Here is a 72,089-nt window from a genome sequence, read left to right as displayed (position 1 = left end):
TCTAGTCCCTCCAGAAGTTCCCTGATTAGGTCCTCATTAACCCACCCACAGGGCCCTCGGGGGTGCCAGTGGAGGAGATATCTGGGTCCCTCCTCAGAAATACAGAGGCAAAGAAATTGTTGAATATGTCAGCTTTACCGTCAGGTGAGATGACCAGATCTCCTAGCGTGTCCTGCAGAGGCCCCACGTTACCTGGCACCTTCTTTTGCCCCCCTATGTATTTGAAAAAGGACTTCTTGTTGTCTTTGATCTGGATTGCTAGTCCCAGCTCCGCTTCTGCCTTGGCCTTCCTGACCGCCCCCCTACATTCCCAAACTACTGAGGTATAGCCCTCTCTTGTGATGGCCCCTCCCTTCCAAGGGGTGGAAGCCTCCTTTTTTGTTTGGAGATGTTCCCGGATGCTTTTGGTGAGCCATGGGGGCCTTTGTGCCCTCTTGCCCCCTTTGACTCATGTAGGGATTACTTCCCTTTGAGCTTGGAGGATTGTCTCCTTAAGGAACAACCACTCCTCCTGGACACTCAACTCCCTGCTGCTCTGGGACCTCAGTGCTTCCCCCACTAGTTTTCTCACCTCGTTAAAGTCTGCCCTCCTGAAGACGAGGGCTGCTGCCTTGCTGGAGGATTTCACCACCTTGCATGAGTATGGGAGTAGAATTCAGAAAGACCTTGATAGCTTGGAGAGCTGGAACAGAGACAATAGGATGAAGTTCAGTGTAGAATGACAGTCATATAATCATAGAAAAATAGGCCACCTCCATGGTTAGGAAGCATCCAAGTGAGGGTTTTCATGGAATCATAGTACCACAGGGATCTCTAGGGTCCAGCCCATTTCATGAATACAGGGGTCACATCCACATGAGCATGGACGTTTGGTTCCCCAGAGACAACTAGCAGATGGACATCTTGTGCCACTGCTAGTTGTCTCTGGGGAACACTTGTGCCACATGCCCTCTGGTGCACAGCAGGTTACTCCAGGTGGGGTAGTAAAGGCTGAGGCCAGAACTGGGTTGACCCCAGCAGCCTTATTTGGGGTCCTGGGGGCCTCCTAGGGCTGCAGCAGTGGTAATGCTGCCTCTTGGAGCCTGGCTGGCAGCCGGTGTGAGCTCTGGCTGGCCAGGCTCCAGTTTTGAGCAGTGTGTGTCGCTCTCCTTTTCTTTTTGTTTTTTACTCTTGGATATCCAGGAGTCAAAATACCCCCTGGGCTGTTCCCTTGGAGTGCAGAGAACAGCTGAATGTGTGGTTCGTGCCACATACTGCATGGCTGCACTTGTCTAGATGCAGCCAGGAATGCTATTCCTAAATCATCCATATCACCTGGGTAGGCTATTCCACTGTCTTACTGTTTTAATGGTGAGGAAGATCTTCCTGATATCTAATCTAAGTATATGCTGTTGCAATTTAAAGCCATTGGTTTGCATCCTGCCTTTTGCACTGAGGAAAAGCTGCTGTTCTATCTCTTCTTTATGACAGCCTTTCAGATACTTGAACATCTCCTTCATCATCTTTTCTCCAAGTTGAACATGCCTAATTCTCTCAACCTTCCCTGGGTGGCTTGCCTTCCAAGCCTTTTATCATTTTTGTTGCCTGCCTTTGACCCTTTCTAAATTCTCCACAGTGTTCTTAAAACTTAGGACTGCACACAGTATTTTAATAAGGTCTAATTAGCACCAAGTAGAGTGGTTCTATCAGCTGCCATGTTTTACACCTCATACTCCCATTGATGTAGCCCAAAATTGCTTCTGCTTTTTGCTGTGACTAGGGACTTACCTAAATCATAGTTTCTCAGATTTCACAGAAACCATGAAAAACAACATCTGCAATTGGCACAATAGCCAGAAAATCCAGCATTTTCCATGATTTCCTGCAAAATCAGCCAAAAAAAAAAAAAAAAAGAGGTAGTGATGTAGACTAGGTGAAGGCACCCTCTGCCAACCAGTGGCAAGGGGTGTGGCTACCAGGGCCTCTCTGTTAATCAGCAGTGGGGGGGGGGGGGTGAGGCCGCTGTGAAGTGTTTATGAAATTAGCGCTGCATGCCATGAACAGGCAGCAAAAAACCTTTTGTCTCACCATGACTTAAGTAGGTTCCTAGTTATGACTGTTTCACACTGGTGACCCAGGTTAAATACGTGATTCACCAAAGGCCGCAGATCCTCCTCAGCAGTGCTACTGCCCAGCCAGTTCTTTCCCATTCTGCATTTTGCTTTGATTATTCTTCTTTAGATATAACATGTATTCTATGTTTGTCTTTATAATTCTCCTTCAAATACCTGAAAGATGGTTATAAAGAGGATGGAGATGTAACCCGGGCGGTACTCCAAAAGGTACCCCCTCTCCAATTGAAGGGATCAAAGCAGGTGCACAAGCGCTGTGGGAGGTGTAGGGACTCTCCTCCCCCTATAGAGCAGAGCCAGACCGCCACTGGGGACTTAACCATATACCTTTTAATGAGAGAACAGTACTGGGAACATAACAGGCATAATCAGGGGGTATAGTGGACACTACAATGCCCCAAGGAGTAGGATTCAACAAGGGTTAGACACTTGCAATCAGTGACAAAAGACAGGGTCAACAAAATATAAAACACAAACAGCAGAGCAAACAATACTGGTTGGGGAAATATAAAAAGGCACAAAATACAAAATGTCAAAGGACAAAGAAATATAGGGCCTAGGTACCTGGAAAGGGAAAACACACAATGGCCTCTTTCCACTGCAAGAAGAATTTCTTCTTGTTAGTTCACTCACCCCAAGTCACCAAAGCTGGGACTTGAACTTGTATCTCCCATGTGGTAGGCATAAATGCTGCCACACAGCTAGCAGTGCTGGTCCTGTTCCAAGCTGCTAGGGATCTTGACCTTCCTGGAGCCCCAGCCTCACATCAAGCTGCCTGGTCTCTGATTGGAGGAGCTGGAAGCCAAGCTGGGAACCTCTCAGGTCACTGCTCAGATCCTTGCTGAAGCGGGAAGTCTCTCCTGCTGGCCACAGCCTCTTGTAGGGGATCCTGGAGCCCAGTGGAAGCCTCTCCTGCCAGCCACACGCCATGCTGCTGAGGATCCAACTGCTGCCTACAGGTCCTGCTCCTTCAGGCTCTTCTGGGGCAACTGCTTCCACCCCACTAGATCAGCTCTTGCCAGCTCTTTGAAGCTTCTTCCTCCTGGTCCCTTACTGATCTTTCCCTGAGTCAGCCCTGCTGCCCCTTTTATCCCCCTCCAGGTGACCCAAGGAGCCAATCAGGGGACATGAGGGGTGAGTCTCTGGGGCCTGATTGGTGAGGAAAGGGAATCCCAAGTTCTCTAATCATCTTTTGCCCTTTCAAAACCCCTGGGCTAGGTCACTGCCAGCTGGCTGGTCACAGAGATATACTATTTTCTGTGGCTGCAGGGGACATAACTAGGAGCAATGATCTCAAATGGAGCAAGGGAAATTTAGGTTGGACATTAGGAAAAACTTTCTCATTGTTAAAGGTGTTCAAGCGTTGGAACAAGCTACGCAGAGAGGTTGTGGAATCTCCTTCCTTGGAAATTTTTAAGAGCAGATTCGACATTTGATTAGGGTGGTTTAGATAAAGATGATCCTACCTTGAGCAAGAGGTTGGACCAGATTAACCTCCTAAGGTCCCTTTCAGGCCTACCATTCTGCCATTACATGATTCTATGCTGAACTTTATCCTCTTGCTCGACCCAGCTCTCCAATCTACCAAAATCTTTCTGAAGTCTATTTCTACACTGAACAGTATTTATTGTGCTTCCCAGTTTCATGTAACCTGTAAACCAGATTAGAAATCTCTCTTTTGGCATTGAAAAAATAAATGAATGTGTTACACAGCACTGGATCCAGGACAGACCACTGTGGAACCCCCACTCAAAATCTTTGCTTTGTTTGTCATTACACTTTGCTTGCAGTTACCTATCATATAATAATTTTATCTAGCCCACATTTCTTCAGCTTGTTTACGAGAACATCATGTGGTACTTTATTAAAAGACTTATTTAAGTACAAGTACATTATGTCCACTTCATTTCCTTTATCCACCCAACTAGTTACTACATGAAAGAAGGAGTTCAAATCAGTTTGGCATGATTTATTCTTAACAAGTCCCTACTGACTGCTAGTGATCAGCCTTTCCAGATGTTTAACAATTGAATTCTTTATACTTTGCTCCAACAACTTTTCAAATATTGAAGTTAGGCAAGCAATCTGTGCTTCCTCGGGTCCTCTTTTTTACCTTTTTTAGAGATGGGCGGTATATAGACACTTTTCCCTCATTTGGAATGTCATACATTTTCCACAACTTTGTAAATATTTTTACCAAGGACTCTGAGGTCCCTCTTGCCAATTCCTTCAGCATACGGGGATGGATTTCATTAGAACCTGCTGACTTTTTGACTTAATTCATTCCAGCTGCTCAAAAGCTCTCTGATTGATACTCTTTTCAGTTATCATGATGCTTAGCCTTTCCCCTTCTTTGGCTATTTAATTTTTTTCTGAATTGTTGCAAATTTTATTTTATGATTTTTTTTTTTGTGAAGACAAAGGCAGACTTGTTGAGCAGCTCTGCTTTCTTTGCATCCTCTGTTAATAGCTTACCCTGGCTAGTTAGCAGTGGAACCACAGACTCTTTTGTCATTTTTTCCTGTTTGGTGTATTTATAGAACCCTTTCTTATTGTCTATAACATCAGAAGTTTGGTTTGGTTGTTTTTTGTTTGGCTGGTTTTTATTTGTGGATCTAAATTTTGGACTATGTGCCTGAAGTGGCAGCTAGGCACCCTGAATCCTTTTGTGAATCTTACCCCAGGGCTTCTCATTCTCGACTGAGGATTCCACTAGGCATCAGGGGATCCAAGGTACTACTATGCTAAGTCCATGCTCCCTTTGTGGGTGTAGCCCCCAGGCTTTTGGGTACTCAGGGTATAAATTAGTAATAGTCTTATCTAAAAATGCCAGACAGAGTAGTATAATACTGATTGCTATTTGGGTTTGTGCAGTTCCCAGCCTTAATCTGTTTTTCTTTTTTAACATCAGTGGAAAATAGAAGGTCTTTAGAGGAGGTGGCACTATTGATTTACCACATATAGTTGATGCTATCCCAAGCTTTGGTATGATAGCAGAGACTTCTCAGGAATGAGTAACTGCTCCATTTGTCTCTTTGAGACAGCATACTCCTAGCATGTTACATGGAGAGCCAAAATAGGTGCTTCTCTATTGGAATGACATGGCTAAGAAACAAAACTTAAGTCACTCAAATGGAAAGAAACAGCACAAATGGATGTTTTCTCAGCCAGCAAGCTCAGGAAGCAACAGAAGGCACACTTTTATGGAGATTCAAAAACAGAACAGGAATATCAGAATTAATTTGCTTCAGGGTTTGTCCAGTTATGAAAGCAGGACTTTTAACACAGAATGAATCCACTAGACGCCACCAGTAAATGGTCAAAATTAGACTTTTGTTGTCTGTTCTTTCTTTTTTAAAACTGTATTTTTTGCCTTTAAAAATCTGTGCAAATAACAGGAAGGCGAAGATTTGCCTCTGTTAGAGGGCCAGAAACTTGTGGGAACTTCTTCACCCACACCTGCAGGGGCACAATGTAGAATCTTTCACAATGAGTTATTTTCTAAAATGTTTTCTAATGTGTTAGCAAAGATGCTTGAAGCATCTGATTATAAAACTTTTCCCTGTCAATCATAATTCATTTTTTTGGATACTTCCTTTTATTTCTTTATAAATTTGTAACCATAATAGTTTTTTATTTTCCATATAATGTCCCTGCTGCTGGGATGTGATAACATCCATATTTTCAATCTGCTACCTCTTATAAAGATCACCAGCAAAAGACTCAATCCTATTTTGATTTTACTTTCCCTTTAAGAAAAGCAGTTTTTGAGAAATTGGACTGGAACACAGGAGATAAACTGCTCATCTTTGGACAAAGCAGTACTAACTCCTGGCTACTTCCAAAGTTGTCAAGCAGAGCAGAGATGACCCAGTGGCTCTCTGACATTCCTCAATGAAGGAATTGAAGGGTATGCTTTGAAAAAAATGCCTGATAAGTAGCCAAAGAGTGGTTCTGCTCTCCAAGGGGTTGTCTGTCCTGACCCCCACCACCCATTGCTGGGTCTGTGCAGTGTGCACTTAAACAGATGGCTCAGGAAATATTGGAGCTCTCCAGTATTCTCTGCACCAAGTGGCACATGCTCACCAGTCTGTTTGGTTTTTTTAGGTCCATAGGCCTCCAGGAGATGTGATCCTAGCTATGATCCCAGCTTATTTGGGCATGTTCTTTTGATGCCACAGAATAATACAGCCTACACTAGTACTGTACATTTTCTGTAGGGAGATCCCCGCAGTCCTCTTATTCATGGATACAAAAGTTATAGTCAAGCATTGCTGTTCAAATGCAGAGTCAAGTTCTGAAATGAGAGGAAAGACCAAATGCAGGTGTCAGCACTATGATACTGTCTCTAATTACATGTTATTTTCCCCACACCCCTCACCTCCTTCCCCATTTATTGCATGGGCTGAACAGCCTGGGGGGGGGGGGGGCGCGGGGGGCAGTTATGCCATCTTCTTGGTCAGAGTTAACCCTTGGACAGCAAAGGTTAGTTTTAGAGACATATTGAAACATTATTGCCCCATTTTATTGGTGGTTTGATGAGACATAGCAAAGTTAAGGTGACATACCTCTCTGCTGATTTCAAGTGCCTCTGGAATCAAGGCCCAATTGAAAACAAGCAAAGTGGGTAGGAGAGAGAAAAACAAAGCAGCTAATTCAGGGATTGGGATAAGAATTCATATCTTGGTTTAGACCATACTTAACACAATCCAATCTGTAGATGATTTCAAGAAAATAAGGAAACCATCCAGGCGCTGGGTACCAACTAGCAGCATTGAATTAAAGCAGCCTTCACAGTCTGTATGCTGTGCAGTGACTTAGATTAATAGAAAATTAGGGCTGGAAGGGACCTCAGCAGGCCATCTAGTCCAACCCCATGTTCAAAGCAGAACCATCTCCAATTAGATCATCCTAGCCAAGGTTTTGTCTAGCTAGGTCTTAAAAACCTCCAAGGATGGAGCTTCCACCACCTCTCTGGGTAACCTGTTCCAATGTTTAACTACCATCCTAGAGAGAAAGTTTTTCCTAGTACAGTATAACTTCATAAATCCATTTTTTAAAATTCTGGAATTTTAAAAAATCCAGCATTTTTAAAAAATATACTACATCAGGGAGTAGCGGTGAGCAGTCCCAGAGCAGTGGTCGTACGTGGAGCTTGACATGGGGTGGTGGATGGCAGTGGCAGCTGCTGCATGCAAGCTTCCCCCTCTGCGTCCAGGGGAGGGGGGAAGCAGTGGGTGGTCACGGGGGTGGGGGGAGGAAGCAAGTAGATCCTGGAGCAGTGGCTGCATGCTGTTTCAAAAATCCAGAATGTTCACATTTCCGGCAGGTGCTAGGTCCCAAGGATTTATGAGGTTATACTGTATCTAACCTTAACTTCTTTTGCTACAATTTGAGACCATTGCTCCTTGTTCTGTCATCTGCCACCACTGAGAACAGTCTACCTATCTCCATCCTCTTTGCAGCCATCCTTCAGGTAGTTGAAGGCTGCTATCAAATGCCTTAGTCTTCTCCAGACTAAATAAGCCCAGTTCCCTCATCCCCTCCTCAGAAATCATGTGCCCCAAGCCCCTAAACCATTTTTACTGCCCTTTGCTGGACTCTCTCCAATTTGTCCACATCCTTTCTTTAGTGGGGGGACCAAAACTGGACACAGTACTCCAGCTTTGGCCTCACCTGTGCTGAATAGAGGGGAATAATCACTTCCTTCAATCTGCTGGCAATGCTTCTACTAATGCAATCCAGTATGTCATTAGCCTTCTTCCCAGCAAGGGCACACTGTTGGCTCATATTCAGCTTATCGTCCACTGTAGCCCCTAGGTCCTTTTTTACAGAGTTGCTGCTTAGCCAGTTCCTCCCCACTCTGTACCGGTACATGGGATTGTTCTGTTCTAAGTGCAGGACTTCGCTCTTGTCCTTACTGAATCTCATGGCCACATCCAGATGAGCATGGGTGCTTAGTTCCCCAGAGACAAGTGGTGGCAGCATACCTTGTGCCACTACTACTTGTCCTTGGGGAATGCCTGTGCCATGCATGCTTTGGCGCACAGCAAGTTATCCCAGGTCGGGTAGGGGAGCACAGTGCTGGTCCCAACAGCCTTACCTGGGGTCCTGTGAGCCTCAGGAGGCTGCAGCAGTGGCAATTCTGCTGCACAGAGCATGGCTTTGGGTGGCCTAGCTCTGCTTTTGAGTGGTGCGTGTTGCCTGTGTGCGGGCTGGTCCACCTTTTTTTTCTTGCAGGTTTTTTTTGACCCCTGGATATCCACGGGTCAAAAAAAAAACTACAGGGAAAAAAGAAAGCAAAGCAGTGTTTGCATGAGCAGTATGCTCTTGTAGTGTGGAAAACATCTAAATGTGTGGTATGTGGCACCACAGACGTGTTTGTGGTGCAACATACTGCAAGGCCATGCTTGTCTGGATGTGGGCCATGACTTTTCTTTTGGTCCAATCCTCCAATTTGTTGAGGTCTCTCTGAATCCTAGCCTTACCCTCCAGCCTGTCTACTCCTCCCCCTAGCTTGATGTAATCAGCAAACTTGTGAGGGTGCACTCCATCCCATCTTCCAGGTCATTGATGAAGATATTGAACAAAACCGGTCCCAGGACTAACCCCTGGGGCACTCCTCTTGATACTGGATGACAACTAGACATTGAGCCATAGACTACTACCCTCTGAGCCTGATGATACTACTTATAGTTTCATAGTAGTTAGGGTCAGGAGGGACCTGAACAGATCATCTAGCCTGACCCCCTGCCACAGGCAGGAATGAATGCTGGGTTCTCAAGACCCCAGACAGGTGATTGTCCAACCTCCTCTTGAATTTGCCCAAGGTAGGGGCGAGGACCACTTCCCTGGGAAGTTGGTTCCAGATTTTGGCCACCCTGTAAAATATTGCCTCCTGATTTCTAACCTAAACCTATTCTCCATCAGCTTATTACCATTGTTCCTTGTTACCCCAGGTGGTGCTGGGGAGAAAAGGGCTTTACCTATTTGCTGTTGATATCCCCTGATGAGTTTGTAGGCAGCCACCAGGTCCCCCCTCAGCCTCCTCTTGCTGAGGCTGAACAGGTTCAGGTCCCTCAGCCTCTCCTCATAGGGCCTGCCCTGCTGACCCCGATCAGGCGGGTGGACCTCCTTTGGACCCTCTCCATATTGGCCACATCCCTCCTGAAGTGCGGCACCCAGAACTGGATGCAGTACTCCAGCTGCGGCCTGACCAGTGTCGCATAGAGAGGGAGGATGACTCCAAGATCTCTTTCCACCTCTGTGCTTTCAAGAAGGGAACTCCCCAGCCTGTATGTATGCTGTGGATTCCTTCTCCCAAGGTGCAGCACCCTGCATTTGTCTACGTTGAACCCCATCCTATTCTCATCTGCCCACTTTTGTAGTCTGTCTAAATCTAGTTGCAGCTTCACTCTCCCTTCAAGTGTGTCCACCTCGCCCCACATCTTAGTGTCATCAGCAGACTTGGCCAGCGTGCTTTCCACCCCCTTGTCCAAGTCGTTGATAAAGAATTTAAACAGTGCGGGCCTGAGGACTGAGCCCTGGGGTACCCCACTGCTCACATCTCACCAGGTTGAGTACAACCCATCCATCACTACTCTCTGGGTGCTCCCCATCAGCCAATTTTTTACCCATCCAACTGTGTAGGCATCAATGCCACAGTCACTTAATTTATTGATGAGGATGGGGTGAGAGACAGTGTCAAAGGCCTTCTTAAAGTCTAGAAAGACTACGTCCACAGTGACACCATCATCCAAGGATTTAGTTACTTGGTCATAAAAGGCAATCAGGTTGATCAGGCAGGACCTGCCTTTGATGAACCCATGCTGGTTGCCCCTGAGCATGATCTCCCCTGCAGGCCCCCCACAGATGTGCTCCTTCATAATTCTCTCCAAGATCTTCCCAAGCACCGAGGTAAGGCTTACAGGCCTATCATTACTTCGGTCCTGCTTCCTCCCTTTCTTGTAAATTGGGACCACTTTAGCCAGTTTCCAATCCCCCGGCACCTGGCCAGATGACTACGAATGCTCATACAGCCGGGCCAAGGGCTCCACGATGACCCATGCCAGCTCCCTCAACGCCCTTGGGTGGAGGGCATCTGGACCTGCAGATTTAAAAATGTCTAGCCCTTCCAGAAGATCCCTAACTACATCTGCGCTGACTGAAGGCCTGACAGAGCTATCCCCAAGATTGTCCCTACCTCTGGTAGGTGGGATATCCCGGTCCCTGTTCAAGAAAACAGAGGCAAAGAAACTGTTAAAAATATCAGCTTTCTCATTTGGCGTAGCCACAAGGTTACCATTTGCATCTTGCAGGGGCCCTACATTGCCTGGTGCCCTCTTCTTGTTCCCAATGTACTTGAAAAAAAAAAATTTGTTTTTCTTAATCCTGGACACTAGCCTGAGTTCCGTCTCTGCCTTGGCCTTCCTAATAGCCCTCCTACACTCACGGGCCGAGAAGGAGTACCCTCTTTGGTGATAGCCCCTCCCTTCCACTGGTTGTACGCCACCCTTTTAGTCCTCAGGCATTCCTTTATGCCCTTGCTGGGCCAAAGGGGTTTCTGAGCACTCTTACCCCCCTTGCTTCTCTCAGGGACTGTTATCCTTTGGGCCTGGAGGATCGCCCCCTTAAGGTACAACCATCCCTTGTGGACTCCCATCTCCTCTACCTTCTGGGCCCTCAGTGCCTCCCCCACTAATCTCCTAAACTCATTGAAGTTGGCCCTTCTGAAGTCGAGGGCTTTAACCTTGGTGTAAGCCCTAGACGCCCTGCATTGGGTAGTGAAATCCAGCAGGTGATGATCACTCTTGCCCAGGTGGTCAAGGACTTGCAGTCCCCTCACCAGGTCATCCCCCGTGGCCAGGACCAGTTCCAGGAAGGCGTTACCCCTAGTGGGGCTGTGCAGTTCCTGGATAAAGTGAAGATCCTGTAATACAGCCAGGAACCTACTCAAGCAGTCAGACCTGGATGTCTGCTCCTCCCAGAAAATGTCTGGGTAGTTTAGGTCACCTAGTTTTCTATCTACCTTACAGTCCATTCATCCATCCCATACTTCCTTAGCTTGCCTGCGAGAATGTTGTATGAAACTGTATCAAAAGCCTAGCCTAAGTCAAGGTATATCATGTCCACTTATGTCCCCACAACCACAGGGCCAGTCATCTCATCACAGAAGGCAATCAGGTTGGTCAGGCATGACTTGCCCTTGGTGAATCCATGCTGACTGCTCCTAATCACTGTCAAGTCAGTACTGTCTAGGGCCATGTGGCTCAGTGGCCTTGTGCCCATCTGGACTGAACTGTGGGTCAAGCATACACTTGCCTTAGACTCGCTACGGAATGACCCCCTTCTTACCTGCCATGTCTTGATGTTTAGATGATATTTTGAATCGGGAGGTATTGGCTTTACTGCAGCAACCCAAGGGAGTGTCCGGATAAGGACTTCTTCTGGGGATCCAACTTTCCCTACACCCCATCTAAGCACCACCCAGATGTTACAGCACCAGTTATGCCCTGAGATCTTGATGGGTGTCTCCTTTCTTTTTGATTTATTTTATAGGCTAGAGATCATCTCAGGCCTGTTTCTCTTTGGTTTCTACTGACCTCTAGGACCTAATAGTTTCCCTGACAGAAGGTTAACAAGAATTAAAATGAAGAAGAATCCCAGAGTTTTATTTCAGTCACAGGTAAGTCTCTTCAGGCTTTTCAGGATGCACTAACTTCTATCGTAATTCATCCACCATGGCGCTCTTTTGCCAATGGATGGAGGAGCCTCTCCCTTTTGTGTAAGTCATGTCCTTATTAAATGAAAAGAAGGCCAACAAAAGAAGAACGACCCTGCCTGGGTTTTTTTTATTCTCTTCAAGCTGTCCTACTGAAGGACTTCAGGGCTTAACTAGCTACTTCCCCAGCTGTGTTATAACTGCCCAGGTACTCAGATCATGATGTTGTCACCTGTGTCTTCAAAGTTGATGTTCTGAACCTTCTTGGTGCTCGGTCTCTCGGGGTCTTTGGCCACAGGCTAACGGTGATGCTTCTGTGCTGAGTGTCTCCTACTTTTCCCTGTCTACATGGCATCCGGCCTCGGCAGCGTTCCGTCCCCCACTGTGTAGACTCTTCCCCTGGTTTGGTACCCGCCATCCATCAGCTGTGTCCGGATCCTGGCCCTGCTGGGTCCAGCTGTACTCCAGTCATCGCTGCCACTTTCCTCAGTTCATGCTGACCCTGTAAGTAGATCCTTGGGTCCTCTCTGGCCCTGCGTCCTTGCCATGACCCCTTTCTGGGGTACCCACCAGGTCCCCTCACTGGGACCACTCAAGTGCTTTGGCCCCTCCGGGCTGGTTGAGGACTCCACTTCTGCTCCCCTGGGCTTCTCTTCTGCTGGGTCTTTTATCCCAGCATCTGGCATCCAACCGACCAATTGACCCCGGCATGCTCTTATAAAGTGTGCCCAGGTAGACGCAGGAGCCGCTCCCGGCCTCTCCTGATTCCGCCACTTTTTTTCCTTTTGACCTTTTCCCACGGTGGCTCTGGCCATCGCAGTTTCACTTTTGCCGCGATCAGCTCCTGGCACGGCGTCCCGCCACCTCCTCATCTCTTCAGGTAAGTCTTTTCCACAACTATGCTTTATATTATGCTACTACCATCAGGCACAGCAGGCAGAAGAGAAGAACACAAGCCTGGGAAAATCGCCTCACTTCCATCTCCAGAAAAAATGATGACAAAATGTCACTGCCAGGTGCCTATTCGATACTCTTAATATCCTTTTAGACTCCAAAAAAAAGCCTATGGGAATTAACCATTAGCCTCTCTCTGCCTCGCTGTAGACAAGTCCTCATATTATGTGAATACATGAGCAACTAAGCTTGCATTTAAAAAAATCCCTTCATAATTTAAAATTAGTATTTCTGTTTCATATATGAATATGCTAGTATTTATCAATGAATATCTTTTTCGTCCCTTTTTTTGCCCTGCTTCCAGCCTTCCCACCTTCCTACTGCTCCTTCTGCTGATGCTACATACCCCAGTCTGCAGTGCACTGTGCAAGATTTAAAAATTCTAAAAGCTTACAAATTGTCAAGCTATTCCAAGCAGCTACTTACTGAAATATGACACCAAAAGTCCCTCCTCTTGCCTCAGAAGTACTCCTTTTTGCAGGGGGGGAGGGGGTTGCCATCTTGAAACTGGGGGGAAAAAAAAGTCATATAGTAAAAAAATCAAATTTCTACTATAACTTATTTCAATTTTATTTAAAAAATATTTTTGTCCTGATTTATGTGCACTAGCATAGTGTTTCTAGAGGCAATTGCATAATAGCTCCAAATACACTCTCACTCTTGTATCCTGGGTGTTAAGGGGTAAGGAGGTGTATGTGGGGGTTGTGTGATTGGGGAGTGGGTGTGAGGGTGTGGGGGTGTGTATGTGGGATGTGGGTATGGTGAGTCAGGAGTGTGGGGAGGGGGAGGGGGTAGGTATGGAGGGGTGTGGTTGTGGGGTATGTGGTTGGGGTGTAAGTGTGTGGGAAGATGTGGGTGTGGGTATGGTAGGGATGTAAGGGTGGGAGTATGTGTGGGGGCTATGGGAGGGTGTGGGTGTGTGTTGGGGGTATGGTGGGAGATGGAGGCCAGCCCTGCCTGTTGCATCCCGGCTGCAAGGCCGGGACCCATATAGCACATCACAGGGCCGGCCCAGCCCGGCACAACACAGTTCCAGCTGCAAGGCCTGGGACCACACAGTGCAGCACAGAGCCAACCCAGCCTGGTCCAGCCCTTCTGTTCCCCTGGCATTGCTGTTGGGAACTACACACCACAGCTGGGATAAGCTGGGCCAGTATGGCTCCTACACCATTATGCAGTCCTGGCCATACAGCTGGAACTATGTGCTGCTGGAGCCAGTCTAGCCCAGCCCAACCTGGTCCCCGCAGTTCCTGGCTGGCTCCTGCTGCATCCTGTGGTCCCAGCCACGCAGCTGGGAACCACGTACTGTTGGGCTGAGCTGGGACAGACGAGGCTAGCTCTGGCCGCACGTGGTTCCTGGCTGCATGGCTGGGACCTGCAGGGCATGGTGTGGTGCTAGCCTGGCTGGCCCAGTAGCACGTTAGAGTACCAGGAGCCGCAGGAAGTCCTGTGCCATCAGGCTGGGCTGGCTCTGTGCCTCCACCTGGTGCTCCTGATGCTTTAGCCAGGTCCAGCACATGGAGGCATGGAGCCAGAACAGACTGGGGAAATTACTGGTGGTCTCCCTTCCCCCCTGCTCCCCTGTTCTTGCCTGAGTGTCCACTGTCGGACAGAAGGACGGCTGAGGAACCCACAGGGGCCCAGGCCAGAAGCCTCTGCTAGGCAGCAGCTTCCAGTTGGGGGGCTGGGAGTGGGGCAGGGCCCGGCCAGGTGGGCCTTGCTGCTGCCACCACTGGGTGTTGCCACTACTGGGTCCTGCTGCTGGCTTCTCCTGCCACTGGCACCTCATAAGCCTTTAAACAGGCAGCCACTGGCAGGTAGTAATTTTCTAAATTTTACAGGGGCCCCGCAGATCGGATAGAATGTCCTGGTGGGCCAGATCTGGCCTAGAGACTGTATTTTGTCCACCCCTGGTCTGGAGAGAATGGCAGAGATGTGGAATATGCAAAACCATGATGCAGGGGGAGCAAAACGAAACTCCCTGCTGTCTGAACTGCAGAGGCTCACAAACTTGCTGCTGATCCTAGCACTTGCTTTCTCTCATTTCACAGGGTGCCACACATTCATTGGCATGGGGTTCATGGACTAAATAGCATGAACAAAGGTGCTACTGTCTGCATTCAGTGTCACTAAAAATGCAAAATAAAAGAGAATTAATATTTTATTAAAACATTCAGCAATAATCCATGGCCCATGCTATTTTCCTGGTCTTTTTGTGATGACCTCACTCCTCATTGCTGACTGGCCAAGGAGGCGGTGGCCATGCCTCTCATTGCTGATTGGTCAAGAGGGACAGTAGTCCCACCCCTCATCAAAGGGATGTCATGTATTCTGGGATGTGTTAGTGGCCATCCTAACCATGTTGCTATGTGAAACTGATGAGACAACTCATTGTATTTAATACCATGTAATGGTGAAGAGACATGTATGTCAAGCACATCAGAGGCTATCACCAGTATGGAGATACCTGACCAAGGCCACCTGCTAGAAGTGAGAGCCAGGGGATGGGCTGAACCCCCCTCCACATGCATACATACCATAGACCTAAAAAGACTGTTAATACTTTTGACTATTCCCCACCCCAGCAATTGTATACCCCATGTATTGTCTAACAATTGTGATGGGCTAGCTGGCAGTGACTTAGCCCAGGGATTTTGAAGGGGTAAAAGATGATTGGAGGACTTGGGATTCCCTTTCCTCACCAATCAAGCCTCAGAGACTCACCCTCCATGTCTCCTGTTTGGTCCCTTGGCTCACCTGGATGGGGATAAAAGGGGCAGCGTGGCTGACTCAAGAGAGACCAGTGAGGGACCACAAGGAAGGAGATTCAAAGAGCTGGCAAGAGCTGGGCCAGCAGGGCAGGAACAGTTGCCCCAGAAGAGCCTGAAGGAGTGGGACCTGCAGGCAACAGTTGGACTCTCAGCAGTGCGGTATGCGGCCGGCAGGAGAGGCTCCCCACTGAGCTCCAGGATTGCCTACGAAAGGCTGTGGCCAGCAAGAGAGGCTCCTCAGATCCAGCAAGGATCTGAGCAGCAACATGAGAGGTTCCCAGCTCTGCTTTCAGCTCTTCCAGTAAGAGGCCAGGCAGCTCGACATGAGGCCAGGGCTCCAGGAAGGTCAAGACTCCTAGCAGTTTGGAGCAGTGCTGGTGCTGGTGGCTGTATCATAGAGTTTTAGAGTTTCTGCCTACTCTGTGGGAGATCTGAGTTCAAGTCCCAGGTGAGGTGAGTGAGCTAATAGGGAGAAATTTTTCTTGCAGTGGAAAGGGGCCATTGTGTTTTCTCCCCTTCTCCCCCTCCAGGTACTTAGGCCCTATATTATTTGTCATTTGACATTTTGTATTTTGTGCCTTTTATATTTCACCAACCAGTATTGTTTGTTCTGCTGTTTGTGTTTTACACTTTGGTTAGCCCTCTCTTTTGTCAACTGGATGAATATGTCTATGATTGTAAGTGTCTAACCTTTGTTGAATCCTGCCTCCTTGGGGCATTGTAGTGTCCCCTATACCCCCTTGTTTATACTGCTTATGATCCCAGTATAATTCTCTCATTAAAAGGTATGTGGTTAAGTCCCTATTGGTGGTCTGGCTCTGCTCTACAGGGGGAGGAGAGTCCCTACACCTTGCACAGCGCTTGTGCACCTGCTTTGATCCCTTCAGTTGGAGAGGGGGTACCTCTTGGAGTACCGCCCGGGTTACACAATGTTTTACCACCTTGCAAATCTAATGAAGTTACCATAAGCAGGGTCTTTCTTACTCTTTTCCTATCATAGCGTGACATTGGGCCTTCTTAGCTCTTTTACCCCAGGCTAATGTAGGCTTCATGACTCACTGCATGTTCTAGATTGCATCAACCAACTACATACCCATGTAGCTGCCATACATAGAGTCCTTTATTCTCTTCCAACTCTGCAAAGTCATGTAAATAACTATAATTTTAAAATAAAGTTTTTAGTGTTAAACTGCACATGTGACATTACCCCTGCTCTCATATGAGGGTCTTCTACAATATAAACTATTAAAATCAAGCTACATATATCACTTTCCATAGGCCTACATGTACTGGCCAGCTTTTCAAAAAAGCTCAGCATGAGGTACAAATCTGGACACCTTATTTAGATGTTTATGTGGATGCAGAGCCAAGAAGATGGGTTATCTTCTGGATACTGAATGCAATGTCAGACACAGTGGGCACATCTACACATTCAATTAATATGACTGAATTTTCTCCGGTGCAATTTGCGTTGGAGTAAATTAATCCAGGTGCAGCATCTGAACATGTGCCTGGTGACAGGTGAAAACTGAGCCTGGATGGAGCAGTGTAGGCCATGGATACTCCTGCTCTGCTCTGGACCCTGCTGGTTTGGGTGACCGGGCACAGGTTGTGCCCATGCCACCATCTACACATTTATTTAAACTCAGTTATTTACTCTGGTGTAGGATAGTACTTGTGTCTGATAGGACTATCCTCTGCCAAAGAAAATTAATCTACTGTGCCCTAATTGCAGCGCATGTGTAGATGGTGACATTACTGTGGAGTGAATTAGTTTACTCCACAGTAAAGCATACATGTAAACGCACCCAGATAAAATGAACAACAGCCCAAATGGCCTGTCTCAAGGTAAAACTAGCTCACTGTTCCAATTGTGATTATTAATGACTTGCAGTAGGTCAGGAATGATCTGTCTTTCACAGATTCTCAGGTAAGCACATCTGCCTTTAATAACAGAGAATAAGGGAGTTGACAGTCATTATTATCCAGGCATCATCTACTTTCACTGCAGAAAATATACCTTTCAAAAGAGAATTGAGTCTTCAGTGTCTCTTTTTAATAGATCTCTTTGGGCTTAATCCTAAACTACCATCTAGCTGTAATATAATGCCTGTTGAATGTTGTATCAAACCATTTCTAAAGTGGAGGTAGGTGGGTACACAAAGCCCTTACCATGAGAGAGAATGCTGGGCACACAGAGCCCATGACATGGAGGGAATGGTAGACATGCAGTCTTTGGCATGGCAGGGAGAGGAAGAAAGAAGGCACGCAGTGCTCCTGTCATGAGGGAGACCGGAAATCATTTTAAGGGGGCTCTGAAATAGAACATGGATCAGGGTTGTAAGGTGCACAGAGTCCCAGGTGCATGCAGTGAGCTTGCTCAAAATAAGATACAAAGTTTGTGGCCATGTCTACACATGCAAATAATCCAGGAGCAGTTTACACTAGAGTAAAGTACTCTAGAGTAAACTCTCTTGGGCATGCATCTATACATGTAGGGACGTGGGAGAAGATTTGTTGCTCCTAGCAGCAGAATGCTCCTTCTTCCCATGGTCCTGCACCAGGCCCCTGCAGCAGCCAGGGGGAGCTCTAGGCTGCTAGAGGCTGGTAGGGAGCAGCATGGGTCCAGGAGACAGCTATCTCCTGGTGGGGGCTGGGACATTATTCCCTGCCTCCATAAGCTGCCTGCTGCCAGGGCAGGCTTCACCATCAGAGCCTGGGTGAGGACAATGTCCTCCTGCCCTGGCAGCAGGGAGTTCTCAGTCCCTGCTCTGCAGTTGTGGGAGCCAAGCTGGTAGATCCTTATCTCCCAGCTGAAGCCCCATAGTCACGAGGCCCGGGCTGGAAGATTCTTCTCTTTCAGTGCTGGGTTCATAGTCACAAGGTGCTGGGGCAGGGGGACTGTGGCGGAGCACCTTTGGGGTGCTTGGCACATGGCAGGGGCTGCAGTAGCCTTGGGCAGAGCTCAGCAGAGAAGGCAGCCAAGTGAAGACCCCCCAGATCTCATTCTAAGGGGGGAGGTGTGTGGCAGAGCACCTTTGGGGGTGCTCACCACTTGAGGGCTCTCACAGGCTCCAACGGGAGCCTGCTTTGGAGGCAGGGCAGGCAGTAACATTGCCTGGCTGCAAGGCTGCTAGTATTATCCTGGAGGTAAGAGAGGAACTGTAGGGGATGATCTGGATGCTCCTGGTCCTGGGCATGACCTGCCAGAAGTGGGTGGCCTGGTGCAGCTCCCAGTGGTGCGGGAGCCCCCAGGAAATGTCAGGCCAGTTACCCCAGTGAAAGGCGGGTAGGGGTGCCTTAACCCTAGCCCTCACCTTTGGGTGGGTCACGTAACACCAGAAGTAGTTGGGGCCAGACACGGCTACAACAACCTGAGCCCTGTGGGGTGCAAGACCCCGAGGAGGGAGAATTAGGGCCAGGCATGGCTGCGGCACCTGAGCCCACCGGGGAGGGAAGCCCTGTGGCCCCAAGTGAGGGGATGGTGTGGAGCCCCAAGTGAGGGGGCCAGAATATAGAAAGCACAATGACATGCTGCTCCAGGGGGTTAGTGAGAGTACCCATTAGATCCTGGAACACCAGTCGTGGTGTGAGCTATCCCAGCTCCCACAACTGGGTGGGTCACCCACTAGTAGGGTCCAGAAGGCAGACCCCAGAGAAAGAGTGGATGGCTAGGATGGCAGAGGCCTGATATAGAGTATCCTCAACTGGTCAATGCTGGGGCCAGGACCAGAATGGTCAAAAGGGCCAGGGGCCCACCACAAGGAACGCCTAGAGCTGAGGGCCTGGGGTTCCAACTAGCCTTGGATGTGAGGCCAGGGCCTATATGGCTAAAGGTGCTGGGGGGACTATGCCCGACAGGGGAAATGGTTTCAGGGAGCTAGACAGCCCGAATGAAGGCAGGATCGGCCACCAGAATAGAGGGATCTTAGAGGGGTCCTGATTGGAAGATTCTGGGGTCCAGTGTGGAGCTGGTGAGATCAACAGCTGGATGCCATCTGCGAGGCATGGGCTGCAGTGTAGGGGAGATATGGAGCTACAGATAGTGCCCCCTGGCATTGGGGCAAGAATGGGCAGCCTCCTGCCTTAATTAACATCATAATTAATTAATAACAAGGCATGGCAGGTGAGTCAGGTGGGTGGCATGCCCAAAGGCAAGTGGGGAACCTAGCACTGTGGCTAGGTGGGGAGTCCCACTTCACCACAGGGACATTGTCCCCACCCTGGCTTCAGTGGCAGAGCCTGCCCCAGCAGCAGGCAGCTCCCAGGGGCAGGGAGCAGGCTTCCACTCCCTACTGCCCAGGTGACTGGGAGCAAATATGTTGCCAGTCAGGCATCTACATGTGCAGTACTGCACAGTGAGTCATCAAGAGTTAATTTGCTACTTGAATTTGCAGGTATTTACTTTCCATTAGAGCCAATTACTTTGCAGTAAGCATCTGCACCCTGTGATCTCTGTTAATATAAACCCCTTGGGTCAGCCTTTCCCAGACACTCCCAGAGTTAAGGGCTTAGAAGATTTAGCAGTTGTTCCAGTTTAGTTCAAATTGCACAAGACCATACTGTTAGAATAGGGGCAGTGTCACATATTCAGTTTAACTGAGCAGGAAATCAGTGTCCTGAATTGGGATGAAATCAAGACTTGTTAAACAACTCAACAATTGGATAAGTATGTAGGTGGGATGGGGAATGACCAGGTTCAAGTCTCTGCTTTGCCTAAGGATTTTTAGAGGCCAAAATGGAACTATTAAATTAATATTGGTGTCTATATTGTTTTTCACTTCTGAAGTAGGGTTGCTCTGTATCTCTTTTGTGAGCTAGGTGCCTGAATTCTGCCTAAGTTCTGTTTAGGCACCAAAAGTTGAATTGGATTTGGGCTTAGAACCTTTTCTGGTTTCAGCCCCTTGACCTCCAGGCAAGGTATTAAGTAGAGGTCAGTTACCAGAGAATGTAATGGATCTATAACCATCTATTTTCTAGATTTAAGAACATTTTATTGGTTTTAATTTTAATCATGAAAATTCTGTTATGAATCTCTGGTATTGTGTGGTTCTATTTTCACCTGTGATGTTTGAAGTTTTCAGATACATAGATAGATAGATAGAGGAACATTCTGGAAGGGTGTGGTAATCTGACACGAGCTCCACTAGCTAGCAAGCTGACCAAGGGTGTTAAAGATAAAGATCTGGCCTGTGAAGCCCTACAATCCAGCCTGTGGTTCTCAGACTGATCTTGCAAGCTGCAAGAAGCATGTGCCGGCCCTGGCCCTGCGCACTGCATGAGGCATGTGGAGCCAGTCTGGCACATACTGCATACAGTGTGCAGGGCTGGACCTCAGATTCTGCACATGGCACAAGGGGTAGTTTTGGGGCATGCACTACATGTGGTGCCTGCACGGACCGGCCCTGCACACTTGTTGTGGGGATGACCTGGAACTGGGGCCAGCCTGGCATGGGTACACATGCCCTGTGCTAGCCCCACACACTGTCCCCAGACTGGGAATATCATGTGCTACACGCAATGCACAGGGCTGTACTGGGCATTTGCTGCAGGTGGCCAGTCTGGGGCATGTGCTGCATACAGCACCCTGCGTGATGGCTCCAGGGTCGGTCTGTATCAGGCCCATAGACCAGCCACACACAAGGCCAGTCTGGCGTGGGCTTCTCATGGATTGCATGCCCCATATTAGCTCTGCGCCTGAGCCCCAGCCTGGAGTTGGAGTGTACTACCTGAAGCTCCCAGTGCTGGTCCAGTGTATGCTCTACATGAGGTGCCTATGCACAGGGCTGATCTGTGAGCCTGATCCAGCCAGGAGACTGGCTTCCCCACGCCTCTCATCTGGCTCACAGGGCCAGATGACCTTGACACCCCTGCATTATACCAGCTATCCATAGCTCCTTTTTAATCCCCTTCACCTGGCTGGTAGGACCTGTTCCTTATTCACAAGAGCATGCTTACAGGTTTCTCCCTTAGAAACAAAAATAGGAGTAGCAGTGTCCCACTCAGAGGCTCACTGGGGTGAACTGTGCCTTGCTGGCTGACTGTGGCTAGGCAGAAAAAAACAGTGTGGCAGCACCGGACACAGAAATGGGTTTTGGATTTGTGCCCTGCAGATGTTGGGGATAGAAGCCCAGCAGCTGGGAGTATTACAATACCTTGTTTCTTGGGGATCAATGGTAGCACTGTCCTCTGGTGGTAGTATGGGCTACTGTAGCTCTTGTTCCAATTAGCTCTATGACTACTTGTATACACCATGGGGGATTAATTCAGTTTAGTTCTCCCTAAAATGAAATGGCGGGTTTTTAAAAACATCACTTCAGTTTAGGGAGAATTAAACTGAACTAAACCCCCATGGCATGTGCACAAGGGTGGGGGCCTGATCCTTACCTGCCTCTTCAGCGGCGGGCAGGTGGCATGGGGGAGAGGGTGAGCTGTCGGGAGGCCGAGCAGTCCCTGAGCTGTGCAGGGGGTCCCCAGGCAGTACCTGCCCACTGACACTAGGCTCAGGCAGTCCCGTGGGGTGCTGTAGCCGTGCAGAGATGGACCGGGCCCCTGCACAGCTCAGGCAGGCAGCCAGGCTCTTGGGAGAAACCCCCCCTCATCAGGCTCGCTGTATTTTTTTTTTCCTTCAGTGACGCCTGCCTGCACGGGCTGCCACTGGGTCCCACAGACCCTGAGCTGCGCAGGGCCCGCCAAGCCCCCAGCATGTCAGTTTCCAGCACCCCATGCACTGTTGCACTTTGGTATGTAGCAAACTAAAACATCTCAGAGGTGTTTTATCTTTCTATGTACCAAAGTAATTTAAAGTGGAATACGCCACCAAGTGTGCAAACAGCAATGCCATTAAAGCAGAATGCACTGCCAGATGTGCAAACAGGAATGCCATTAAAGCAGTGCAAAAGGGCAGTTAAGCCTCCGTAAAGGCCAATTTTGTGGTGTGTACAAAAAGGCCCAATGGTACCACCCACTAAAAGTGTTTTAATTTTCTTTTCTTTTTTTAATGAGCATTAGCTTTTCTCCCTTCATTGAATTCATGTGGGCAAGAAGTGGATCCATATAGATCTTTCCTCAGCTTCCCAGTACAAAACTAGGCAGAGCTGAAAGAAGTCTACAGCTGTGCTGCATTTGCCTATCGGTATGTTTTCAATAGCTAGAAATGCTACTACAAAGCTGCCATAATTGCTGACTGTTCCAGTATTATAGGCATACATTTTATCACTTTTTTTTGCTTGAATTCAGTTTTTTTTCATTAGCTTCCAAAATGAAATGTAAATTCTCAGCTTTTCTCCTCTTCATTTTCTAAGTCCATGAGGCCACAGCTGATTTTTGGAAAATGCCAATTCCATTTTTTTAGGGTTTTGGGGGTTTTTTAAAAATCTCTTTGGTTACACAAACTTCTGCCAAATCCAAGCAGAAATCCAACCTTCCAGAGCCCCTGTCTCTTGGGTAAGTTTCCCAGTGGACTCTGGAACAGTCCCTCTCTCTGAAACAATTCTCTGATGTGTGAGACCTGAGGTTGTGAACCCTAAAAGCATCAGTGTCCCTGCACAGAAACCATTTATCTGGCAAATCTACTCTGGAGCCAAGGACCCAGAATTTTCAAACTCCCTAGTCATGGGGAAGCAGCCTGCCTAGCAGGAATCCAGGGACCACTATTCTGGAGCAGCTGGTCTGCTGCGAACCCTGAGCTTTCATGGTTCCCTACCTGGGAGTGCTCTGTCTGACAGAAGTACTGAGTCCAAAGCTCTGAGTCAGACAGTCATTAGGACAGTTACTTCCTAATGAATGATATATTGCTGGAACAGCTGCTGGAGTTCATCAATCAGAATTGCTTAGTTGTGGTAAAGAAAAATTCTTTGTATGTATTAGCTACTTACCCATATTGGACTAGCAAGACTATAAAATAATCCTATAGGTGATGGATGTAACAAAGGACTTCTTACTGGTGCTTACTTCCAATGTTTAAGATGCAGAAAACAGTCAAAATATTTTAATATATATAGCATAATATTCACTATGCAACAAGTACAATCACCAGAAATACTCTGAGGCAGTTGTTGATGAATGTTTTTATTCCATCTGTACTCCCTGGTCATGTCTACACAAGATGCTGATTATGCAGTAGCTTGTTATTACTGCACAGTAGAGTCATGTGGCACAAAACGTGATGCGATGCTACTGCGTAGTAGTAAAGAGCTACTGCAGAGTCAGTGTCACCTAAAAGTCATTCCACTCCAGTTACTAGAGTGGACAGTCATTTAGTACTTGTGTATGAAAGTACTAAATGACTGCCCAGTAACAACTGCACAGCCAGCATGTTGTGTAGATGTGGCCCCTAATAGGGAAGCTGGAAATGGGAAGGGAAGGTTCCTTTGTATCCTCCTAGAATTGTCCTTTGGGAGGCAGCCCCTTAGTTCCTGTAGTTCTGACTCTGTGCATGTCCTATGTGGGAAAAGGGCCCATTTTTTGTGAGATGAAGAACACTATCAGGTTTCTGTTATCCAAGTTAAAGTGCAAAACTGTTGCTTCTGGCATTTCCTACCTTTCTACAGAAACTTAATAATACAACCCTGCTGTATTCAAAAGGCACTTGAACACAGAAGATGTTTGCTAAAAAAAAGACTGACATCATCCTCTAGGCTTAGAGAGGATTCTAAGACTTCATATTTCATGAGATATATCACTGTTGTGTCCATTATTAGTGACCTTAAATTAAATGATGGGTAACAGATCTGTTTCAACCAAAGCACAAATAAAAACAACTTTTCTGTAAGCAGAAACTCAAGTGGCTGCCTTATTCATTCCAGTGATGATACACATTAAGTCACCCTGTTGGGCTAACAAGTCACTGTTACTGTCACAGAGTTTTGTGGCAATATGTTTTGTTCAGCCTGTAATACTATTGGGAGAGATGTTAGACAGGCTTTGGGGCACAAAATGCCTCTCCTTAGACTTAGGAATGCCTAAACTGAATATAGATAGATGAGTTACTTTGGATTAACCTCATGAGGTAAATGAAAGTCATTACTCATGTAGGGAAAGGGGTGCTGAGCTTTCTGCCCACTTCCCTTTGAGGAAGCACTTTCATTTACATAAGAGGATTAAACAAAAGTAATTGTTTTATCCGATACTGAGGTTAGGCTGTGGCTGTATCTTTCCCAGATCTGAGGAGGGAGTTGTGTGCCCAAAAGCTTGTCTAGCATCTCTCCCAACTCTACAGTTGATCCCATAAAAGATACCACCAAACAAATCCTTGTTCTTACATATTCTGGGAACCATCATGACTAAAACAACAATACAGTGCTGATTTCTTAATCAGCTGTAAGTTTCCTTGCTCTAGTTCTAAGCTTTATGGTAAGAGGCTTGTGTCCATATTCTACTCCCAGAAAGGTCTATATTTACAGAGGCAGGAGGGAATATCTTCTCCACAAAAACCTTTTCCACAGAGGAGAATGAGCTGGTAGTTTTGTGGAATTTGCTGGAGTCTCACCAGGCTTGAATTGCTATGACCAGGCCACCAAATGACTAGACACAGGAGTTGAGGTAGATGTCATCTACCTAGACTTTAAGAAGGCCTTTGTTACGGTATCTCACTCTATTCTTGTAAATAAACCAACAGGCTGTGACTTGGATGATTACACAGTCTGGCTTAGGGGTCACACCCAGAGAGTGGTGGTGGATGGATCGGTATCAACCTGGGAAGATGTGGGCAGTGGAGTCCCGCAAGGCTCTGTCCTTGGAACGGTGCTATTTAATGTCTTCATCAGTGACTTGGACGAGGGCATAGAAAGCACCCTGTCCAAGTTCGCAGATGATACCAAATTATGGGGCAAAGTTAACACACCAGAGGGTAGGGAATGGATCCAGGCAGATCTGGACAGGTTGGAAAAATGGGCAGAATGAAATAGGATGCAGTTCAATGAAGACAAGTACATAGTGCTGCACCTTGGCAAAAAGAAGCACCAACACAATTACAAGCTAGGGGATGACCTTCTCAGCAGCACAGCAGTGGAAAAGGATCTTGGAGTCGTAGTTGACTCCAAGGTGAACATCAGTTGTCAATGTGATGAAGTGATCAACAAGGATAACTGCACTTTATCATGCATTAGCAGATGCATGATGAACAGATCCAGGGAGGTGATGCTTCCCCTATATGCAGCACTGGTCAGACCGCAGTTGGAGTACTGCATCCAGTTCTGGGCACTGCACTTCAAGAGGGATGCGGAGAATCTGGAGAGGGTTCAGGGGAGGGCCACTTGTATGGTCAGAGGCCTGCAGGCAGTGCCCTACAAGGAGAGTCTGAGGGACCTGGACCTCTTCACCCTTCGCAAGAGAAGGCTAAGAGGTGATCTTGTGGCTGCCTATAAATTCATCAGCAGATGGCAGCAGGGAATAGGAGATGCTCTGTTTACTAGGGCACCCCCTGGAGTAACAAGGAACAATGGCCACAAATTGATGGAGAGCACATTTAGGTTGGACATTAGGAAGAAGTTCTTCACAGTAAGGGTTGCCAGAATCTGGAATGAGCTTCCAAGGGAGGTGGTGCTCTCCCCTGTCCAGGGGTTCTTCAAGAGGAGACTAAACAAGCACCTAGCTGGAGTCGTCTGACCCCAGTGCTCTTTCCTGCCCAGGGCAGGGGTTTAGACTTGATGACCTACTGAGGTCCCTTCTGACCCTTACATCTATGAATCTGTGAATTCAGTACCTTGCTTTTTTTCACAGATTCCCTGGGTTGAAGTAGATGTCCCTTCTATCCCTATGATTTTATAACCTTATGCAAGTCACTTGGGGCTAGATCCAATAAAAGACTTACGTGTCAGGATGCCTAACTGTCATGTGCCAGATCTCCAGAATAACATCCAGAACTATAGTCGGTACTTATGTTCCTTTTACAAAGTATAGGGTGAGTTAGGTATCTCACAGCCCTGATCCAAAGCATACACTAAAAAGGGAGCTGCTTAATATTACCTAGCACTAGCCAATAGAAAATGCCAGGAAAAGGGGTCTGTCTGAAGTCCTGCCCCAATTTTTGGCTTCGGTGACAGTCAGCACTATAGTCAAGCACTTCCATCTACCTGGAGTCAAGAACCCCAAAACTTCTCCTGAGGGTAGCACCTGGAACTGTTCTTTGGGAAACTAAGCAGGGCTCACTTTTAATCCAGCAGCCATTCTTTAAAAGAAGAGATGCTGCTAGCCATCTTTCTATGTGGTAGCCCAGTGGTAAGACCATTCACCAGGAAGTGGGAAACCTGAGTTCTAAATGCTCTTCATACATATCTTCCATCTCCCAAGAGGGTGCCCTGACCACTAGGTAATGCACTGAGTGAGGCTGGTAGCAAGCACAATCTCCCTACCTCCTGTGATAACATTTCACTGTGCAGCCCATAATACAAGATTCATGAGGTCAAAATCAGAAGTATTTCACTCTGTAGCTTACTGGTTTGAGAACCCACCTGAGTGAGGGAAACTGAGTTCTGTTCCCTGCTCTCAAGGCTGTTTATGCAGTTTCTCCAATGACTGCTGTAAAACTCAGGAACAGCTGTAAAAGCAGAGACCAGAATGCCAGATTCCCTCTCTTAGCTTAGATACTTAACCAAAGTTAGGTTCCTTCATGTTTGTCATCTGTCTGCCCCCACAAATGCTTAACTTGTTTCTTCATAGTAGCACAACTTCAGCTGGAAGCCTGGACAGGTTTCCTACTGTCATAACCCAGTGATTTTGGTGCCTCGGCACTATGGAGTTTTCTTGTCACATGAGAGCCTCTTGCACAGCGAGGGTTTTTGCTGCATAGAGAACCCGCGTGCAGGAGAGAGTTCCCGCCAATTTGCAGCTGTCTTTGCAGGATGCATTCTCCCTTTGCAGCACAGAAATGCACGGTGCAGGGAGTTCCCGCTATTTGAGTGCGGGTTTGTGTCCCGCTATTGGCTAGTGCTGGGTTGTTCACATGTGGCGGCCGGTAATTGGCTTGCTGGCCGTTTAAAAATTAGTGCGACTTCCGCCCAAGTCGAAGAACTTTGAGCGCACTGCAGAGTGCCTCTAAAGAGATCTGACTTGCGGCTAGCTGGTCGATAGACTGATCACCTATCGATCCTTTTTCCCATTGCCGAACGCAATCCCAGACGTACCCTTTTCCCGCCGGCTTGAGTTATGGACGGGTTAGCTGGCTTTGGCCTCGCCAGCTGGAGCAACTCACATTGTTGTCCAGACGACCGGACCGTTTCCGTCGCAGCCACCCGTGACGTAAGTAAAGTTTTTTACAACCATTAAATCTTGTCAGCCTCTCCATTCACCAGCCCGCCCTGACGAACGAGCAATTTCTGAACACCTCGGGTCGGTTCAGCCCGGCCGAGACATGGCGACAAGGACAGGATTAAAGGGCACGGTGATGGAGAAGAACTTAATTGGGTGCTGCCCCTGGCACACCGGGAACCGCCATGTAGAGAATGCTAACGATCTATGGGCGCATATCGCTTACCACCAGGCGGTAGAAGGGGAGGAAAGAAGTATTGATGGTTACTTCTCTGTAAAAAGAGAAGAGGCCGTAGTGAAGGAATGGAGAACAAAGCTATCCCTTGGGGAGTTTGGATGCATAATGGGGAGCGACCGGGTTTATTATCGGCCCCTGGAGGAAACATCAACCATATCCCTAGCCGGGGTGAAAGCGTGGAAAGCAGAAAAGCTGACCCCTGCTCAGGAGTTCGCCCAATGCACCCGATACTTAAAGGAGGGGGGGGGAACCCACTCCCACGGACTGATTCAACTGTCTGGATTTGGTGCCTGAGTCGCGGGGCCATGAGCTCCTTGTTCAGCTACGGGAGGATTTGGAAACTAAGGGCCGTCACAAGCCGAAGTGGGGTCTAATTAAATGGAAAAAGGGAAAGATGATAAATGTGCTGTTCTGTGGAGTAATGGGCCTACTAAGGGAATACGCGAATTTGGAGGCTCAGATGCATACTGCAGGTAAGGAGTCGCTGGAGCGAACAGCAAAGGGCTCCGGAGCAGCGTTTATTAACAGTGCCAGCCGCATGATGCTGTTAGCAGAAAATGGCGCTGAAAGAAGCACGAGCCATCTGGGGAACCTGGAAAAGAGGGGTGGAGTTTCGGAAGACCCGGCGGGGATCCCCCTAGTGACTCCACCTCCTGAGGTGACATCCTTCCCAACGGCCACGCCTCCTTACCACGGGGAGGGGGCAATGGGAGGAGGGATATACCCAACGCTCCCAGATACAGAATTTAACCCTTTCTCTGCCGCAGCTCACCCGATAGCTGTGACGAAGCATGTTGGGGATGAAGAAGGTACCACGCATACCACTGTTATCTCTCACACACGCACCAGACCAGAGATACAAGAGCTTTGCAAAGAATCTAAAATAAGACCGGAAGAAACCTTGGCCATGTGGTTAGGAAGACTGATAGTGGAATTTGGATCTGACACTCTGGATAAGGAAGAAGCGAGTGGTTTGACACGACAAGCGGCGTGGAGCGGAGGGCGCGCTACTGATTTGAATGTGGTCACGGACAGTGCCCACTGGCCCATCCCACTCCCGGCGTGTGTGGTGGGACAGGTAACCCACAAATTTCACACCTGGCACGAGGGTTGCCCGAAGAAGGCTACTGCAGAACAACTTCTTCTGGCTATAGTTGGAGTGTCGTATCTCTCATGGAGCCTGAGAACAAATCCAATGGGACTAATGGCAGTCCAGTGTAAAGAGAGATGGGCTCATCGTCACCTATCGGACCCTGGGGCAATTCCAACGCCCTTGGAAGCTATAGATGCCTGCGTGGAGGTGTACGGAGGAGCAAATGCTGTTACGAATGTCCGACTCTTCTTGAACCCGATGGCAGGTCAACCAGTGGGAAATCTTTTAGGCCATCTCCCACGATTGCAGGCACTCATCAAGCAAGGTGAGGAAGCTTCTAATGACACAAGGGATCAACCTTCAGCATACCTAGCTGCAACATTGAGGCCTAGGCGTCAAGGGTATACCCCTCGGCGAGAGCCATGGGGGTCACCTCCAAGGACCCCAAAAGAAAGAACCTCAAAGGAAAGAACTCTGAAAGAAAGAACTATGTTCGGATTTCTTCTCGCTTACTCCAGACTAACAAAGGCTCAATTGAGACTTTTGGGAGACAAGGCCCAGGCCAGTATGGCTGAAACATTGGGATTTAATTTCTTGGACTCACCAAAAAACGACTGACGGCTGTCGGCTCCGCCAGCGGCCTTCACCAATTCAAACCCGATCCTACTGATTCTCGTCCATACACTGAACTCACTGTTTACAACCCTACCGATCCAGATGACCAACAACAGGTATTCTTCCTTCTCGATACTGGAGTGCAGACCAATGTGATTACCTCAATGATACCTCATCAAAAGACCACCAAGACGATCAAGGTACAAGGGCTTAACGCTATCGCCATCACAACGAAGGTCAAGTTTTGGGTCCAGGATCACCAATATCCCCTAGAGGCTGTTCTAGGGGGCATCAACATTTTAGGAATCCCAGGGATAAAAACGCTTGACCTCAGGGAACAAGTGCTACAGGCATTACCCGTAATTATCCCAGAGCAGGAGTGGCATCAACCAACGCTTCGTGACACTTCCACCTGGCGATATTGGCCAATCCCAACTAAGGATTCTCTAAAACAGTCCCTTACTGACCTTCTGCAGCGACTCGAGCGATGAGGCTGTATTAAGACCGTAACAGCCAGCACCTACCTATCATCAGGATGGGGAGTTGCGAAACCTGGGAAGCCTAATGAAGCCCGGTTGGTTGTGGACTATAGAGAAGTCAACAAAAGGTGTCAGGTACTTCAACAACCTAATCCATCAACGCTGCCACAGTGTATGTTTGAGATGGCACAGTTCCAGCAAAGACAGTGGGTTGGAGTCACATTGGATCTGAAAAATATGTTCTTTTCCATCTCAATAACTGACCTGGAAGGAATACTAAATATGTGTATTGATGACATCATGTACAGGTGGACAGTTTGTCCGCAAGGATATCGCAACGCTCCATCGTTAGCCACTGGTGCCATGAATAACACCCTGAAGAATTTTCAAGCCTTGCACTCTCTTCCCCCAGAAAAAGAATTAAAAATTTGGAGTTATGTTGATGATATTGCCATCATGGGTCGCGATAGCTCTGTAGTTGCCAGTGTAGTAAACCAACTAGTTGCTCACCTTCAAAGTGAGGGATGGACAATCAACGAGGAAAAGTCAAGCCTACATCCAGTACATGACATTACGTTCCTTGGCACTCGATACATCGGTTCCATCCGCCATGGAGTCTCGCATGAGGGTCCTAACATTGATCCGCTAAAAACATTCCACCCTGTCACTAAGAGGCATTTTCAACAGCTTTTGGGTCATTTAAATTGGTATCGACATTATGTTGAACCCAGTGATTTGGCACTCCTCACTAAATTACAACGACAGATTCATGACAAGTCCCGAAAGTCCACGCCTTGGACGGCAAAGGATCAGCAGAATCTGCTTCGCCTGCTAACCATGGTTAAAGGTACGCAACTCCATGCTATCGATCTGGGTGAGTCACTAACCGTAACCCTTGGATTCACCACCAATCATGTGTGGGCTGTCGTGCACAACCCCCGCGATGAGCTAGTATATATGGCCCATAAGACACTTCAAGCGGCACAACATCGATATGGAGCTATAGGAAAGATTCTCCTAGCCGAACAACTGGTGGAGCCATTAGCAAGGGGGCATGGGAGGTTACGCGCTCCTGATGCCACACTGTTACCCTTGCTGGATGCGGGAAGAATCGACCCACATTTTCAAGGGGAGTCTAAGACCTGGAATACGCTAGTACTTACCCACCATTATAATTGGCATTGTTGGAAGTTGGAAGACACGGTACCTGATCCAAGCCCAGGAGATGAGGAAATGGTTCCTACACTATATGGAACTTCAGCCCCAGCGTGGATGGCCTTGGACGGAACCTCCCGACATGGTGGAGGCTATGGATATTATTGCAAAGCTTGTAACGATAAGGAAATTTTTCAAGCTGACCCAGATGATAATTCGTCCCAAAAATTTGAATTATTAGGATTCCTTAAGGTACTGGAGCATTGTCTGACACATCATGATGATACGCTCCCCGTTCCAATTATCGCCATTGATTCGCAGTATATCTATAAAATTCTTACTGGTATAGCTTTTCCCTCCAAAAATTTGAATGATTGGTAGGATATTTGGGAAACGTTAACTAAATTTGTGCGCCTTCCGTTGATTAGGCACACTAAGTCCCATCGTCCAGATACTGATCTAGTGCATGAGGTAATTGATAAGCTCTTGGAGGATCCACTCCAGACCGACATAGCCTTGCCTGTCACATCTACCACTAGTCCTGAAGTAAATCCATTTCTCGCGTGGCTTCACGAAAATTGGGGTCACCCAGGACCACGGGCTTGTCATCAACGTTGGTGCCGAACCATTACAGAGCCGGCCTCATATGGAGCCCGGCGGGATTGGGAAAAGGTAGCTCAGGCCTGTGAGACATCTGCTAAAGAGAAGTGTCATAAAACCAAGCATCATATAGGAGCTTTCGATTCTTCACAGTTTCAGGCAGGAAAAGTTTGGCAGGTAGATTTACTGGGACCCCTCCCAGGGTCTAAACTGCCAAATAAAGGACTAGTTGTGGTTGATTTGGGGACCAGGCAGTTGCAGGTTATTCCCTTAAGGAAAAGCAATGCCAATGCTGTGATTGCTGCCTTGACTGCTGTGTTTGCCACCTGGCAGCCTCCTCATGAAATCCAGTCTGATGAAGGACCTCCATTTAACTCTAATGCTCTGGATAAATTTGCTCGTCTTCATAATGTAACATGGCATCTTCATCTGCCGTACCACCCGCAGTCCAACGGCGTTGTGGAGAGACACATAGGTCTATACAAGGAGCAGCTTCGCCTTAGAGGAGGAGGGATGTTTAAAAATTGGACTAAATTTAATCACGATGTCCTTATTTCACTAAACACTGCTAAACCATTATGGGATGAAGCTGATGTCTGGAAACCCCCACCTTGGGAGCCCAAGTTCCAACCTGACGTGTTAGTGTGGATTTCAATACCTCACCCTCATCAGTCTCATCCACAAGTTCACAGAGGGACAGTTCAATGGCCGGGACAATATCCCAATACCTATTCTGTCCAATTGGAAGAGAAGCCTGATTGTCCTCCTATTATCGTTCATCACAACTGGATGACTCGCCGTTACGACGTTCACCCAGTATCCTTACAGTGAAACCAATTACGATTCTTTTTGTTTTGTTTTGTCTTGTTATTCTGTTTTCTTCACAGGTTTGACCCCAGCAAAAGCGGTAGTCCACAACTACCTGATTATGAGACCAGACTGCAGTCCATTCGAAGCCAAAGAGTGATGGTTGTGAGGGAGGCACTGAGACGGCACACGCCCATTGGCTCAGGACTTGTTATGACACTATTTTCATTTGTTAAGTGTTTACTGACATTGTCTGTTATGGGAGAAGACGGACCGAAGCAGATGTTCTCCAATCAGACGATGATCAACAGTTGTTGTTATGTGTTCAAGTTATTTGTTTATGTATTTAGATATATATATAGATATAGATATTGGTTGTGAAGGCTTTGCCAAGTCAGTGAATCCTCTAACAAAGATGCTGTATGATGTGCTCATGTGTCGAAAGTTCCAGTTGTGCCGTCGGCAAGGGGGCATGTCATAACCCAGTGATTTTGGTGCCTCGGCACTATGGAGTTTTCTTGTCACATGAGAGCCTCTTGCACAGCGAGGGTTTTTGCTGCATAAAGAACCCGCGTGCAGGAGAGAGTTCCCGCCAATTTGCAGCTGTCTTTGCAGGATGCATTCTCCCTTTGCAGCACAGAAATGCACGATGCAGGGAGTTCCCGCTATTCGAGTGCGGGTTTGTGTCCCGCTATTGGCTAGTGCTGGGTTGTTCACACGTGGCGGCCGGTAATTGGCTTGCTGGCCGTTTAAAAATTAGTGCGACTTCCGCTCAAGTCGAAGAGCTTTGAGCATGCTGCAGAGTGCCTCTAAAGAGATCTGACTTGCGGCTAGCTGGTCGATAGACTGATCACGTATCGATCCTTCTTCCCGTCGCCGAACGCAATCCCAGACGTACCCTTTTCCCACCGGCTTGAGTTATGGACGGATTTGCTGGCTTTGGCCTCGCCAGCTGGAGCAACTCACATTGTTGTCCAGATGACTGAACCGTTTCTGTCGCAGCCACCCGCGACGTAAGTAAAGTTTTTTACAACCATTAAACCTCGTCTGCCTCTCCATTCACCAGCCCGCCCTGACGAACGAGCAATTTCTGAATCACCTCGGGTCGGTTCAGCCCAGCCGAGACACCTACATACATAAATTAATAACTGGGTAGTTAAGGTACTCTTCAGGGGAACAACTACATAAGATACTTTACTGCACAGTTGATTAATCTACTGCTCAGTAAAGCATCACCATCTACACATGTAAATTAGTCTACTGCATGGTTGGCTACTACATATAGATACAGGTAGTAGATTACCTGTGCAGTAGCAACTGAGCAGTAGCACACATGTAGACAGCTGACTGGGAGCAAATTGCTCTTGGTCAGCTCAGGAGGCAGAGGTGAGAAAGCTGTCCCCTTCCCTGGGCACCTGCCTCCCTGTCCTTTGCCCCTGTTGGCAAAGCAGGGCACAGGGCTGGGAAACTATCCCTTCCCCCAGCAGCTGTGTCCCAGTCCCATGTCCTGATATGCTGTTTTGGCCAAGGGGCCGGGAGGCAGCTGCCCTGGAAGGAGGACAGCTCCCCCTGCCCCCTGGGACCCAGGCCTAACCCCGGTGCCTCCTGCTAGCTCAGGATGACACCCAGGGGATCCTGGAGCTTCCCTCAGCTGCTGTAGCAGGGCAGAGCAGAGCAGAACCTGCAATGAACTGCTTCCATAGGGAGCAAATTTGCTCCCAGTGGGTGCACGTGTAGATGCAGTCCCGGAGAAATCTGTGCAGTAAGCTTATAGAGCATTAATAGCACATGTAGACATCCCCAGGATGTGGGAAATGTAGGTGTTAGATTTGTTGTAGGTATAGAATTTTTCACAACCTGGCTGTGTGCTCTGACAATTAAGCTTTGGTATAAGAGGTTGGGAGCAGCACTACTTTGTCCAGTGGGTGTTTTATAAAGGAAAGGGACAATCTGCATTTTATTAGGGGTCTGATTCTGCTGGCATATGTTAGCATACTCATACAACATCTACTGGATTTTGCCCTTTAGAGGACTTAGGCAGAGTAGTGCCTAATCCCTGGTTCCAAGTCAATCTCAGGTGGGTGACAGACATGTAGTGCTGAGACCACATCTGTTCTGGGCACACACAGGAGCTGATGTTTAGGTACTAAGGAACTTTTAGATTAAATTATTAAGCATTTTTGGCAGTTAGGTGGGCAATAAAAAGGGTTTCTTAGATTGCTGTTTTGGATATAGGTACCAAAGCCTTTTTTTGAATCTGGCTCTTACACTCTCAGTTCTCCATTGATAAAATGGGGATAGTAGTCTTGCCTCTGCCTGATCCTACCATGGGAAGTTCTAAGGGTGTGTCAAGTGCTCAGACAGTAAAGAGGTGAGAGCTGTAGAGATGTTAGAAAACTCAGTGTAGTTGCTAGCAGTCTTGTTTGTTAAGTACTGTGTTTCTGTCCTTAATTTGACTTTATGCTAATTTAGGAAAATGACCATAACTTTGCTTCCCTTAACTGTAAAATGAGGTTATTAATTCTGATCTGGCTACTGCACTGGTCCTGGGAGGCCATGCTAGCTGCTTTATGTAAAGGGTGCTATGATTTTCAGAAAGCAAATGCAAGATAATTGCAAAGTACTATTAATATGAATTAAATAATACTCAGAGACCACTGAGAGGCTGCTGTGTTTGTTGCACTGTACCACTCACAGCTCTGTTCTTATGTCCTTTTCATCTCTGTACAATCTAGGAACATCTACATGTTTATTAATACACAGTGCTTACTGCACATTAAATTTAGTACTTGTATAATCAAGTTCGAAATTAATGCGTGGTAGACTGCAGTATGGTGCATTAGCATGATCACACACTTTTTGTGCATCAGTAAACTAATACTACTGCACATTACCGTATTAGCACAGTTTTTGCCATCTATGCTAATGCACAGTAGAATTAGTTTACTGTACATTAAATGTCTCGCGTAGATGGCCCTCTGAAATTGAAACTCAAATGGTAGTTAGGTAGTCAAAAAATCAACTGTGCACCTTTATTTTCTTCTGTTCTGATACCTTTGAATTTTCATTTTTATTCCCTACTCATTCTCAGTACAGGAGTCCAATTTTGAGTGCATGGTGTTTGGTGCAGGAAAAAAGGGCATGAGGACACCAATGGTAGAGGCAGGAGTGAGGATGTGTTTGCATAAAGCAGTGCCCCCCCCCCCCCCCCCACCAGTGCACACTGATAGAACTGAACTGGTGGGGTTGTAAGGAGTCTTCTTAACAGCCTGCCCTACTGATGTCATTGCCAACCCCAACATGGCTGTGTGTCTGTACATGTAAGCAGAATTCACTTCCAAGTACTGGGCTGGATTCAGAGGACACACTATAGCAGCATTGTCACTGTCAGAGTGCAGAAGCTTTTCTGACATAGCTTCATTTATTTGCCTAAACCCATATTCTTTTGTCATTACTCAGCTTTTATGATTTAATAACAAGGCTGCTGTGATCACCTGTTATTGAGAACTCCATCCTTATTAGCACAGTTGCATTCCTGCATATTGCTTCTGTTCTTAAAGAAGGTGGCAAGTTGATAATGAACCTGATAGATAGAAAAATAAAGTGTTAATATTTAAAATTAGATTTGCAGTTTACTTTATCATTCAGGACCTAAAATCCATAGAGAGGCCATCTCCTGTGTGTAGCTGGGCATTGCTCCCTTTCCTTAGAAGATCTCTTGTTTTGTCTCATTTTTTTCAGCAACACGCTTCCCTCTCTTGTTCTTTTGCCAAACTGTACAGAGGTAGGGATTTTATATAACTTCATAGCCCAGAATTGTAAATTGGCTTTTAATTGTCATCTTTACTGTGCCAGAGCCTAATTCTGCAGCCACTCTTGACAGGTGAGCAGCTTTCCATACAGAAGCATGCTCACTGATTGCCAAGGGAATACTTATGGATGTACATGCTGGCAGGTGGGTCCCACAGAAGTAGTTCTCGTCTGTGCAGCTATTTCTCAATAATCTAAGCAACAGCAAGCCCTTGTATAGTGCATGGAGATATGTTCACAACTACTTCAAGCTTTGATTCACATGAGGACGCTGACATTAAATGGCAATGGCATGTTCTCAAGATCAAGGACCTATGGGCACATTACAGTTTGGTCCCATGGCAAGTTACTAAAATTGGAAAAATAGTTACAGAACCTTGTCATTTCTATATATACATTTTATGACAAAAAAGTGAGCATGGAATTGTTGAGCAAGCTGAAGTGTCCGCCCTTGCCTTCCAAATATAGAGAAGGGGCTGAGTGAACAGAAGCATCTCAAGTTATAAAAGCTAGCACGGAAGGAAGTTTTGTTGGTGTCTAGTTCTGGTTTGAGGAAGGTTGGCTCATCCATCTCTCTTTCCACACCTGCACCATCCTTCTCTTCTGTGACTTACTGACACAAACTAACTTAGGTGTGTAAAGCTTGCTGCTGTGTGCACTGCAACGCAGCTTCTGATTTTTAGCAGGTTGTGAAGTATTTGTCATGGTCACAGAGCTTGGAGATAGAATCACTATTAATTCCCAGTTAATCAGTACTCTGAGGTAGGGGGATTTGTCATCACAGTGTATTTTGCAGGGAATGCAGCTGAAATTTCCATAAATAGCTGGCTTTTGGAGAGCCTGTGGCTGCCCTGGCCCTTAATCTTTCATGCTTTCTCTTTGCAGGTTAGAGAATTCATCCAGAGTTCCTTCCTTCCTTTCTGTCAGGCTTAACAAGGTGAGAATTAATGAGGTGAGAATTTAAGGAATGAAAATCAATCTCAAGTCCAAAGCCCCCAGTCAAGCCCAGCTGTTTTTGCTTTCTTTGTTTTGCACACATCTGGTAGTCCCATCTTTTATGCTCTTCTTCTGCACTACTCTGCAGGTCACAGTGCTTACCTCTGCTGGGCTCCCTTTGCTATGCTCTGCTTACCTCTGCTGTGCTTTCTTGCTTTCACTCACCTAGCTTTATAATAGAAATAAATGAACAAACGTGAATGAGTGCATAGAATAAAAAGAGAAACAGGCACAATGGCTGCAACTTCCTGCCATAATGAGATCATCACCCTAGTCTCCTCTTTAATATATTGCACCTTTCCAAGGAGCACTTCCATTCCCTATTGATCACAGGATTAGAGAGCCATAGCTTCTATTTATTGCTTATGTCATCCCCAGAAAAGAGTTGCAAGTATTCTCAACTGAATCTTTTCAACAGCTGGTCATTTTATGCAATAAAGTGATCTAGCAGCACTTCTGGAATGGAGGTAGGTGGGGCTCTGCCTGGCATTCAGCTTTGTTCTCACTGACTCAAAGGACCTAGCTAGTATACCTCCCATAGAAAAGAATTGCTCTGAGTTCAAGATCTGTTTTCAGCTGCCACCACGGATGCTGATATGGAGGTTTTTGGGGAAGCAGCTCCATTCCTGTGCAAGTCTGAGAAGGAGAGAATAGAAGCTCAGAACTAGTCATTCGATGCCAAGACATACTGCTATGTGATTGATCCCAAGGAGGAATATACAGGGAGACAGATTAAAAAGGGAAGATTAAGAGTAGCCAAGAAGGAAAGGTAACAGTGGAGACAGAGGACAGCTGGCTAAGTGAATAACTTTTGGACCATCTCCCTGTTCTGTTAGTTTTCATCTGGTTTCTTCTAGGGATGCAGGACTATAAGAACAGCTAGGCTGGCTCAGAGTAGGGGTCTGCTCAGCCCATCATCCTGCCTCTGATAGGAATCAGAGAAAAGTGAGGGAAACTGCCATATGCACGTTTGAGGTAGCCCATAGACTGCCTCTTCAAGAGAATTCCCTTGTGAGCCTGTCAAAGGTCAGTTTATTAGGCCTGTGCGAAGCAGTTAGTATTTGCTTCAGATTTGGATTTGACCGATTTGGGGGACAGTGATTCGATTCTATGATTCGAATCACTGTCCTGAATCAATTTGGTTGAATCTGATTCAGAGATTGGGCTGCTGCCAAATTTCTGAATCTCTGAATCACACAGGCCCATCCCCTGCCTGATCTCCAAGCCCCAGCAATGGCTGCCCTGCCTGGCCCAGCTCCCTGCACTTTGGAAAAAAAGAAGCCCTAAGTCACCGGCTGCTGCCAGGCGGGGGTGGTGATCACCACTGCTTCCCACTGCCCCACACCATGTGGGGGGCTCTTCCACAAGCCCCCCTGACCCCCCGCCACTGTCCCAGTCCCTCCATGGCTGCCCCGCCCGCCCAAGCTCTGGCCCTTTAAGAACCCCCCGCCCCACCCAAACCTCACACTCAAGGTTAAATCCTATTGCACTTGACAAACTTAAATTTAGGGCCTGGTATAAATTGCGATTTGCTGAAAAGCTTATGCCCTCCCTTCCCCAGGTAAGGGAGAGGCTATTTGTTCCTCTGGGCAGAAAAATGGGGCTGCCAGGGGTTGGGGGAAAGAACACACATGCAGAGGGTCAAACAGCCCCTCTTCTACCTGGTGCCAGGGCCATCTTCCAAGGTAGCCCCCAGGTGCCCCTAACACTCTGTGCCCCAGTTTTCTGACCCAGAGGAGCAAGAACCCCGCCCCCCCCTTTGCCACCCAGGGGGTCAGGGCATAGGCTTTTCAACAGTGATCAGAGGCCTTGGCCTCTGCTGCTGCAATTAAACCTGGCCCTAAATTTGACCCCTCAGCCTATGCACACATGCTTACTCATCCATGCTGCAGAGGTAATTAAATTAGAAACTGTACCAAAGTGTCAAAAATGATACTTACGTGGCTAGAAAATGGCCATTTAGATGCACTAAAGGAAATCAAATTCTGCCCTTGTTGAGTTGGAAACCCATTTTCAAAGCATCCTGAAGTGACCAAATTCCTAACCCAGTTTTGAAAATAGGAGTTAGAGTCCTGTCTTACACGGGGGCTTTTGGAGACTTATGAAAACATTGGGGCAGAATCAATTCAATAGGACTTCAGGTGAACTGCTTTTTGGCCTGGTCATGTTAGCCAGCTCAAGTAATTTAAGAGCCATGTTTTAAAAAATTTATTTTGCTAAAAGTAGTGTGAGAAACTCTCTGGGGCAGTTTATATTGAGCCTGAATCTAGGTAAGGCCTTAGGATGCTCTCTATTCCAGACTGTTTTTCTGCACAGTCCCAACTCCTTGCCAGGGTCACAGAGATATATGCAATGTTCATACATTTAAAAGCCTGCCTCTATTGCCAGTTACAAACACAGTCTCAGTGGCTAGAGAAGAATGGTCCTTAACTGTTTTCTGTCCTATGGCTTAATCTTTTGCTCAGTAGTGAATGACTACAAAATATTAATATGTTTCAACCAAGAATTTGATGTGGATATAATGCAATACGAATTGGAGACACTTATGTGCCCTCTGCACTGAACAGCCATATTTCTTGGTGTCTTGTTGCTGAATGTGCATTAAACAGTGACTTTTGCTGGCATGTATGTGAAAGTTAAGAGGTAGATAAACCATGGATAGCCAGCTTTAAGGATGAAACAACAAAAAATGCACTGGACCTATTGGGTGCCTATACATGTGCAGCGAGGCTCCTCTGATGCACTGTAAAAACAGTGTGCAGGAACAAAGTCTGCTGGAGTATGGTAATTACCATGCTCTAGCAGACTCCATTGTCACGTGTATCCCCACCTCCCACGCTGAAATATGGCAATGAGGGCACTTTAACTAAAGCTCATTCAACTCCCCCCTTCCCCACTCCTGGAGCACGTACATAAATGCCCATTGATACTATTTGTTGTATGTACCTGGTAGAACCTACAGGCTTCAGCTCAGTGTTAATCCTTTACCCACTGTACTTCAGACAGTAACTGTCAAAGCTGATGATGTGTATGCCATGAACCCACCGAAGTCTGACAGAACTGAAGACATGGCCATGCTGACCCACCTTCATGAACCTGCTGTTCTGTATAATCTCAAGGACTGCTACAGCTCTTGGATGATTTATGTAAGTGCCATCTCAGTGAAAGGGAAAACTCCTATTACACTAGGGAGGGGAGTTCTAATGGCATTCCTATTCTTTTTTTATACAAACCTACTCAGGTCTCTTCTGTGTCACTGTCAATCCCTACAAGTGGCTCCCAGTGTACAACTCAGAGGTGGTCTTGGGTTAGAGGCAAAAAGCATCAAGAAGCCCCTCCCCACATCTTCTCCATCTCTGACAATGCCTATCAATTCATGTTAACTGGTGAGTATTTAACATTTAAGGGATGGTACACTTAAGATGTTACACTTAAACCATGCCGGAAATGCTGTCACTGCCAAAGGCAGCACTTCTGTCACCATCCCATTGCACATTAGCTGCTCGGGCTCCTAACCCTGTAGGCGAATTACTACACAAACTGGGCTGGAATTCTAGAGACTAATTTTTCTTAGTAGCAGGAAAAAACATACTCACCGACATATATTCATAAAGCTTCCAAACTGATTTCCCTGAAAAAATTCAAAACTTCATAAACCTGAATGCTCTAGGATGCCTAGCTTTAGGATGCCTGCTTTTCTGTCCATGTGAGCAGAGACATCATGTCATATTACAGTTATGCCACTGGCTTTTTCATACTTAAAATTCCCATCAGTGTTTTGGTAAAAATGGCAGTGTTCAAAACTGCAGTTCACTATCAGGCTAGGGACAGAAATTACACATAAACCAGAATAAGTGATCGAAAACTGGTTCAAATCTGTAACACAACAGAAGTTCAGTGTGCATAAACCACTTTCAAAATGGCCAAACTGATTGAAGATAAACCTAAATGGATGTAGTATCAGACTTACCTGATTTGGGTTAAATTGTTTATTTAACTTCTGTACCAGATCTCAGTAACAAGAAAAACTATTTACATAATATAGAAAAACTGGTCATCTGTAGAAAGGTACAGAACCAAGTCAATGATTGGTCTGAGTGAAAATGCAGATTTTGTATCATCATTCTCAGGGAATACATATTTACTCCTGGTTTGGTTTTGTAAGTTGAATGCTTCTGAAAGTGTCATAGAATCATAGAAAACTATGGTTGGAAGGGACCTCAGGAGGTCATCTAGTCCAGTCCCCAAATATGTCATCACAGCCAAGGCTTTGTTTAGTCAGGTCTTAAAAACCTCCAAGGATAGAGATTCCATAGCCTCTCCAGGTAACCTTTTCCAGTGTTTTACTACCCACCTAGTGAGAGAGGTTTTCCTAATATCTAACCTAAACTTCCCTTGCAGCAGCTTGAAGCCATTGCTCCTTGTTCTGTCATCTGCCACCACTGAGAACAGTCCAGCTCCATCCTCTTTTGAACTCTCCTTCAGATAGTTGAAGGCTGCTATTAAATCCCACCTCAGTCTTCTCTTCTCTAGACTAAACAAGCCAAGCTCTCTCAGCCTCTCCACAGAAGTCATGTGCACCAGCCGTCTAACCATTTTCATTGCCCTCTGCTGGACTTCCTCCAATTTGCCCACATCCTTTTTGTAGTGGGGAGGCCAAAACTGGACACAGTACTTCAGATGTGGCCTCACCGGTGCCAAATAGAGTGGACTAATCACTTCCCTAAATCTGCTGGCAACATTTCTTCCTATTAATGAAAGTCTAAAGAAAGTCATTTACCTGCAATAAAAGCTTGGAGGATTTCTGGCCATTTTTGTATGTAGCAGCTTCTCTAACTAAATAGAAGAGTCACAAACATGGCAAACCTGTATTGATCTCCTAGTCTGTCCTATTTTCTTGCTCTTCCTCTGATAGAACACTGCTGTGTGTCTGGGCTCACACCTATATACCCAATGCCCTTTCAGTTTAACCTGCAAGGTGTTCAGTTTTCTCCCTTGACTGATGCTAGATCACTAGTTAGCAGTGACTCAGAACTTGCCTCTTCAGCTAGAAGCATAACTGGGAATTTTGGTGCCCTGGACATGAGGAGGGAGGAAAGATACCAAGGCCTAGAGAATGGGTGGAGGGTTGCTGAGTGGTGGAAAGTCTTACTGGAGACCCAACAGGCCCTGCCTGCTGATGGGTTGGATCAGGGGATGTGGCAGCATGGTTTCACTCCCCCTTTGGCTGTGTGCCATATGTTCTCTGATCTCATTAGCATGTTAGCAGAGCTCCTACCTGAGGTTTGCACATGTCATGAGCTCTGAGTTCACACAGGGTCTGCCCAGAGCCCCTTCTTTCATGTAGCCCTGGAGCATAGGGGATGAGCACCACTGCTTTTCATCCTTCTTCTCTTCTCTCACTTACTCCTAGTTACACTAGTGTCAACTGCTTTCTGTGACTACCATTATTTTTGTTTCTTTGACAGATGATGAAAATCAGTCTATCCTGATCACATAAGTAGATACTTCATTCAGCTTCTTATAAGCAACATAATTTCATCAGCTAAAGCACAAAGTTTTTTGTTTGTTTGTTTTATGTTTACTTTTCCAGTGGGGAATTTGGTGCAGGAAAGACTGTGAATACGAAGGGTGTCATCCAGTTCTTTGCAACAATTGCAGCTAGTGGAGAAATGACCAAAAAAAGGAAACAAAGATGAAGGTAAGGGAATTGGCACTTAGCAGGTGAAAGGGCCAGTTTACAAGTGTGTAAACTTGTGACCACAAACTCTGCAACTAATATTCATAGTTTCATAGTTGGTAGGGTTGGAAGGGACCTGAGCACATCATCAAGTCCGACCCCCTGCCATGGGCAGGAAAAAATGCTGGGGTCAAACGACCCTGGCTAGGTGATTATCTAGCCTCCTTTTGAAGACCCCCAGGGTAGGAGCGAGCACCACTTCCCTTGGAAGTTGGTTCCAGATCCTAGCCGCCCTGACTGTGAAGTAGTGCCTCCTGATGTGTAGCCTGAACCTACTCTCAGTCAACTTATGGTTGTTATTCCTCATTACTCCTGGTAGTACTCGGGGGAATAGGGGCTTTCCCATTGCCTGCTGGTCCCCCTTGGCCAGTTTATAGGCGGCCACCAGATCCCCTCTCAGCCTCCTCTTGTGGAGGCTGAACAGGTTCAGGTCCCATAGCCTCTCCTCGTAGGGCTTGCCCTGCTGCCCCCTGATCATGCGAGTGGCCCTCCTCTGGATCCTCTCCATGTTGTCCACATCCCTCCTGAAGTGCGGCACCCAGAACTGGATGCAGTAGTCCAACTGTGGTCTGACCAGTGTCGCATAGAGGGGGAGGATCACCTCCTTGGACCTGCTTGTGATGCACCTGTGGATGCATGACAAGGTGCGGTTAGCCTTCCTGACTGCGTCCTCACGTTGGCGGCCCATGTTCATCTTGGAGTCAATAATGACACCAAGATCCTTTTCTGCCTTTGTGCTGATGAGAAGGGAGTTCCCCAGCCTGTAGGTCTGCTGCTGGTTCTTCCTCCCCAGGTGTAGTACCTGGCACTTGTCAGTATTGAATCCCACCCTGTTCTCATCTGCCCACCTTTGTAACCTGTCCAGATCTAGTTGCAGCCTGTCTCTCTCCTCCAGCGTACCCACTTCTCCCCACATCTTACTGTCGTCCGCGAATTTGAACAAGGTGCTTTTCACCCCCTCGTCCAAGTCGCTGATGAAGATGTTGAACAGTGCAGGCCCAAAGACCGAGCCCCGGGGAACCCAGCTGCCCACATCCCTTCAGGTTGAAAATGATCCATCCACCACCACTGTCTGGGTGCGGCCCTCCAGCCAATTTGTGACCCATCTGACCGTGTAGGCATCGACTCCACAGTTGCCTAATTTTTTAATGAGAATGGGGTGAGAGACAGTATTGAACACCCTTCCTAAAGTCCAGAAAGACTACGTCCACTGCGACACCTGCGTCCAAGGATTTTGTGACCTGGTGGTAGATGGCCACCAGGTTGGTCTAACAGGACCTGCCTCAAATGAACCCATGTTGGTTGCCCCTAAGCATAATCTCCCCTGCTGGTCTCTCACAGATATGCTCCTGGATAATTTTCTCAAAGAGCTTCCCCATGACCAAGGTAAGACTAACAGGCCTGTAGTTAGAGACCAGAACTGGGCTGTAAGCATGTAGTTAATTTTAATCCCTCTCAGAAAGCAAAAGTCTATCCAGATTGAAACTTATATCCATAGTATCTAAGTCAGGCTACAATTTGCAATCTGTACGTATCTTCCCATGTGCATATTATGTGATTTTTTTTTCCATATTTCTTCAATTATCTTTATAGGGGACACTTGAAGATCAAATCATCAGTGCCAACCCCTTACTGGAGGCCTTTGGTAATGCCAAGACTGAGGAATGACAACTCCTCACGCTTTGTAAGTTGAGCTTGTTGTGGTAAATCTAGTCAATCTTTTTTGTAGCCCCCCTCCCTCCATGTTATACTTATACTTCTGACTCTTTTCATGATTTCTAATGACAGACAAACTTCCAGATTTGAGACACCGGCTAAGATAAATATCTATATTGGCAAAACCTTCTTGCAGCTCACATTTTTCTGGACAGTTTATCAAATCAGTCCAAATGTATGGCTGATTCCATTTTACAATTATACATGCCATGGAATGATTTCTCTGTTTCACAGGGCTCACTCTATCAAGGGTTTCCGGTTGTCACCATTTAAATATCACCCTTTTGTTCTGCCCTCCATAAGCTGCATATTGCTTTCATTTTCAATCGTATTTGTATATTGAAAGTAATTCCTTCCTTTCCAAGTGGGCATGAAGGAAACTTACTTAAAGTAATAATTAACCTGTATGACTTGCAACAAGTCACAAAAAAAAAAAAAAAAAGAAATGAAATCAGATATAAAGTCTCTGTAGGGACTTGAAATAAATTTGTTGTACTGTATTGACCATTACCCTGACAAATAAAAAAAACAGATAAATTCATCCAAATTCATTTTGGTACCACTGGAAAGTTGGCCTCTGCTGATATTGGGGCCTGTGAGTAAATGAGTGGGGTTAAGATTGGGGTTTCTCCCTACAGTGTAGGGGTTTCTCCCTACAGTGTAGAGCAGCGAGAAAAAAATGAATGTGCATTTATATTGCAGATTTTCTGGAAAAATCAAGAGTTACTTTCCAGCTGAAGGCTGAAAGGAGTTATCACATCTTCTATCAGATTCTCTCCAATAAGAAACCCGAACTGATAGATAGGAACAATACTCAATTGTAGCAGTTTTATTGTTGGACCAGTGCAGAAAAGTTTATGGTTGAACTCTTTTAGCTCTCTGATAGATGTTTCAATGGAATTTAAAGGTGGTCAGAAATGTAGCTGACAGTCAGGATCATATTCAGAAGTGATACAAGGACTTGTATACAAATTTGCTTTAACTATGCAAATAATATGATTGTGAGCACCTTGAGGCAAGTACTTTGTCTTTTTATTCCATGTCTGCATAGCACCCAGTGCAATGGGTTCAGGAGTGGGGGTAGAAGGGGCTCCTAGGTGCTGTGGTGATAGCAATAATAATACAGTTAAAACAGTTAGTAATAATAAAGTGGAGATGCTTTGTATTCACAGTCTTTCCTGCACCAGATTCTCCACTGGAAAAGCAATAAGCAATAATAATATAGTTAAAGCAGTTAGTAATAATATAGTTAAAGCAGTATGAAACCCTTAGTATGAGCACAGTCATTTTTGGATAAAGGTACTTCATTCTGATTTATCATCTAGATAAGGGGAATCTAAAACCCTGAATTTTCAGCTTCCAAGGTGAGTGCCCTCAGCCAGAGCTGACCTGAGCAGGGTGCAGGGCCTGGGCCAAGTCAGCTCATGCAGGGCGCTGCCCCCACTCCAATCTGGGCCCCGGACCCAAAGAAGCTGTTGCCGCCACTACCACCAGCAGGGGGTGTGTGTGTGGGGGGGTAGTGACCGGTTGGACACAGAGCCATCGCTCTGCTTGGATCCACGCTGCTGCTGCTCTGCTCCACTCCATGAAGCCCCCAAAGTGCGGTGCCCAGGGTGGTCATCCCAATTTGCCCTGCCCCCCCCCACCCACCCCCCCCCCCCAGACAGCCCTGCCCTCAGCTGAGGAGGGAGGGGAAGGAAATGGAAGCTCTCTCCCATTTGTTTTGCTGCCAGTCTGCATGTTTACATCATTATCCCACTGCACATGACTACATGTCCAGGAACATAATTTCTCTGGTCATAAAAGTGTCAAAAAATGTCCTGCAGATGATCAAAATATAGCACTTACACGACAGGGAAAGAATAGAAATTCACTATATAAACGTGCAGATTCGAGCTAAGACTGTAACCTAAAAGACATTTCTTTGGAGAGAGCTTGCTCTCTGTCCACCCACAATGAAATGCAGCCCTTAGTTCATACCAAGGTATATGAATATATCAACTTTAGGAACTATCCTGAATTCTTCAGCTCTCTTAATGGAAGGCAGAGCATGAGAAGTTTCTTTTTGACTTGATGTTCCTGTAACAAGCAACTAATTTTTAGAGCTCAAAACAAGAAAAAAAAATTCTGTGAAAGCTTTTGCTGAGCATTTTTTCCAGTTTCTGTTGGTAATACCTGAAATTGTCCTGTCAGCTCTGTTAACCCTTTGCTTTGGATTTTAGAGATGCTTCTCATCACAACCAACCCATATGACTACCCATTCATCAGCCAGGGTGAGATCACAGTGCCAAGCATTGATGACACATAGCAACAGATGTGAGTAAAGCTAATGATGAAACATTGCTAAAAGCTAATGTCACTTTTATGCGCACAAGTGACATTTACATAGCTGTGTAGAGGCAATTTTTGACATGGTGGAATAGGATCACCCAGGTCAATACATACCTGCCAGAAGTTAAAATAGAGGAGGAGGAGAGTGGCAGTACTCCCAACTTTTAACCCAGTAACCAAATGGCGATAGTACTCAGCCAGGGAGAGGGATACTCAGACTCTAGCCCAGGGGCGGGAAATTATTTTGGCTAGAGGGCCACTTACCGAGTTTTGGCAAGCTGTCAAAGGCCATGTGGCCCTCAACAGGTGCCCTGCCCCCTGGTTGCCATCTTGTGACTGGAAGTCCTGCCCCCTATACCCTGACCTTTGCCACCAGAAGTCCCTCCCCTTGCCCCCGGAAGTACTCCTTTCAGCCAGGGGTTTTGCCATCTCAGAACTAGAAAAATACCAAATTATATTCTAAAAATCAAACATCTACAACATTAATTAATTTGATTAAAAATATATATTTTTGTCCTGATTTACATGTGTTCGTGTAAATGCTTAAAATGAAGTCTTACTCTTGTATATTGTAGGGGTGGGTATAGGTTTGTGGGGGGCTGTGGATGTGTGGGTGTTTGGGGGAACCTTGTAGGGGGATGGATAGGTGTGGGAGGTGTGGGTGTGGGGTGAGGGAGTATGTAGGTGTGTATGTGTGGATATGTGGGGTGTGGGTGGGTATGCGGTTTGTGGGGGAATGAGTGTGGGTGGGAGGGTGGCTGGGGTATGTTAGGGAGTGTGGGTGTTGCAGTCTGCGTGTATGGCAGTGCGAGGGGGAGTATGGGTGCACATATGTGGTGGGATGTGCATGTGGGACTCAGCCTACGAACACAGACACATACACATGCACACACTCTCTCTTTCCCTCCCTCATTGGACATACACTGTCCCTCCCTCACTGCTCTCTCTGTCTCTCTCTCCCCCTCCTTCATTACACAGACACATGCACACACACCCAGACATGCACACACACCCCCTTTCTGCTTCTGGGCTCTGTGCTGCAAAGGTCCAGCAGTGCAACCAGGAGCCACATGGTGGTGGGAGGACAGGAAAGTGGGGAAATGGCAGCTGCAGGTGGGGGCGAGCAGCAGCAGGCTGACAGGGGCTCTGGAGCCAGGCTGGCTTCCCCTTCTCCCTGCAGGCACAACCCAGCCTGCCTCCATAGAGGCCCTGCTGACCTGCATCCTGTGCTCTTGCTGCTCTGATCTGGGTCCCTGCTGGCCCAGACCCCGCATTCCTGCCACCCCGCTTAGGGCCCCCACTGAGCTCCTGCATGTCCGCTTGCTCCCACTCCCCCCCACCTGCCACCACTTTCCCCACTTTCCTGTTGCCATGGCACTTTGGCACTACATGGTTTCTGTCTGCAGCACCTGACTGTAGGACTCAGCAGGAGCTGGCTGGCCCAGCCCCAAGAACTAGGGTGATTGCCAGTGGTCCTCCCCTGCCTCCCCCTGCAACTCTTACTTCAATTTCCCTCTCCACCAAAGCGAGGTAGGAACAGCCCCAAGGTTCCAAGCCAGAAGCCTTTTCTAGGCAAAGACTTCTGGTTGGGAGGGGCGGAGGTGGGAGGGTACTGGGGGGGATTGGATGGGCCTTACTACTGGGCTGCTGAGTTCTGTTGCTGGCTTCCCCTGGGTCCTACTACCTCTGGCTTCTGTCATCTTTCACAGGCAGCCAGGAGCAGATAAATATTTATTTTCTAAATTTTTTAGGGGCCCCACAGGTCAGATAGAATGGCCTGGCAGGCTGCACCTGGCCCACGGGCTGTATTTTGCCTGCTCCTGCTCTAGCCCCGCCCCCCTACACAGAAAAGGATTGAACATGCATCTTCCACTTTTCAGCAAAGTGCTCTGATCATCAGGCCACAGGATGGGTACAGCTCAGAGCACCCTGCAGTCCTCCTGAAGGTGACTCATTATACCTTGCATATAACATTCACTGAATAAACAGCAGTGCCCCCCTATTGGGGGCAGGGACCAGGGCCAGAATTTAGGGCCCCCTCCCTGCCAGGATAGCATAAATCTCACTGAACCCCATTCCTTTTGACTAACTTGTCTTCTCCAGACCCCATATAGCTATCCTAGCTTCCCAGTCTTTTGCTCTTTGAGTAAATGCCCTAGCCATTATGATATTGGGCTAAAAGGTGGGACTAAAGTTTCATAGTTTCATAGTAGCTAGGGTGAGGAGGGACCTGAACAGATCATCTAGCCTGACCCCCTGCCACAGGCAGGAATGAATGCTGGGTTCACAAGACCCCAGACAGGTGATCATCCAACCTCCTCTTGAATTTGCCCAAGGTAGAGGCAAGGACCACTTCCCTGGGAAGTTGGTTCCAGATTTTGGCCACCCTAACTGTAAAATATTGCCTCCTGATCTCTAACCTAAACCTATTCTCCATCAGCTTATGACCATTGTTCCTTGTCGCCCCAGGTGGTGCTGGGGAAAAAAGAGCTCTGCCTATTTGCTGTTGATCCCCCCTGATGAGCTTGTAGGCAGCCACCAGGTCCCTCCTCAGCCTCCTCTTGCTGAGGCTGAACAGGTTCAGGTCCTTCAGTCTCTCCTCGTAGGGCCTGTCCTGCTGCCCTCTCACCAAGCGGGTGGCCCTCCTCTGAACCCTCTCCAGGCTGGCCACATCCCTTTTGAAGTGTGGTGCCCAGTACTGGATGCAGTACTCCAACTGCAGCCTGATCAAAGTGGCATACAGGGGGAGTATCACCTCTCTAGACCGGCTTGAGATGCACCTTTGGATGCACGACAAGGTATGGCTGGCCTTCCTGGCTGCGGTCTGGCATTGGCGGCTCATGTTTATCTTGGAGTCAATAATGAGTACAAGATCCCTTTCCGCCTCTGTGCTTTCAAGAAGGGAACTCCCTTCAGTGCTCAGAAAAGTGATACAAAATTAATTTAAGGTTTGGCGAACCTGCCTTGTAACTAGATAACTTAAGAAGCCAATCTATTTTGTTTATACAAGAAGAGGTTATGAATTTTGATCATAGGTTCATGAGCATCTAGCTGGGGTAGGGATTACTGACTGTAGAGGGGTTTTTAATTTAGCAGAGAGCCAGTAGATAGTGGCTGCATCTACATGAGCGATGGACTGAATAGTTGTTACTACGCAGTCATTTAGTGGTGCCACACAGTTTTTCTGGCACTACTACACAGTAGCAACAAGTTACTGTGCAGTAGCTCATTACTACTGTGCAGTAGCGTCATGTCACGGTTAGTGCCTGGCAATGCTACTGTGTGGTAGCAATGAGTTACAGTGCAGTAGCTCATTGCTATTGTGCTGTAGCATCTCACATAGATGTACCCAGTAGGTGTGTCTACATGTGCATTTATGCTGATTTAAATTTACTGTGCAGTAAGTTACTGAGCAGTAAGCAGGACTAGGCTAGTGTCTATATGTGCAGGTGATAAAGTGCATTAACACTATGTGTGGAATGACTTGGTATTAAAGTTAGTCCCAAGTCAGTCCATACACACAGTATTACTGCGCAGTAAGGCATCTACACGTGTGTTACTGTGCAGTAACTAATTGGGCATAAATTTGATACCTGTATGATGCAGGTATCAAATTTATGATCAAGTCAGCATAAGTCACCATATTTACTGTGCAGCATGAGGGTGCATGTGTAGATGCATGCCCTTACTGTGCAGTAATTTTGATTATTGCACAGTAAAAGCGCACATGTAGATGCACCCACTGGGAGCTAACGTCTATCTGGTCAGTTTAGAAATGAGGCACAATACTTTAACAGTGAGAGTAATTAACCATTTGAACAACTTGCTAAAGAGTATGGTGGATTCTCCATTACTTAAAATTGTTAAATCAAATTTGGATTTGTCTTTCCAAACAATATGCTCTTGTTTAGTCACAGAATATTCTCCAGATGCAGAAGCCATGAGTGTGTGGTTCTGTAACCTCTTTTGCACAGAAGGGCAGAGTAAATAGTGGCCCCTTCTAGTCTTAAAATCTTACCTGTATAAAAAAAAGTATTTAAAAAAGAATGGTCCTTTTATCTTAAAAACTGTGAACCTCTGAATCTACATTGGCACCTCTTAATTGCCTTGATGTCTTACATCAAGAGAGTGTGAGCCAGGACAGCATAACATTTCAAGACTGAAGAAATTACAGAATGGAATGTCACTGTCTGCTGTACTCTATGGCTGTCAAACACAGCAGTGTCTCACTAGACTTCCATCTGATGCAGTCAATTGTGAGAGGGTGTGCAAGCAGGAAGCATCCTACTTTCTTCTCTTCAAGCCGACAGTGATTCTTGTGGGAAGGATGAATTTGTTTTCTGTCTTCAAACTGACAGGTATCGGATTCTGAATGCTAGTGCCATCCCAGAGGGACAATTTATCGATAGTAAGAAAGCCTATGAAAAGTTGCTGGCATCCATTGAGATTGACTATACCCAGTACAAATTTGGACACACTAAAGTAAAGATTTTTTTTTTGTATAGCAAGAATTAATTTGTTACATTACAAATTAGAAACCCTGGACATTGTTGGCCTCTTCTATCATTTAATTTCAGGTGTTCTTCAAAGCTGGTTTGCTGGGCCTCTTGGAAGAGATGCGAGATGATCGCTTGGTGCACCTGATTACTCGCACTCAGGCTGTGTGCAGAGGTTTTCTCATGAGAGCTGAATTCCAAAAAAAGTTGGAGAGAAGGTAGAAGTTTTTGCCTCTTCTGGCAAATATATCCCTTCAGCTAAGTATTTTTTTTTCTGGCAATAATTGGTTTATTTCCATTTCAGGGAATCCATTTTCTGCATCCAGTCCAACATTCAGGTATTCATGAATGTCAAGCACTGGCCCTGGATGAAGTTGTACTTTAAGATCAAGCCTTTGCTGTGGAGTGTGGAGACAGAAAAAGAAATGGCCACCATGAAGGAAGAGTTTGAGAGAACCAAAGAAGAGCTTGCTAAATCAGAAGCAAAAAGGAAGGAATTGGAAGAAAAAATGGTGGTCCTGATGCAAGAAAAAAATTATCTTCAGCTCCAAGTGCAAGAAGTATGGGATTCACAACAACCTTCTGTTTCTCCAGTTACCATCAGTTATTTCTGATGCCTTGGAAGATGGTTAATTCAAAAAATTAGTTAAAGTGCTAACTTGTATGTTAAGTGAGTGATTCGTGAAAATAAAGATTATTATGAAAAATTGTATACTTTCTTTTTTTAATGAGTAATGATCAAACATCGAACTGTTTTCTCTAAAAGGGAAACTGAAAATCTGACTGATGCTGAAGAAAGGTGCTATCAGTTGATCAAAATGAAGTTCCAGTTTGAGGCTAAAATTAAGGAGTTGAATGAAAGATTAGAGGATGACGAAGAGATGAACACTGAGCTGACAGACAAAAAGAGGAAACTAGAGGACGAATGTTCAGAGCTGAAGAAAGATATCGATGATATTGAGTTAACCTTGGCCAAGTTTGAAAAGGAAAAACATGCCACAGAAAACAAGGTATTCTCTTTACATGCTTCATTTTTCTATTTTTTATAACAACTGTCTTGTATAATAAGATGCAAATGCTAATAAAAACTGAAGCAGAAAATACAATAAAATTGAGGGCTTAAGTTTTAAACAGCCAGCTCCCATTGTGCATGTAATCCAGCACTCAAATGCAAAGAATTGGCTAATAATGGGAATTGTCTTATGTTTTATCTATGAAATTACTTCTATGGTTTAGAGAGAGGGAATATGCAGACCAGAATATGTAGCTTGATCATATAACAGGATTTATTTAATCATTTTAATGGCCAGTAATGTGTTTATTGTCTTTCAGAGTCACCAATCTGCCTTTTGTAGGTTAAATTCATTCTGCCTTTTTATAGGTTAAAAATGTAACTGAAGAAATGGCAGTTTTGGATGAAACAACTGTGAAGTTAACGAAGGAAAAGAAAGCCCTCCAAGAGGCCCACCAGCAGGTACTGGATGATCTGCAAGTTGTAGAGGACAAAGTCAGCACACTCACAAAAGCCAAGACAAAACTGGAACAGCAAGTTGATGATGTGAGCATGCTCTACACAAGGGGTATGTACATCTTTCCTTGACAAAGTCTCTCAAACTGATCCCAAATAGTTTGTGTTATAGCTGGAAGGATCCCTAGACCAGGAAAGAAAAGTCCGCATGGATCTGGAAAGATCAAAGAGAAAGCTTGAAGGAGACTTCAAGCTTACACAGGAAACTATAATGGATCTAGAGAATAATAAGCAGCAATTGGATGAAAAACTAAAAAAAGTACAAGATACAAAATTAACTGACTCATTTACTTACATATTTTAAAATATATTTGACATGTCTTTTTATTACACTACCTTGTTCCTTTACAGAAAAGACTTTGAGCTTAGCCAGATACAAAGCAAAATTGAGGATGAACAGAATTTGAGTATTCAGTTGCAGAAGAAGATAAAAGAACTGCAGGCAAGAAGCACAAAGTTGATATTATTTCTTCATAATTTTAATTCCACTTAGTTTGTCTTTGCCTTGCAATAATTGGATAACAGTTAGTGACATCAAGTTAATGATTAAATTTATAGATGATTCACCATAATTTCTCAGTAATATTTAGGAACAACAGAAGGGCAAAGTTGTATCTCAAATTAATGTGATTTCATCTATATACTTTCTCTAATCATGTAGATTTTGATGTCAAAGGCAAAATGCTAAGGTTCAGAGAGACTTTATTTTCCTTACATTTGGAACAGAGGGCCCTGTCATTCTATTAGAAAAATCATTGGCTTTCACAGAAGCATGTTTTAAGCATTGCCATAATTAATAACCACCACAATATCATTCTCTATTGTATAGGCCTGCATTGAACAACTAGAAGAGGAGATTGAGTCTGAGGGGGCAACTCAGCCAAAGCAGAGAAGCAGCATGCTGATTTGACTCGTTAACTTGAGGAGATCAGTGAGCATTTGGAAGAAGCTGGAGGGGTCACCTCAGCCCAAATTGAACTCAATAAGAAACGAGAGACCGAATTCCAAAAAATGTGCCATGACCTAGAGGAGTCTGGCTTGCAGCATAAAGCTACTGTAGCTGCTCTCAGGAAGAAGCATGCTGACAGTACTGCAGAACTTATGGAACAAACTGACAACCTGCAACGAGTCAAGCAGAAGCTGGAGAAGGAGAAGAGCGAAATGAAGATGGAAACTGATGACCTGGCTAGTAACCTGGAGACTGTTATTAAAGCTAAGGTACTTTTAAACGAAATGCAGGAACATTTTAACCAAATACAAACCCATATGTACAAACATATATATACATTCATGTGAAGTGACCTTTCATTTTTTTTATTCTTTTTTTAGGCTAATCTAGAAAAAATGTGCCGAACCTTGGAGGACCAGTTGAGTGAAAGGAAGGCCAAGTTTGAAAATCAGAGACATGTGAATGACCTGATGATGCAAAGAGCTCACCTGCAGGCTGATTCTGGTAAGGACAACCATGAACACTTGAGAATGGAGAACTTGCAGAACTCAAGAAAGACGTGGATTAGTCACATCTTTTTATGAGCATGCATCTTCATCTGCAAAACACTTTGTCTGGGACCAAAGAACAGAAGAATAACAATAATGGAGCCAAACTCTGTTATCATTATTGGAAGTCTTGAAATATCTAAGGTCCTTGCTAAAGCCTCAGCTCCTGGAGTAAGGAGAATCTGAGGAAACCTTGGTTTCATTAAAAAAATAGCACATTTCTGTCCTTCTCATTGCAGAGAGAAGCTTTAACATGTAACTGAGGTAAAAGCTAATGATTCAAAAGCCATAAGGCAAAAAAACAGACCTCCAAATGTATTTCTAGCTTATCTTAATGGGGGTGGGGTAGATTTACTCAAGATTTTTTAAACCTTTACTTGCTATAACTGTAAAAGCATAATTCAGAACATGGGTTGGAAAAATTAGTTAGAAGTTACCATGGGAAAAAAATGAATTGTCGTAATAACCAAGGAGCAAGCAGCATAGCATCGTGTAATGACAGATGAAGAGAATACAGAATAAAAGCAGTACTAGAAAAAAACACTCGGTATAAAGAATCTGGGCCAGATTCTACTCCCATTTACACCCACACAAACTTGCAATAATAACAAGACGGTTCCTGGAGATAGTTTCATTTTACATGTGTCCTTGGAAAGGACCTGATACTCTACATTATAAGGAAAAGAGAACGGAGGTTGTCTTGGTCTTATTTAAAAAGAGGGACCTTTGATAAAACATAACAGAGTTATTTGAAATTACAAAAAAATAAAAATTCATAATGTTGACTAAGAAACGTTGCTTACACATTTATGCAGGTCAGAGGCTTAAACCCTGCCCCCCCCCCCCCCCATCATCACCACCAAAAAACCCACCCCGACCTCAAAATTCCAATATACATCCTGTAAATGGGGAAATAGGCAGAATGATTCTATTCAGTGGGAACCAAAGGGTGTCATACACATGCAGCGAGGCTGCTCCCATGCATTCTAATCACAGTGTGGCGGAGCAGACTCAAATAATCGAGTCTGCTGGAGGGCCCCAACAGACTCCTATGTCCCATGTATTAGTGTCCCTGCACTGCAAAATGGCACTGGGGGTACTTTAACTAAAGCTCATTTGATGAGCTTTAGTTAAATGCACCACCACCATTTTTCAGTGTGGAGATGCTGATACATAAGACACTCTGGGCACTTTAATTAAAGTGGTTCTCAGAGCCACACTCATTAAAATGCACCTCCTCCCGCCACCACTGCTGGGGCACATGTATAAACACCCAAAATGTAGAGTTATGTTACTTTGGAAGATAACTGAAGGAAGTTATATGAGTTAAGGAATTTGGGGTCGTGGTGGTGGGGAAATGTATGGAAAAGGAGCAGACAAGAGGGCCCTGAGGGTGGAATAAGAAGTTAGTGTTAAAATTCAGTTCTACTCTAAATAATAATTCTGGAGCACTGCCATTGTAAGGTTTTATATTTATTTATTTTTGTTGCTAACTAAATAAAATTGACTCTGTTTTATAAGTGAAAAGAGGTTCTTCTCTTTAAGGCATGCTTGCACGGAAATGACTTTTACTCTATGGCTGACAAATGTTTTGTTTTTATTAAAAACAAGAGTAGTGCATCGGTGATTTTTTTCATAGCTTAGGTAAACTAGTCAAAGTTACTTCTGTTGGTTTTATTTTATATCCAGTAAAGTAATATACAAGTTCTGTACCAGCCTCTGGGCAGGACAGATTTGCGAGGGCTCTCAGGCTGGGAACGGGACAGGTTTGAAGGCACTTGGACCATGTGCAAAAAAGGCCCCTCAGAATGCTAATGCTGTGTGTGGGATGAGTGTTTTATTAATGACTCTCCACGCTGGTTGAGAGAGGAAGTTAGCCATGTTAGTCTGAAGTCAGTTTGAAGATAGGGTACATATGCATCTTTGTAGACTAATTTAATTAAATATATAGAGAGAGCACCAGCTTTCACGAATCCAAGCTCATTTCATTGGATGTTGCATCTGAAGTAAACCTGGGTTCACAAAAGCTTAGGCTCTGTATATGTATCTTATTTAGTTAGTCTATAAAGGTGCATATCTACCCCTACCATGCTGGCTGCTCAGTCATGTAGGCTATTAAAAAGCACACATGAAAGCAAAATGTTCATGAGTAACATTGAAAGAGTTCAGGACTAACTCCAAAAAATATTTTCCTTTTTCTTGAAGGTATTTCCTAGAATGACACAAAATGTGACATGTCCTATTTTATCTGTGTCTCTGCAGGAATCAGGGATTTGGAAATATCCCAATAGCACTATCAGACATTAGCAGGTTTTTTCTTTAACTTGGGCCTGGAGCAGGGATAAAATAGCTGCTCTACTACTGATCTTTATTTTTGATATGATAGTTTTGATGTGCCATGACAGGTATTTATCTTCCCTGGCTATAGGTCAATCGAGTCGTCAGCTTGAAGAAAAGGAATCTATAATGTCCCAGCTCTCCAGAAGTAAGCAAGCATTTACCCAGCAAATAGAAGGACTTAAAAGGCAGCTAGAGGAAGAGGTCGAGGTAATAATAATGCTGAGCAGATGCTAAGCTCTCAAAAAATGTTGAACCTAATTTCATTAAGCTTTCCCTGCCACTAGTTTTTTGCTCTAGTGAGGCCAACAGCCATGATTGGAGTCCAGAGTAAACTCCCTGTCAAGGCAACAGCTCTGTTACTCAGTGACACTCTTTCCAACTTGTTTGCCTTCTCCTGGCTGCCTATATTTTACATTCGTGTTTGCTCAGTGGGTCACTCACCAGATGATGGCTAGAGAGTGCTTTTGAGCATGGCATCTGTTCCCTGAAATATTTTGCTGTGAAGTAGGATGGGAAAGTTCAAATATCTGGAGTATCCTAAACCTGGATATCTTGCTTTTTGGGCATATGCTATAATCACTTGGCTATCAGACTATGGTGAGACAGCCTTCCTTCTCAACTTTACTTCAGGCAGTTATGTATGTTCGTGGGTGATCCCGTATCACCACAGATGGAAAAAGAATTGAAAAATTGTGCAAGGGCCAAACGTTGCTCTTGGTTGGCTATGAATGGTAAAATAGGATTTGGCCTTAAGTGGACATTAGTTTCTGTTTCCTGCTAGTGTTAGGAAACTATATACATTTAGAAATTTGGCATTAGTCTTTTTATTAAGTAGAAGAGGATCACACTATCAATAGGAGAGATCTGGGGTTCATTCCCTGGTGGTGACCTAATTGAGTACAGTTATAAATTCATGGTATTTTTTTAAATTTCTAGGCTAAAAATGCTCTTGCCCATGGCTTGCAATCTGCTTGCCATGATTGTGACTTGTTACGGGAGGAATATGAAGAGGAGCAAGAAACTAAGAGTGAGCTTCAGTGTGCCCTGTCAAAGGCCAACAGTGAAGCTGCCCAATGGAGAACCAAATATGAGACAGATGCTATTCAGTGCACAGAGGAGCTGGAAGAGGCCAAGTAGGTGTTCTTGAAATATTATGTAGTATCTATTGTATCAAATATAGAACTGCTTATTGTAAGGCACTACAACATTTTATTTAAGATTTCATGAAACTTAAATTTAAAAATATTAAAAATAAAATAATCGGAGTTGGTGTATGTGACATGCAGTACACAATACACTAGATGTCACAGTCATTTAGTCCCAATTTCCAGTATTTTTTTCATTTTCACAATGACTGCTGCAAAAACAATGAGACTAGATTAGCCTTGATATTTCCCTTGTTCTACAGGATAGCTGGACAATTATGTAGTAAATTTAGAAAATAAATGACACTCATAGCTGTATAAGACTAGAAAGTGCATTTGCTAGGATAAAAACATAAGGGCTGTTAATCTAAATCTATTCAACAGACCTGTTCAGGATGAATGTTGTACTTTTGTTGGACAAATGGGTTCATGATGGCAGTTTTATATCTTTCTCTAAAATGTCTCATCTTGGTCACTATAGGGGGGAGAATATCAGATATGTTCTTGGTCCTCTCTGATTCTTCAGTTTCTTATGAAGAAAAATGTCTGCTGTAGAAGAGCAGTAGCAGGGTGAAGTGCATGTTCTTAAAAAGATGATTAATATAAGTAATAAACTCATGTTTATTTATATTTTTAAGGAAAAACTTGCTCAGCGTCTTCAAGAAGCTGAGGAGCAGGTTGAAGCTGTGAATTCAAAGTGTGCTTCATTGGAGAAGACAAAGTTGAGGCTGCAAGGAGAAGCAGAAGATCTGCTGGTGCATGTTGAGACAGCAGTTGCTATTGCATTTGCTCTTGACAAGAAAAAGGAACTTTGACAAGGTACCATGTGAGATCAGTACGGTGACTTTTAAAGTGTGCCCTTCTCAAGCACCCAAACCTAGAATAAGGAAAACCAAGAAAAAATTGGGATATAAATGCATCTAGGATTAAAGAACTTTATATCCTTTGGAAGAAGGCAGTGTAAAAATATTACAATATATACTGGTTTCAGAGACTAGGGATTTGGTTTCGTAAAGAAAACAGACATAAAGTAAATAAGGATGTTTGTGGATGATATCTTTTATTGGACCAAAAGTATGGTGGGGAGGAATATAGGCAAGCTTTTGGGTAATATGTACCCTTCCTCAAGTCCAAAGGTGAATCTAGAATTTTGAAAAGGGGGGTGCAGATGGTGAGGTGCATCATCATCACATGTAAAACAACAGATATTTTTCTCCAGTTAAATAGAAACTAGAAGCTTTACTAATACACTAGAGCAGCATTGCCCAACCCATGGGTCACGACCCAAAAGTAAGTCACAAGAATATATGAAAGGGTCACAAACAAAATTAAAAAAAAAACTTTAAAAAATGGACTCTCATATAAAGGAGAAAAGCATGGGACGCCGTGTATTTTCTCTCGCAGGCTGGCAGAGTTCCAGACTGCAAGGGGCTGTTTGGGGCCGCTAATGCCCCACACAATGGGGGGTTGGGGCCTGGGGGTAAGGGGCAGCAGGTTAGGACTGAGGTACACTGGTTCAAGATTGACCAGCAATGTTTACAAATGGGTCCTGGTACAAAAAAGGTTGAGAACCACTGCACTTGAGGCCCAGGGCTGTATTATTCAGTTTAAGATCAAAGCCAAAACAAATAGGACTTCTTTGGAATGAGTTAAAAAAAATCTGCAGGGCTGTTAAATAGGAGCTTCATTACCAGGAGCCACTAACAGACAGCAGAACTGCAGAACAAAGCAGAGCTTTGGAACATCGAGTCCATTAAAATGAAGAGAGGATCATTAATGCTTGTGGAATGAAGTGTTTAGAAAGGAGCAGGTAGATTATAAAAAGCCATGAAGTCAGTTGTCTCCCTCAGCGCTGCTTCACTAGAAATGCTGCTGTCACTTCCAGACAGTTGGTTTTAAACTTTCCATGGAGCAGAAATCAAGGAGGTGTGCAAGTGCACCAGTGCACCCTGCCTGGATCTGCCCCTGCTCATGTCTCTTGCCTGTCACATTTTTCTTGGACCATGACCCCAATATTACCACAAAGTAAGTAACACTTTTAAACACTGATTGTGAATCAAACACCTCTGATGTCTTTCAGGTTTTGGCAGAGTGGAATGCAAAGTATGAGGAAAGTCAGTCAGAACTAGAAGCTTTCTTAAAAGAATCACAATCACTAAATACAGAACTTTTCAAAATGAAAAATGCCTATGAAGAAACTTTAGACCAGCTTGAAACAATCAAAAGAGAAAATAAAAATGTACAGTGTAAGTGGTTTTCTTTTTACTACTTATTGCCAATTCATATTCTTACTAGAGTAAAGATAATCCATATTATATAAGAAGTATTCAGTAGTCATAGTTTCTGCTTCCTCTGCTGTCCAAGGACTTTACAAGGCTCTGTGAATATTATTATTCCCATTTTAACCCAGGGTATATAACCCCCAGACCAGGTTTGTGGCAGAACCAGGAAAATAAAACAGAGGGCCCAGTTTTTTCCAAGATTTTTAGGTATCTAAATTTAAATATTGGCATTTAAGTGAAATTTTCAGAAGTGCCCACGTGCTTATCTCCAATTAATTTCTATGAGAGTTAGGCACCTAGGAACCACTAGCTGTCGGAAAACATTTGAAAAGCTGGCTTTTAGCCATGAATACGTATGGCCAGGTCACCTATCTAAGCCAGAAATGGTGAAATATTTTTACTATCCTGTTAGTATCGCAAAAATGTCCACTGACCCATAGGAATCAACCTACTTGAAAAGCTGAGTCCAGGTCACTAGTGGCTTACATTTTGAAACTACTATTTTGCCTGGGTGTCACTAACAAACATTAGCAAGAACAGTGTCACCACAGGTGGATAAACACTCACAATCTTTAAAGTCTTCCCCAGCATGGAGCTATCTGAAGTTCCTCTGAGGCTATTGTCCTACTTCTGTTTATGTTCCTTTCCATGTTAGCTGCACATTCCTTATTTTTATCTCTTATTTTTCCACATACATCTTTACAACATGTTGATTGTATTAATTCTAGATACATCTAGGGCTTCCAAGTACTCTGCCTTCTATTCAGTTTAATCTGTTTGTAATTTTCTTTTCATAGAGGAAATAGCTGATGTTATTGAACAAATTGCTGAAAATGGGAAGACCATTCATGAGCTTGAGAAGGTCAAGAAACAAGTTGAGGTAGAAAAATGTGACATGCAGATGGCTCTGGAAGAGGCAGTGGTAAGTTTGTAAATGATAAGGAAGGAAAAGAGGAATATTTTGAGTTCTAATCTTCCACTGCTGCAGAGGTCATTTATGCGGGAAACTAATACTAAAGCTAATTTGCATTCCTTGCATAAATCTTCCTTGTTAGATCACTGGGAGAACAGACTCCCCCAAATTTTTTTAAATTGATTTTTTTGTATTCTCCACTTTTCTTCTAAAGGCAGCTCTTGAGCATGAAGAGGCCAAAATCCTTTGAATTCAGCTTGAACTGACTCAAGTTAAGTCAGAAATTGATAGAAAGATCACTGAGAAAGATGAAGAAATTGATCAGTTAGAGGAACCACCAAAGAACTGTGGAAACTATGCAGAGTTCTCTGGATGCAGAAATATGGAGCAGAAATGAAGTCCTGAGGGTTAAGAAGAAGATGAGGGGGATCTGAATAAAATGAAGATCCATCTGAGCCATTCCAATCACCAGGCAGCAGAGGCACAGAAACACCTATGGAATGTTCAAGCCATGCTCAAGGTCTTTGACGGATATTTTTGATTGATACTTTTTATAAGGAATATGAAAACAAAGGCCAGAATACCCAGTAAGCTAAAATCAACTCTTTATGTTTTGGAAACACAACTGCACTTGGATGATGCCCTCAGAACCCAAGAAGACCTGAAAGAGAGGTAGCTATTGTTGAACGCAGAGCTAACCTGATGCAGGCTGAAACTGAATACCTTCGGGCAGCCCTGGAGCAGACAGAGAGGTCCAGGAAAGCAGCTGAACAGGACCTTATGGATGCAACTGAGCCTGTGCAGCTCTTGCACACTCAGGTAGCTCTCATTTCAGGGCCATACACATTCAGGGTTCTATGAAATCCCAGAGTAAAAATCCATAATAATTCTCATACAAGAGAATGTTTAAGTACAAAAAAGAGAGAAGCAATTGTAGACCAATGATCAACTGCATTTTTTCTTTTTGTAGAATACCAGCCTTATTAATACAAAGAAAAAGCTGGAAATGGATATAGTACAAATCCAAAGTGAGATAGAGGATGCCATTAAAGACGCCAAGAATGCTGAGGAGAACGCAAAGAAGGCAATTACAGATGTAAGAACTTTGTATAACTTGTTTCTTTTGTTCTTTAGTGTGTGCCCTGAAGCCTTGCTGTAGTGAGGTAAAGCAACTGCTTTTGTCAGAGTTTAGAGAACTCAGACTGTGGCCCTGGATAAAGATGAGGTTACACAGGGTAGAAGGGCTAGTGTCTCAGGGTACCAGAGCTGTGCAAAGGATTTTTACTGGCTGACCTAAATAATCACAATAATAGCAATATGGACAGCAGCCCAGTTTAATTTGTATTGACCTAAAATGAAAACTTCTTGACTTTCTCACCCAAATGAAAAAATGCAAAAACCTAGTTTGGTGTCAAATGAAATGGTCTCTTTGAATAATACATTTTGTTTTTTTCTTTTATTTTTAAACTTAATTTAAGTAAATTTCAAGTGAAAAAAATAACATCATTAAACCTGAATCTTCATTACTGACAAAAATATTTGACTGAATAATTTCTCCCAGATGTGTAAGGGAACAATAGGCTTTCAAGTTTTTCTTTGTATTTTTTTTCCCCCTGCAACCTTTTGATAAAAAAGGTGGGTTTTTTTCTGTGAGAACAGAATGTACTAATGCAGTATGTACTGCATGTACTAATGCAGAATACAGTTTCTGACATTTTATAAATGCACTGTGTGAAAGTCTAGTATTTTGCGCAAATTCCCTGTTTCCATGGCTAGGGACAGACATTCAAAAAGCCTGATCCTGAATTGATTCAATTTTTGCAGGTTAGTCTAACGTGGCTAGGCTAAACCAGTTTGTAACTGAACAGACATCCACTCTGGACTGAAAAAATTCAGGCACGTGCCTCCAATGGCTCAGGCTAGAAGTTGCGGGGGGGTGGGGGGAGAGGGTGTGGAGGGGAGCACTAGAGCAGCCCTCCCTCACTTCCACAGTGCTGAGCTGGGGAGAGGCGGGGCATGGCCAGGCCCCAGTAGGACATTCTAATTATTCCCCCCCCCCCCGTCCTGAGCAGTCCAGCAGGAAAAGTTTATCACCCTTAACTCAGTGTTTATCAACCTGTTAAGAAGACAAAGCCTCTCTCCATGGCTAGGGACAGCCATTCAAAAACCTGGAGCCTGAATTGATTCAACCTTTGCAGGTTAGTCTAACCTGCAGAGTGAACCAGTTTGTAACAGAATAGACATGTGGGCATATGTCTGCAGTTGCTCAGGCCAGGAGCAAAGGAGCTGCTGTGGTTGAGCTGCCAAGAAAGGCAGTCCCGCCACGGGGTAGCCCCAGCCCTGCTGCAAGCCCAGGGAGTGGTGCTTCAGCCTGGTGGGACTGAGGAACCTGCTGGGGGCAGACAAAGCCCCTCCACAGGCCAGATCTGCCCAGCCCGCAGCGTCTGGCCATGCCCCCACCCAGCCACTGGAGCAGTGTGGGGGGAGCAACTGTGATGGGGCAGGAGCCCCTTCCCAGTGGGGGGGGGTGGGGGGCGGTTGGCATGCTGCAAGGTGAGAGAAGCATCTGTGGTGGCAGCACAGGGGACTCTGACCCCCTCCAGGCCCCAGTGCTGTCGCACACAGCCTGCCATAGGTCTGCCCACCTCACAGCGGGCCCCCACCCTGGGAAGGGGCTCGCACTGCTGGACATTATGATGGGCTGCTACCCCCACCAAGGGTCCTGCCCTGTCCTGCTGCAGTGGCCCAGTGGGGGCACAGCCAGACTATAAAGCCCCTTGGCGGGGGGCATGGACTGGGTTATTCTCCTTCCCTCCGGCCTTCCACAGAGGGATCAGCAGGGGCCTATTCTGCTGCAGGGAGCCAGTCTCCCCTCTATCCCAGCTCCCAGTAGGGGTAGAGGGGAGACTAACTGCCCTCTCTGCCCCCTCTGCCTCAGGGGCCATGGTGCCCAGTGCTACAGCAGGACGGGAGAGCAACTGGCCCCAGCTCGGGTCTCTGCCGGTGGGACAGGGAAGGGGGAATTAAACCCCTCCCTGACCAGACCTTTGCCCTGCCTATCCCTGTTCCAACTGGAGAGTAGAGGGGCAGGGCCAGCCTAGATGGGCTGGAGCAAAGAGCCCCGTGCAGCCCAGAGAGCATGTTGGGATGCTGAGGATCGCTGTTTTATCTTAAATCAGCAAGGAGTCTGCGACAAACAATGCATAAACCGGTTTCATAGACAGTAGGGCTGGAAGGGACCTCAGAAGATCATCGAGTCCAGCCCCCTGCCCCTGGGGCAGGAAGTCATCTGGGGTCATAGGATCCCAGCAAGATAAACATCCAGATTTCTCTTGAAAGCATTCAAAGTAGGTGCTTGAACCACCTCCGATGGCAGGCTATTCCAGACCTTGGGGGCTTGGACAGTAAAGAAGTTCTTCCTTATGTCCAGCCTGAAACGATCTTGGAAGAGTTTATAACCATTCAACCTTGTCTTCCCTTGGGGTGCTCTGGTGAACAAACATTCCCCCAGATCCTGGTGAACACCCCTTATAAACTTATAGGTGGCCATCAGACTGCCCCTGAGTCTGCACTTTTCCAGGCTGAAGAGTCCCATAGCTCTCAGTCTCTTGCCATAAGGTCTGTTTCCCTGACCTCTGATCATGAGCATGGCTCTTCTCTGGACTCTCTCAAGCTTCTCCACATCCTTTTTGAATTGTGGAGCCCAAAACTGGACGCAGTACTCCAGGTGCGGCCTCACCAGGGCCAAGTACAAGGGGAGAATGACATCCCGGGATTTGCTTGAGAAGCATCTGTGGATGCAAGCCAGCATTTTGCTCACTTTACTAGCAGCAGCATCACATTGAAGGCTCATGTTCATCTTGTGGTCAATCATGACCCCCAAATCCCTTTTTAAGCATGCTGCAGGTTTTTCCTCCCAAGGTGGAGAACCTTGCATTTTTTGGTGGGTTCTCGTCTGCCCATTTCCTGAGCCTATCAAGGTCAGGACCCACTCTGGACCCGCTCCAAGTTGTCCACATCCCTCCTGAAGTGTGGCGCCCAGAACTGGTTGCTGTACTCTTTGAAAACCTTTTCTAAAACCTTTCCCGGGATAGAGGTCAGGCTGATGGGCCTATAGTTTGCTGGATCCAGTTTCCTCCCTTTTTTGAAGATAGGCACCACATTGGTTTTCTTCCAATCTTTGGGCACTTCATCAGAGTGCCAGGAGTTCTAAAAGATCCATGCCAGGGGCTGAGCTATGATGCTTACTAGCTCCTTGAGTACCCTGGGGTGTAGACTATCAGGGCTGGCTGACTTGAAGGTGTCCAGGCTCTCAAGGTGTTCCTTCACAAGGTCAGCATTGATGGAGGGCAAGGAATCTCCCTCACCCGGGCCTCCCTGTCCCATAATGGTCAGGGGTGTCCCATGGTACTGGTGAAAGACTGATGCAAAGTACCCATTTAGTAGGTTGGCTTTTTCCTGGGTGTCAGTTGTCCCATCTAGTTTAGCAGGGGTCCAATGTTGCCCTTGCTTTTCCTCTGGCTCCCCACATATCTAAAAAAGGACCTTTTATTATCCCTGATACTAGTAGCCAGTTGGAGTTCTGTCACAGCCTTGGCTTTCCTGGTTTGCTCCCTGCAGTTCCGGACCAGTGCAGAATATTTCTCCTTGGAGGTGGATTCTGTCCTCCATCCTTTGTAGGTCTTTCTTTTTAGGTGCAGGAGGTCTGCTAATTCCTTGCTGAGCCAAGGGGGCTGCTGTACCCTTTTGCTGCCTTTCCTATGAGATGAAATAGCCTTAGCTTGTGCATCTAGGATTGCTCCCTTGAGCAGCAACCACTGTTCCTGAACTCCCCTTTCCTTGGAGTCATGGTCCCTTAGGGCCTCACCAACAAGCCTCCTGAGCTTGTCAAAGTCAGCTTTCCCGAAGTCGAGGACTTCTGTACTGCTGACTGACTTGCCAGCTTTACGGTGGATGGTGAAGGTGATCAGCTTGTGGTCGCTGTCACCCAGCTTCCCTTCGATTGTTAGGTCGCTGATTAGGTTGTCCCCAGTTGCCAGTACCAGGTTGAGCAGTGCTTTATCTCTTGTTGGCCCGTAGACTTCTTGTGTCAGATAGAGACTTGAGCCAAGATAGAGGTTTTGAGCCAAATCAGTTAAGTCTGATACTACATTCAAGCAGGTTTATCTTAAACTGGTTTTGGCCATTTTGGAACCAGTTTATGTGCACTGAATGTCAGTTCTGTTACAGTTTTAAACCAGTTGCTGATCACTTAAACCTGTTTATGTGTAATGTCTGTCCCTAGCCTATAGGACTGGAAAGGACCCCTAGTCCAACACCCTGCTCAAGGCAGAGTCATTCCTGTCTAATCCATCCTAGACAAGTGTTTGGCTTAAAACTTCCAAGGACAGATATCCCACAACTTCTCTGGATAGCCTGTTCCAATCAGGGCTGGATTAACCCTTTAGTGGGCCCTAAGGAAACAAACTCATGGGTCCTTACTTAATACTGTATTTTACTTTTACTTTTTTATTCTTTAAGAAGAAAAATATTACTTTTTTCACTCAATAATTATAATATATAAAATAAGCACAACTGGGCCCCTTCTTCACTTAGGGCCCTAGGCATGTGCCTAGTTTGCCTGTGTGTTAATCTGGCTCTGGTTCCAATACTTAATCAGTCTCATAGTGAAGACATTCTTCCTAATATCTAACCTAAATTTTCTTTGTGGCAATTTAAGACCACTACTTGGGCATGTCTACACGTGTGCTTTAATGTACATTAGCTTAATTTGATGCGCATTAAAGCATCACTAAAAACATGCTATTTAGTTAATGTACATTAAAATAGGCTAATGTGCATTACACATCACTTAAAAACTGCTCTTTAGTTAATGCACATTGACAGGCTAATGCACATTTATTTTCCTGGTACTTCACAATGGAGGTACTAGATTTAATGTACATTAATGAAAGTGCATTAATGCACATGTAAATGCACCCATGTCTTGTTCCTTGCAACCACAGGGAATAGTTTAACACCATCCTCTTGATAAACACCCTTCTGTTATCAAATTCCCCCACTTTTTCAGACAAAATAATCCGTTCTTCCAGCCTCTTGTAAGTCATGTTTTCAAGTCAGTTCTGAAGATTGCAGAAAATACTCATATAGTAATCCTAGCCGTTCTACTGCCCTAGGAGCATAGTTAAATTTCATTTGTGAGGCAAGGCAGACTGAAATAGCTCTGAATAAATCTCTGCCACTTCATTACTTCTCTGAAAACAATGTAGCAGGTATTTTGGCGATGGGGGTGCATCTACATGTGCACCCCACTGCGTAGTTGGTACTGCACAGGCATTCAGTACTTGCTTTAGCTACTACATTGCTACTGTGCAGTAGCAGGGGTGTGACAGAGCAGCTTCAGTGCTGCTCCTTCACTTTAAGGTTTGGAGCAGGAAGCTGGCAGGTGTTTGATTAGGGTGGCCATTTTAGAGCCCAGCTCTCAGGGCTAAGGAGGCAGTTTGTTAGCAGCTGTCCTGAGAGTAACATCACCTGGAGGGGCTACTGCTCCTGGAACATCTTGGAGGTAAGGGGTGTGGGGGGTGCTATGGGGAAGGAGGAGGTCCCGTGGTCCTGTGCATGACTGGAAACTGCATTCTACCAGAGAAGGGTGGCCTGGTGGGACTCCTTGTGGCGAGGGAGTCCCCAAGAAATTCCAGGCCAGTTATGTCCCTGGTGAAAGGCAGGTAGGGGTGCTTTAACCCCAGCCTTCACCATCCGATGGGTTATTAATGAGAATGGTAGGCCAGGCATGCCGAGCAGGGGCACCTGAGCCTATGGGGATGTTCGATCCCATGCCCTGGTGATGGGACAGTGTTGAGAGGCCCTGGGGAGAGGACGTGAAGAAGTTAGCCCAAGAGAAGGGCAAGGTAGCCTGGTGAGGGGTTAGGCTTGAAGTCAGCCCAGAGTTTGACTAATTGATGAGGGTTGTGAGATAGACCCAAAAGGCTGCACCAGGGCTGGCTGGGGAGTGCAGTCAAGCCTGATGGCCCTCCAGAGTCACTGAAGGGAGTAGTGCAGGGTGAATGGGGCCCAGGACGGGCATTTTGAAAGAGGCCTGGTGAGAGCAAACAGAGTGAAAGAGGCCCTGGTGAGAGAGGGGTGGTGTGAGTGTGGCCCAGAATAGGGTGGTGTGATAGAGCCTAAACTGTGTACCGAGTGTGGCCCAGCCTCAAGACAGAGATTTACCAAGCTGAGTGTGTTATCTGTGAGGCATGGGATATATCAAGGGAAGGTCGGACGGAGCATGTATTTATCGCCCTTGAACATCAGGGCGCTTGAAGGGCAGTCTTCTGCCTAATTAACATTGGATTGATTTACAACAAGGCATGGCAGACGAATGAGGCAGGCGCTTTGCCCATTGACAAAAGGAGCAGGTCAGTACCGAGACTGGGCCTTGGGAATTTGCTCCATTTTGTCACAGGCAGCAACATGGCTAGTGCCTGCTGATGCTATAGCACCATAGCTTATCACTACGGCGACATAGCGTTTCATGTAGACATGCCTAGGAACCTGCAGGCTGGAGTTGTAAGCAAATCTTTAAACTGCTGTCAGCACCTCTTAACCATGTATCTGCTTGTTTGAATCCATCCCTGAGTTTGTTTGATTTACCTTTAAGGCAGCCATGATGGCAGAGGTGCTGAAGAAGGAGCAGGACATAAAGGCCCACCTGGAGAGAATGAAGAAGAATATGGACCAAACAGTGAAGGACATGCAGCTCTGTCTGGATGAAACAGAGCAGCTGGCTCTGAAGGGAGGCAAGAAGCAGATCCAGAAAATGGAGGCCAGAGTATGTGTGCGCCAAAGGTGTACAACTTTCAACTACTGACTCCTGTGTTAAAGAGATTGTTTAATTTCTCAATTACTTCCCCAGATTCAAGAATTAGTCTGAGCTGGAAGGAGAACAGAAGTAAGCTGCAGAGGCTATCAAAGGTGTTTGCAAATATGAACGGTGAGTCAAGGACCTGACTTTCTAGGTAGGTGCAATAGAGACATTCTTCTAAAATGATGTTTTTCTCCTTAAAGCATGGGAAGTACCTGATGTTTACTTTTCCACAGAGTGAAGAAGGCAGAAAGAATGTGATGAGATTACAAGACTTGGTGGATAAACTTCAGAATAATGTCAAATCTTATGAGAGACAATCTGAGGAGTCTGAGAGTCTTTTAACAGGAGCAAACATTAATTTGCAGTTTTCTAAGACTCCTTCTAGTTCTGATATTAGACATCATAATTTCTCTGCTGCTTGGATTAAGGCTTTCTCCTTTTTTTGGTAACATGATGAGCAAGCCAATACTCACCTGACCAAATTCAGGAGAGTGCAGCATGAGCTGGAAGAGGCTGAGAAACGGGCAGATACTGCTGAATCTCAGGTCAACAAGCTTAGAGCAAAGACCTGAGAAGTCACTTCCACAAAGTTAAGCCTTTGCTACAAGGCACAACTCTGCAGTTTTTATGGAATACCCAAAATTTGTATACCAGGGAGAGGGTATGAAGGTCACTTTTAGGTTGTTTACCACCATCACCATTCAGGGAGAGCACTGTTTAAAGCTTCTGTATTTTAAAGGCCGATTCTGACCATCTCAGACCCTGAATATCAAAAGAGAAAGACCCCTTCACCTATAAAAATGAAGGGCTGGTAAGTAAGCTGTAACTATGCTGACTTCGGTAAAAGAGTAATCATAACTACAATCATCAGTAAGGGAGCAAACCTCTTGAAACTGTTATACAAAGAAAAAACAATATGCAGAACTAAGATGAAGGATCCCATGTAAGTGGATGGATCTGTATTGTCTTGGCAGGAGGTGGCCAGTGGTGTCCTGCAGGGTTTGGTTCTTGGCCCTGTGCCATTCAACATCTTTATCAATGATTTATATGAGGATGTAGAAAACATGTTGGCCAAGTTTGTGGATGATACTACATTATAGGGAAAAGTGGTCATGTTAGGGGATAGGATGCAGATCCAAGCGGACCTGGACAAGCTGGAAAGATGGGTGGAGCAGAACCAGATGAAGTTCAGTAATGATAAATGCAGAGTGCTTCATCTGGGGAGAAGTAATCAGCAACATGGATATAGGTTAGGAGATGTCCTGACCAGAACGATGGCTGAAAGGGACCTCAGGGTTATGGCTGATTACAGGATGAACATGACCCGCCAGTGCGACTTGTAGTCAACAGAGCTAAGAGCATACTGGGATGCATACCCAATGCATTGTGAGCAGGGCTAAGGAAGTGATATTTCTTCTCTACTCAGAGTTGGTGAAACCACAGCTGGAGTACTGTGTCCACTTCTGAGCACTGCACTTCAGAAAAGATGTGGAGAATCTTGAAAGGGTCCAGAGAAGGGCCTCAAGAATGATTAAGGGTCTGGAGGACAAACCTTAAGAGGAAAGGCTAAGAAATCTGGGACTGTTTAGCCTGGGGAAGAGAAGACTGAGGGGTGACTTGGTGGCTGTCTATAAGTATGTAAGGGATGAGTATTGGGAGCTGGGAGAAACTGTTCACTAGGGTACCTCAGGGGAGGACAAGGAGCAATGGCCATAAACTGTTAGAGGATGGTTTCAGGTTGGGTGTAAGGAATAACTTCTATATGGTTAGGATGACCAGAATCTGGAATAGACTTCCCAAAGAGGTGGTGCAATCCGCAACCTTGGAAGTCTTCAAGAGGAGACTGGACAGACACCTTGCTGGGATCATTTGATCTCAGCAGTATTCCTGCCCAGAGCAGAGGTGGTGGACCCTTTCAAGGGTGGTGGACTCTTTCAAGGTCCCTTCCAGCCCTTAATTTCTATAATTCTGTGATCCAAATTCTTTGGTAGTTTAACACCATGGAACTCACTGTCTCAGCTGCTGCTTAAACCTGGAGATGTACAAACTCCATAGGCACCTAATTTTTTCACTTTAAAGTTCCTCAGGAATTTAGAATTGCACCTCTAGCCTGCCTAGAGCTGCTCTTACCTGCCCAGGTTAGTGCCCAGCTCATTCTTAATCCTGTTTGGGGTCCAGGGACTATGTGTTCCTCTGCCTAGCTCTCCTCAGGGGCCGACTCTAGTGAGCATTCTCAGAGCATGCCCAACATAATCAGGACCCTCTTAAAATGAAGTAGTGGTCACTTCCTTTTACAAACAGCTGCCAGAGGAGATGGTACCCGTGTTATATATATTACCTTAGTGCAGGAGTTTTACCAGAGTGCCACACTTTGTTACTCAACTCTGCTGTGGACTGCAAGTCTCTGCCCTTGGAGCAGCTAGATGCCTGCACCTATCTTCACTACTGTTCCATATCTCCTCTGCAACAAGGGGAAGTGCAGACTCAGGTGCTACAGGTTCTGCAGCAAGGGGGAGCACTACAGAAGGGATAGGCAGCATGGCACAGCTCTATGCCACCAGTCCCCCATGAGATTGGGTCTGTGTAGGCCAGATTGGGCCTCCTTGCAGGCTGGATCTGGCCTGTAGGCTATAGGTTG

The 72,089-nt window shown here is 45.7% G+C and overlaps 1 pseudogene; it reads left to right on the top strand.

The window, feature by feature from the left end:
- The first annotated feature begins 31,068 nt into the window (after positions 1-31,068).
- Positions 31,069-70,248, top strand: LOC102568771 (myosin-3-like; annotated as a pseudogene).
- The last annotated feature ends 1,841 nt before the right edge of the window (positions 70,249-72,089 follow it).

This window comes from Alligator mississippiensis, chromosome 8 (genome assembly GCF_030867095.1).
Source record: "Alligator mississippiensis isolate rAllMis1 chromosome 8, rAllMis1, whole genome shotgun sequence".
Taxonomy (NCBI): Eukaryota; Metazoa; Chordata; order Crocodylia; family Alligatoridae; genus Alligator; species Alligator mississippiensis.
The sequence above is the reverse complement of the archived record's forward strand: the minus strand, read 5'-3'. Positions and strand labels throughout refer to the sequence as shown.